This window comes from Lytechinus variegatus, chromosome 19 (assembly GCF_018143015.1).
Source record: "Lytechinus variegatus isolate NC3 chromosome 19, Lvar_3.0, whole genome shotgun sequence".
NCBI lineage: Eukaryota > Metazoa > Echinodermata > Echinoidea > Temnopleuroida > Toxopneustidae > Lytechinus > Lytechinus variegatus.
In genome coordinates, this window is record NC_054758.1 from 17,873,002 (window position 1) to 17,945,090 (window position 72,089).

Genomic DNA, 72,089 nt, shown 5'->3' on the forward strand with positions numbered 1-72,089 from the left:
GAGTGTATGACAAACTGTTGTACCACCTGACTTTGTTCTTTTCTTTTCCTTTTTTTAAGTTGGTTCATGGCCGAGTTAACTGGTTGGATGGAATTCCTTCGTCGTCGAAACCGATCTTATTTCATCGGCATTTTGTTTCTATCTCATTCATCATTCCTATAATAGTTGTGGAGCTTGGTGGCCCAGTGGATAAGTCTCCAGACTTTGAAACAGAGGGTCATGGGTTCGAATCCCAGCCATGGCGTAATTTCCTTCAGCAAGAAACTGATCCACAATGGGCTGCACTCAACCCAGGTGAGGTAAATGGGTACCGGCAGGAAGTAATTCCTTAAGAAGCTGTGTGCGCTCTGAACGCCTAGCTTAGACGGGTAATATAGGAGCTACTTGAGCACCTAACAAGGTGGATATGTGCGCAATATAAATACCATATAGGCCCCTATTATTATTATTATTATTAATCCTATACTGATATATTTAACCCATTGATTACCATCACCTTCACTTTTATTGTGACGTCATATTTATTCCTGACACGTCATTGTCAGTCATTATGACGTCGCATCTCCGATTTTCGGAGATAATTATTATCAGTCGATATAACGACCACCTGTCTTAAGCGGGCAACCATCTTTAACGCATATCGTGCATATAGAGACCCCTTCTTGTTCGAAGGAGTAGAAATTGAGCGCTAGAGCGATATATTTTTTCTGTTAAAAAATTATAAAAAAAAAAAAAAAAAAATCGCCACCGGTTGGGTTGCTCAGATGGGTACCTATTCCAATAGACGTTTCATAAAAAATATTAGTTTCAGAAGCTACAATATTGCAAAGAACGGCTTTATTTTGCAATATAGTGATGATCATTTTCCCGTTAGTAATTGGTGCCCCACACAATTTATACCTGACCCCACCCTCTTGTTTTACAGAAAAAGTCTATACTTCCACATTATACGTGTATACACCACTCCCCCCTCTCTCCCCATCCCTCCCACACTCTTTCCATCCCCCTTTTCTTTACATATCCTAATCGAATATGATGTATTTAGGGGGGAGGGGGTGAAAGTTTCGATCACTGTTGTCATGTACCCGTCAAATCATATTCTCTTTATTACTGATTCCGAGTAAATATAATGTCACATGATTTTCTTTCTGCTTAACAGTTTTATTTTACGATTCGGCTACCATATTGATCTACCAGCAATATAGCAAAGCAATGACGTACGTGTTGATATTGAAGTCATAAAGGGGCGTCCTCCGTTAGTAGCCATGTAGGGCCGGGTGATTTTTTAAATTTTTCATGGGGGGGGCAAATGACGGTGTTGAGGATCCACAGAATTTATAGTAAAACAATAAAAACATTCTTAGCTCATACCTTGGTCACATTTTGTTGTACGGCGGCCGTACGGCGAGTCGAAAACAGCCGTTTTAACATTGTTTGTACCAACTACATAGGTGGTTTGAATTAAAATTAATAAAACGGCTGTTTTCGACTCGCCGTACGACCGCCGTATAGCAAATGTGACCAAGGCATTAGTATAAGTGTAAACAAAAATAAACAAACAAGTGGGCCTAATTTTATAAATAATGATGGTCTGTATTTATCAATGGATTAATCAGCTGATAAATCTATGTAACGAATCAAATGCGAAATATCAATAATTGTATCCCCCCCAAAAAAAAAAATAATAATAATAATAAACTTTGATAGTAAATCTTTTCTATTGTTCTTCGCGGCAGTGTGATTTTTTTTCTTCACAGCATCCCTCTTTGAAGTACTAAAAGCCCGCAGCCGCCACTGACAGTCAACATAAATTCTATGGTAGGCAAATATCAATTTTCATTGGTAACAACGTTCAAATTTGTTTCCCATCATAATTGACATACAACGTCTTGTATCCAAGACTACCGTATACTCTCGCACGCACACAGTGCGCACGCCAGCGCCACCGCGACGTGGTCGCACTGCGCTCTGATTGGTCGAAAGTTTGGTGACGTACTATCGCGGGCTGTTCGGCGTTGCTAAACCGCGGAAACCGCAGATGCCTCCTGTATGTTGTGTGCGGTTAAAATGGACAACACTTCAAATATAGAATGGCCGTAGTTCGGAAGAATTAAACTCTAATTGGGTGATACCGAGATAGTCTTTGTCTAAATAAATATCCGGTGACTAGAGGGACATATACCTGATATTTTCTGTGCGTGTGTATACATATCAGAATTTCTAGTAATTTTAAGATGTTTTATTCTGACATTGGTCGGAAATAAATATCTATACTCGTATTGAATTCGATGATCTAAAAAAACTCACTGAAGAACTAATCTAAATTGTAAACTGGATTTTTTTTTAATTACCCCCCCGCCTGTTTATTCCCTAAAGGAAACAGGTGTTGTCTTTATTTCTTTGTTGTTTATTGTACTTTTCTTTTGTACATTTTCTTCTTTCATTCTTACTTTCTTCCTGACTTTCTTTCTTTCTCTCTTATTTCTTTCTTCTTTTCAACCATTCTTTCTTTCTTTCTTTCTTTCTTTCTTTCTGCTTTTCAACCATTCATTCTTTCTTTCTCTCTCTCTCTCTCTTTCTTTTTTCTTTCTTTCGTACTTTCTCTCTTCTTTATTTTTATTTATTTCTTTCTTTTTCTTCTTTTGCTTTCAATCAATCATTTATTCATTCTTCTTCTTTAGTTTCTTTTCTTTCTTTCTTTTCTTTTTTTACCAATAATTCATTCTTTTTTCTTTACTTTCTTTTTTCTTAATTCTTTCTTTTTTTAGTGTCTTTTCTTCTGCTTAATAACACTAATACTACGTCATATTATCTGTCTTACTCTCTGCCCCTCTCCGATCTTCCTTTCTGCCCAATACCCCCACCCTTCTCCCCTCCTCGCCCCTTCTCTTTTCCTTTCTATCTCTATTCCGCGTTCTCTCATTATTTATATGTGTGTTTGTCTCTTTCTTTCACTCGCACACGCGGTAAATTGCCAATTCGTCCACTACCAACTCGTCCACCCAACACATGGTCTATATACCTTCATTTAGTCTAATGCCATTACGTCAATCAACATTTCGTCTAACAACCATTTGGCCAATCACCACTTCGTCTAATCACCAGTTCGTCTGTAGCCATTTCGTCTAATAACCGGTTGGTCTAATACCCATTTTCTTTTCATTCATTTTGCACAATTATTAACACTTTAGTTTAATTAGACCACATGGTATATGGACTGAATAGCTATTGGACTAACTGGTTATTAGACGGAATGGCATTAGACTAAATGAAAGTAGGCCATGTGGTGAGTGGACAAACTGATGGTGGGTAGACCAAATGACAGTAGACGAGTTGGCTATTGGACGAATTGGCATTAGACGAATTTGAAATAAACCGCACACCCCATACTTATCTCACCTATATTTCTTTCTTACCCCCTCCCCCTCCTAGTCTGGAGGCACAGACCCTGATTGGAACTTTGATCAACAAGTGTGTCTCCACGCAAAGACTAGCACATACAAAACTTGCTGTGAGCTTTCAGTACACAAGGCATGAGTAGGCTGCACATTCAAACCCATTACTCGAGTGAAGGGTTTGCCCAGCAGATTACCCCCCTTCTCGGGAAGGCGATAGACTGATCGAGCGTTTATTATCCTCTCAGTTTCTTCGATGTATTATAATTTGATCTTACACAGCAGATACATCCCTTCAACCTTCACCCTGCCAAGTTCATTTCATTTCTTCACAATAATTATTGGTCAGTCACTGACCTCTGCGTTCATACGACCAGCATGCCTCGCGATTTCTGTTGTCTTTTTTTAGCAAGTGAGACGTCCCTCATATCACACAAAGTAAAGTATGGTATACATAAACAAAGAAGTGTAGGCCTATATAAGAAATTTAGAATATTCGATGAGGGCATTCGAAATTTATGTTTGTCATTTTGTGTCATAATAATAGGAAATAAATTGTACCAATATGTTGGTAGGATGAACTCATTTGAAATCAGAACAACTTGAATTTCCCCCTTTTCATCACTCTAAGAATGAATTTTGTTATGAATTGAATCGACGCGTTTGATATGTAAATAATTATTATCTCTTGTTTGTTTGTGTATACCACACTGTAATCATTTATATTGCCCTGTATTACATTCGTCTAGAATTGATAACCTGGTCCCATTATTGTAAATCGATTCCTTTTTTATGAATAAAAGGTGATTTATGAAAAAAGGGGGGTCATTGAAGCTCATATACGATGTGGTATTTATCGTAGGTCTATTCTAAAAACAATATACGAGTGTGGTAAGTGTTTCCTTCGAAGTCCATGTTTACATTTTTATGCTCATGTATATATGGATTGCCTATTATGAGTGTGTGTGTGCGTGGGTCACAAGTGAGTATATATTTCATTTCATTTATTTCAATTAGTTCGCTTAGTACATTATGACATATAAATAAATATATAGGGCCTTCTTCTATTATGATGGCTCTTTTATTTTATTGAATTGCATTAAAAAAGGAAGACTAAACAGAAAATATAAGATTTATGATAAAATTTCAATTTTATAATTCTCGGAAATATTTATTGTAGTGCTCAGATTGACTAGCAATATTAAAATGTGACTTCACTGTAGGAAGAGGGAATCGGAAGTATCAAATTTAACAATATTATTGATCCATTTCGATAAAATAAGTATATTTGGAAACTTCCTTGTTTTGTTCAATTGCTTTTATTTAATTTTATCGACATCCAATGGCAAATTCCTCTCGATTTCGATACCTTTATTTTAAGAAAGGACTTCTCTACTTCTGTTGGGAATGGTAAAAATAGTAAGTTATTGGAATTTTAAAACTTTTTCATCCTGTTTACGCATTCCTAAATAGTTTTGTATCAATTTTCGATTTGTTTATTATTCAAAATTTGTGTAATAACGGAATGTTTCGGACCATATTCAATATAGTCCCATGCGACCAGTTTTGTGTTAGTGATCATATACTTGCAGGTGCCGCCATAAGCCATTTACTAATAAGTTTATGTTCTGTTGCATTTGAAACTTTAGCCTTATGAGATATAATGTTCGTTGTATTCCTATTATTTTCAAGATTGTTAGTTTCTCTTTATTTAACCAAAAGTCTTCGTTTAAAAACAGTCACGAAGCTTGAACTTGGAGAGAATTTTTGAAGCTCCTTTGTGATTTCCACTTTCTACGATTTTGTGTTAATGGGAACGACCTCTTGAAATAATGTTATCTTTGTGTGGTATAGCGACTTTATATTCAGTAGCGTTTGAGAGCGAACCCGTTTGGAAATAAGCGCGTAGCTTCGCGCTGTCGCGCATTGCGACACTGCAAATTATCACAATCATGCGAAGTATACAACGCCGTTCATTTCATTTTTTCAGTGCTTAAGGTGGCCTATTCCTTGTGACCCGCGACCACGTGTGAATATCCCCCCTAATTTAGCCGGTTCTATTATCACAAATTCCTCTAACAAGCTCCTGTTAAAATGATTGGTTTTCCATGAAAAGTTTGAACTTGGGGTTATTATTTTGATTGTTTCGACAAGAGCCCGGAGGGACTCTAAGGTCACGGGGGTTGTCACACCCGGGCAAAGTTCCCATGGAGGTCTGTGCCCATGCTCGATGGAACCCAAGGAACAAGATCTATGCCATCACAATCTAGAAAATACTCCCAAGTCCAGTATTCTTTCCTTTTCAATTATTTCGTAATGTCTCCCTCTGTTTCTCACCCCCTCCCTCTTTTCTCTCCTCCACTCCCCATCTCTCTGTTTCTTTCTCTCATTTCGTCTCTTCCTTTGTTCATTTCATATTTTGTCAAAGCAATTAATTTCATTATACTCCCTTTCTACTAATCTTCATAACTTTTTTAATATAGGGCCTATATAATCAGGTCATTCGGAGAGGACCTTAAGCCGTCGGTCCTCCGGTTGCTTGCTTATACAAGCATTCGTGCTTTCTTAGCAATCAGATAAAAAATCCCCGCCACTTAATTATTTTTACCAATCCAGCGCTTTATGGCTAATATTGATATTTTTCAGTTAGAGTGAGTTTCTTTAATTAGACAATGCAATCGTACATTATTATTTAGGCATATAAACAAGAAAGTTGACCCAATTTTCACTTGGTTTGGCGGATTTTTAATGGCGACTTGGCATTTAAAAAAAAACACGAATTTGGCCAAGGTCAATATAAAAATAATTTACTGATCACAAACGTCCTTTTGAATAATGTAGATCTCAGAACATCTTCAATTTCTTCCCTCTCATGTCTTTTAAGAAAGGTGAATTTATTTTTTTTTTGTTCGAGATGACCGCAAGAATTCATGGCTGTCGCCAAACGGTGTCTTATCCTACCCCGAAGCACAGCGGGGTATTTCCATTCACAACCTCATATTTCTGCTTATAAACTTGGCATGTGAAATCTCCAGAATTTGATATAAATAAAATCACAGCTGAAAATGAAAGAGGAACAGGAATATCTAAGGGCTTCACAGCAAAAACTGTGGTGTTAACCGGTGTACATAGAGGACCACACCAGTTATTTTACACCGGTGTTAAAATTGGTGGTGTTAGTTTTACACCTACAGGTGTTATTACAATACCTTTTGTTGTTACATTTACACTCTTTGGTGTTATGATTAATCTCTGGGGTGTAATTTCAACACCTCAGGGTGTGGTCCTCTATTAACACCAATTGGTGTCATTTTGACACCGCAGCTTTTACAGTTTTGTCCCTATACCATGGACCTATAGGTCCATTTCCCTACCCAATCCACTCAGTTATAAGCTCTTTATATTTTTTTAAGTCGATGGATGGAATATTGTTTAATAATCCTATGAGCACGCCTTAAAATGTTTATATATTACTTAGGGAAAAGCCACTTTCTTTTATTTTTATACTACAGGACGAATGAAAAGAAAAATGAAAAATATAAAAAAAAATGCATAGCAATAATTAATATATATAAGGCCATGTGCTTGGGCCTTAGGCCCGTATTCTGAAGTCGGGTTTAACTGAGACCGTGGTCTAACTCTTTGCTAAAATTATGGGAAGCCATAAGTGTCAATTTAGTTGTGTTTCTTTATGTTTATTGTGCTCTTTCCTGATTCATCGATGGTGGAGGCAATCATCTATATTTTACTTATAGACAATTATGAATGATTTGAGAGCCGAATGAGCTGAAATATATCATCTCTACTGTTAGTGATTTATGTGACAATTGGCTATCCATACTTAAACCACAACTTCAAACCTCAGTTTAAGTTAAACCCGACTTCAGAATACAGGCCGATGAGGCCAATCAAAAGTGCATCTATAAGACCATGGCCCCTGTACCTCTTGGATTAATAATTCAAGCCCCGTATATGAGCGAGAAAGCGAAGCGACCAAGCTGGACAAGTGAGTTTTGTAACATTTGTTGTGGGGGGCATAATATACAATAAGATAGGTATAGATATGAAATAGGTATGAAAAGATAGAAAGACAAGACACTGATAGATAGATGGATAGATAGAAAGGGAAAAAAGACAGACCAACAGACAGACATACAGAAAGATAGATAGATAGATAGACCACAAGACTCACTTCCATTGCTTTATATACAAGGAAGCTTACAAAACAAATCCTAAAAATCGTCATCCAAAAATACATTTTCGATGACTTCAAGAAACTGAGATATCGTGACGTGGAAACTGAACCCAAAATAGCATTATCGAGAATATCATTAAAATACTTTTCCATTATTTCCAACAAAATGCCATTCAATTATCAACATTACATTATGTCAGAGTGCGAAACGGCCCAGAACATGCTGTGCAACCAAAGCATGCAAATTTGTTTTAAAATAATTTCAGAATTTGGCATTTATTAAAGGACAAGTCCACCCCAACAAAAATTGATTTGAATAAAAAAATAGAAAAATTCAATCAGCATAACACTGAAAAATTCATCTATATCATATGCAAAATAAGAACGTTATGACATTTTTAGAGTTTTGCTTAATTTCACAAAATATTGATATACACATCCTGGTCGGTATGCAAATGAGGAGACTGATGATGTCATCCGCTCACTATGTCGTTTGTATTTAATGATATGAAATATGAAATATTCTGATTTTTTTTCTTCATTGTCAAGTGAAACAGCGATTAATTCCTCCCTGAACAGGTGGAATAAGCATTGTTAAATACTATTTGGTTCAGTTGGTTCTTATTGCCAAATATGTAAAAAAAAATGAAATATTTTATAATTCAAACAGTAAAAACGAATAAATAGTGAGTGAAGGACATAATCGACTGTCTCATTTGCATGTCACTGAATTGTGCATGTCACTTTTGTGAAATATAAGCGAAACTTTAAAAAATGCCATAACTTTCTTATTTTACATCCAAGTTGGATGAAATTTCCAGCGTTATGCGCGTCTGATTTTTCTCTATTCATTCAAAAAAAATTCTGGTGCGGACTTGACCTTTAATCGAATCGTTGGATTTCTGTTTAAAAAGGGTGAGAATGTTAAATAATGTCAGACACGCACGGATAAATTTTATGATGGTTTCATTCCCATCGTACATACTTGTACATTCGTGACCCAGTCATACCCACGAAACTGACACTCCAAACCGACCGATGGAATGTCATTGGAAATAACGTAATATATCTGATCGGTTTGGAACCGAGTTCACCGGTTTGACTGTGACCATAAATGCTATAACCTCACACCAACGGAACCGATTCCAAACCGTCCGACGCTATGTCGTTGGAAATAATGTAATATATTTGATCGGTTTGGAACCGGGTTCGCCGGTGTGACTGGGACCATAGATGCTAAAGTTACACCAACGAAACCGATTCAAAACCGATCTGATCTGTCATTGGTGATGACGCAATAGAATTGATCGGTCTGGAGTCGGTTTCGTTGGTGTGACTGTAACCGGAAACCGACTCCAAACCGACCGATGGTATACGTCATTGGAAATAACGTAATAGATTTGATCGGTATGGAGTCGGGTTTGCAGGTGTGGCCCCTGCATGCATAATATTACGATAATGTTGTTTCAGCTAAATTTGATTTGAAATGAAACCGTTGTTTGATGACGGTTTCATGTTAATCAATGTGGTTTGTAATTACATCTATTTTTCCCGTTTTTTCAGGACCATTAATCATCATTAATGTGAGCATGAATTGTGAGTTAATTAGTGGTAACTATTTCTTGCTTACTTACTTTCTATCTCCTTTGCCTTCTTTTTACTTTTATTTCATCGTGTTCCTCCATTCTTTGTTATAGGCCTATAAGAGAAAATGCGTGACGTCATTGGTAACATCATTTACATCAGTGGCGTAATGAGCCAAAACTTTTGAGGGGCCAAAATATGGCGTATCGGGCAAAATGTATAAAAAGCTGCGAGCGAGCCAAAAATTTGTTTGTGTTATTACAAAACTCCAATTTGGGGATAAAAATTTGACATAATATTGAGAAATAATATATTTCACCCATCTCCAAGGCCCCTGGGCTCCCCCCTCCCCATCGGAACGCCGGTGATTTGCATCCGTAGGTTTGGATATCACATCTTTGTGGTTAAAACTGTTCTATTTTACATCGAGTTTTGATGACGTGTCAGTGTTATTCTTGTTTTACTTTTTAAAATGTATTTATAGACCTGGCTTCTAAAGTCCTTTTTTTCATGTGACGTTTCTTGTGCTCCGCCAGATACGCCCATGAGGGGCGGCGCCTGGTATTTTGATAGGGGAGGGGCAGGGCCCAAAAGGCGACGTTATGTTTTTTTATCATATAGGTATTTAATTTATGGACCTCTTATCTCTATACCTTTCTTCCTCTTTCAGTATTTTTTTACCCGTTTCTACCACCCTAGTTACTTATTTTTTCTATTACTCCAAAAATCGCAAGGGTTGCCCCCCCTTCTCATGTGGCACCATTCCTGCGCCTACTGAACGAAGCTGTAGGCATAGTTATTAGTAGAGTACAAAACCCCCGTAACCAGAGAGAGATAAGGGAGGGGTTCGACGTCGATGACCTTTCTTTGAAGAAATTAGAAGAAGTGCCACAGCAGACACAAGTGATTGTCGGGTCTTGTAATTGCCGTGTCGGAGAGAGGCGAGAGACACAAAAACACACGAACCCTTTGCGCTCAAATCAAAGTTCAAACTACCACCGGGGAATAATAGGACTGTTTATCCTTTGGAATCTTCCCTTTGTCGAGGTCTTTGGACGAGAATCATTCCCGAATACCTCCCAGTCTCCTCCATTGTCACTTATCAACAATTAATCTTTTCTTTCCTCTTTGGGTTGGTCTGTGAAACGGGTCTGCGCCTTTGAAAAAGGGGCAAAGAAAGAGAGAGAAAACTCAGGGGAGGGCAATTGGGGTACATTATACATGATATACTGATGTAGGCAGAGACTGCGTGGCTTGTACGAGTATATATTTTATTAAAAAAATTCTGACACTTCCTATTCATGGGAATATATAATAATCCCAGCCCCCGTCTCTGCAAGGAACTGTAGTTGCAGACAAGCAGAGATAGCATCCGAGAGCATCGATTTCAGCAGCAACAGTTGCAGCAACAAACAACAACAGCGGTCCCACATAAAAGCAAAAACTACACTACGGCAACAAGGCAATGAATGAATGAATGTTGCAGCAACAAAAGCGCGAAAGTAACTACATCGAACACAACAGCAGGAACAGTAACAATGTTACCAAAGACAAATAAGGAGCAACAGTAACCCTTTTATACAACAATAGCAGTTACCGCAACTAGAACAACTACATCAAGGTCCAATTATTGGCATTCGAAAGGGCTTGATACAAATAACCCCATCCCCCCCCAAAAAAATGAATAGATAGATGGATGGATGGATGGATAGATAGATAGATTTACCCCCCCCCCCCTTCTTGGAACACGAATAGGTCCATGCCCAGACCTTCCCACCTCTTTCTCGCCCAATGACGAAGTTATTCAACAAAATCGATTTTATGACAAAACGCATGCCTTTTGTTCGACTCTTCCTCGTTATACAATCTTGATTGATAATATTTTTACGTCACTTCCGGGATCAGGTTTAATTACAAGTCATTTCGAACGAGTCCCACGCATGACCAGTTTCTGATTTTGAAACGTGGAAGGGCAGATAGTTTGACAATATTGTCATCTATAATCGATCGATGAGAATGTCTTATGGACCTTTATTTATCTGAAGGGGGGGGGGGGATAGTTCAGGGTTGGCGCCGGGGTATGGGAGGGGGGGTGTTTGAGGTCATTAATTTTTATGCTCTTATATCTTTCTTTTCTCACCCGCTTTCAATTTCTCATTTTTCTTTTTTTTTTGGTACTCATTGAAAAATGAAAGGGTGGTCACCCCTGCATGCCCCATGCAGCACCATCATGCACCACGACGTGCAATGAAAACGTGCAGATCTGTTCTTTTCCATGTCATTTATTTACAGAACAAAATATATTTGACTTGATAATTTTGCAGTCGCAATGGTGTTGTAGAGAAAGTCACGGCAGAGACAAGATTTGGAGACAAGTCAATTCTACACGTCTTGAAATTTAACGCAATAATGGAATGAGTGTCGCGAGACATTATCGCCGTCCATATAATAATCAAGCACAATACATCTGCATGGTGGCCGTATGTGATTACGGATTAATGAAGACTCTGGCTCTAATTGAGTACTTTAATTGCAATAGATAACACTCGACGAAAGTCTGTCTCTTTCACTTTGAGGGTAGCGTCCAAAAAATACCTCCTATTTACACTGAGAATCCATTTCTTGGCAGGTCCGCAAGAATGCCATCGACTTTGTTCCGGGGCGATAGCATATAGTTTTATGTGAACGACGGACCGTGACGGGTTTCATACTCGACACGCTCGGGCGAGGGCTTGTCTGCAGACTTCTGACCAATCAGAGGGCTCGATCCAATAAACGGATAACAGGAGATGGAATTCCGCAAAGGAGGCGGTGAAAACGAAACTATTTCGGCGACCAACTCTTGATCATTATGAAGTGTGTAATTGGTCTGACTTGTTGACAAATACTGATTGTTGTTGACAAAATATATAAGAATATTCTACCAAGTATACAGAGTTTGTATTTGCGATCTGTAGCGATACAGCGAGTTTTTTTTCAGGTTTTTTTTTAGCGCGAGGGCATGAAGTTCCCGCCATTTTCGTATCCCAAGGTGTTTGTGTTTATAATCTAACCAGGGCGGATTCAGAATGGGGGGGGGGCACATTTTTCTAAGGGAAATATGACAAGCAAAAAATAAATGAATAAATAAAGGTTCTCACTTGTGCATGAACGACATATTCTAATTAAAAGTATTGACTCTCAAAGGGTAGGGCCTGGGGTAGGGGTATACACTTATGTATGAACGACATATTTACATATAAGAAATATTGACAATTACTCTAAAAAAGGGGGGGGGAGAGCACTAAATATGAACGACACTCTTGCATAAAAAATATTGTCTATGACTCTCAAGAGGGGGGGCGCACGGGTCGGAAATGCCCCCCCCCCCATACTGACAAACCATGTGAGACCTCCCTTGACAAACCAAGCCTATCTGGGCCGATGCCTGCGGATCGGATCCTTGGGAAAGTTTAGACAACATTAATAGGTTTGATTGGAGCTCATATCTGGTATTTTGATTACGATTGTAGCCAAACACTGAGATATCCACCTTCCAATTTCTCTGCATCACCAGTCTATCTTTTCAGTCCTTATATCCAGGGAGTATCCATTCAAATTCACTTCAAGTTCAAAAGTTTATTGATATAAAATCCTGACATTGAAGGATCATCATCAAAAAAAAAAACACAATTTAGATGCGAGATATACATAAATGCATAAATATACACACATACACCTATATAAACATAAATATACCCATATACAGATACATAAGCATAATATCATCTTTTTCTTTCAAGCATTCTCAGTCTCTACTACTCAGTCTACGTATTTCCTATAACACATACCATTCATGATTTATCAGAAAGGGGTGGTGGACACTTTCTAAAAAAAGGAAAGGAATTATCAAAATGTAAAAAAATGTCATATCAAGTCTTTTTTAAAATCTTGCATCTCCCCTTTCTCCACTCTCTCCATTTAAGCCCCTTTCACATTTGGTGGTTCGACTGCTTACAACCGTTGCGATTGTGTGCAACATAATATTGTGACCAATTATTGATCGCAAACGATCGCAATAATGTGAAAGCCCCTTTATATATCTCTCTCGCTTTCTTTCTCTTTTTCTCTCCAATTCTAATCCCCACACAACATCTACCCACTGTCTACACCATGCACCAACGCACCCCTTCCCCCTATAGCCCCCCTCCCCATGTCTCCCTCCATCCCTCTATTTTCTCTCTCATCCTCCCCCTAGCTCTCCCCTCTCCTCCGTTCTCTCTTCCTTCATCTCTCCTTCTGGGGATTCCCACCATTGTCTGGTCACCTTTCAGTGGAACAAAGCTGGCACCAATCCCAATCATGCAATCCATGCATTATTTTTCGCTCACCCCCAACTTTCCTACACAAAGTAGGGCCTATTATACTTGCTATGATGTGTCGATGTGGAGAGCAGCGCACATCCTCATCGAAATCATGGAGATATCTCCATGTCGAAATCTCCTTTTAAATTTTCTCCAGATCAAACCCTTGACTCGAGTTAAGGGTCTGAATGCAAAGCCTACAATATCTTGTGTGGCAAGTTTTGTATGTGTTAGTCTTTGTTGGAAGACCCACTTGTTAATATAAATTCCAATCAGGATCTGCGCCTGCAGAGTAGTTTCGCCTTGGTTTCTCCAAGGAAATTTAATTTCGACTATGTCCAAAGTTACGCTAGGTTGAAATTGAAAAAAAAAACGACGCTGCACCGTCGTCAAAGTAAAGCGAAAAGAACGTCGCACCAACGTTGGGATAAATGACATTCCAGTGTAGAAAGTCAACGAACCAAGGAATCGTACCATGTCACTTGAGGCTAATAGCCTCCGAGATAATAGGGGGTCCTCTATCCAACAAGGTCTCGTCTAATTTGGGAACGTTTAAAGGAATGACCGTTACTCGGTGAATAATGATTATTGGTGTGAAAATTTCGTGAAAATGAAAATGCTTTCGGGCTACATTCTACAATTCTAAAAAAAAAAGAAAAAGAAGATTATGATAACTCAAATGTTCATAGTTATGTTTAGATGACTTATCGAATGATTAGTCCCCTCGTGAATTATGAAATAGCGCATCATTAAGGTCTATGCACCTCTCATGTATCAAAATATATGGGCAAATCACAGTAGTTTTGATGTATAGCTGGTTGCTTGCGTCACTGGGGGTGGAAAGATAATTGAAATCGTATTGTTGGTAGCTATTGAAGTGGTGGAAGTAGTAGAAGTGATGGTAGTTGTTGTGACGATGGTGGTGGTGGTGGCTGAAGTGGTTGTAATAATGGGTGGTAGATGTTGTAACACGGTGTGACGATGGTGATAGTGGTCATTGTGCGTTGATGATATTGCCATTTATCCTTGATCCTTGGTAACACGTCAAGGGGTCGAGACATAAAGAGAACGAAGAGCCACAATGAAGCACAATCCTTGTCCTTTTTAAAAATCATTATTTCTATGGAATTTCAACAAGAGATAACTGGTAACGACTCCACCTTTAATCCTACCACGTGCTCGCGGAGAGGAAGTGTTTGATGATCGGTGTGCGCTTGCCCCTCCTCCCAGTGGGATCGTTGCAACCTGCCAAACCGATTTGCCAGGCGTGGAACTTTCTCTGTTCTTCTGTCTGGTTCCTAACTGATAAGACCAACCCTATCATCGTGGTATGTTGATAGGGGGTAAGGATCCAGGGGTAGGAGGAGGGTAAAAGACCATTAGGGAGGGGTGCAAGACCGGTTGCCTTGGGGGGGGGGGGGGGTAAAGGATCATTGAAAGTGTTATGGAATGGGTACAGGGAGGCCAGCAGATAGGGGTACATGACAAAGTGGGGGGAGGGGTACGGGTAGCAGGGAGGAATGCATGGTCAGCTCCGAGGGGTAAACTTGGTAGAGGAGTCATTCAAAAGAGGTGAGGGAGGGGTACGGCCGGGGTACAGGACCAGGAGAAATGGGTGCATGACTATAGAAGGGAAGGGATGAAGGGTGAAGAAGGGGGTATGTCGAATGTCACGAAGTGAGAGGTCAGTGAATGACACCTGTCAAGATACGCATGAATGAACACCTGGGGAAACACGGGGGGGGGGCACCATTGGACCTCATTCTGGGAGATCGTATAGTCGTCTTCGGTCCTTGCACTTCTCATGGATTTTTGACGTGCTCTGACGCAATCTCTTGACGGAGCACGGTGAGGAGATGAAGGCGGACAGAATGAACGACACTGGTCATGCATTCGGACACTCCCTGGGCGTGGTCCTTGGGTGTGGTTAAGAATGACAAAACAACCATTGAAAAGACTAATGATGGAGCATCAAAATATAGTGCATTATTAAGAAGCAGCTCCTTATTTTATTGTTTTCATTAGCGCTTGATGGTGAGCTCTACAGAGCAAGCTGAGCTCGTTTTATCTATAGGCGTTTGGTCATAAAACAAGAGGTGGGAGAAACTTCACCTTGTACAATGAGGGAATATTCTGGTTCAACACTCGGGGGAAACGAAAGCATGCAATGAAAATATTACATTTCGTATGGAAACTATTCTGGTATGCAGACACCCACGGATATATCACCGTGAAACTCCTTGCAAACCCACGGTCATACCTTACCTCCATGGTCACACCAAGGCTATAAAACCGGGATCGCTCCACACAGCAAAAACTGTGGTGTTAACCGGTGTGCATAGAGGACCACACTAGTTATTTTACACCGGTGTTAAATTGGCGGTGTTAATTTTACACCTATAGGTGTTATTACAACACCTACGGTTGTTACATGTACATTCTTTTGTGTTATGTTCAATCTCTAGGGTGTTATTTTAACACCTCAGGTGTGGTCCTCTATTAACACCAAATTGATGTCAGTTTTAACACCACAGTTTTTACAGTGCAGGGATAAGAAAATAATGGTCAGTGTGGGGAGGGGGTGGTAACTACACTTTGTTTTAAAATAGGGGGCTTTAATCATTTCCGCTCTATTTAGAATTCGGTAAGGAAAATTGAAAGGGATCTACTCCGAATTGTATGAAAATAAATTTACACTTGAAATTCCCACGCTGGTCACTCACGATGGGAGGGTCAGGTATAGGGGGGGGGGGAGGCGGCGGCGAACTAATCATGTATGGAATATAAAGATATCATTTCGGCTAATGATATATAGGGGTATTTATATTTCGCACATATCCACCTTGTTAGGTGCTCAAGGCGCTCCTATATTACCCGGCTAAGCTAGGCGTTCGTATAGCAAACACAGCTTTTTAAGGAATTACTTCCTACCCATTTACCTCACCTGGGTTGAGTGCAGCACATCGTGGATCAGTTTCTTGCTGAAGGAAATTACGCCATGGCTGGGATTCGATCCCACGACCCTCTGTTTCAAAGTCCGAAGACTAATCCACTGGGCCACAACGCTCCACAATGATATATGATGTAGTAATACATGTATATATATATATACACAAAGTAAATGGGTAGAGGAACATTTGGGTATAGGTCTAGGCATGGATCATGGACGGTGATAAAGGTAGACAGAAACGTTCCACATTTTGCAACATAATTAGACAGAATGTGAGAAAAATAACGAAAATATGAACAACTCGCAAATTTGGGGGAAGTTACCAATTCTTTGTAAAATGGGAATACTTCCACAAACATGATCCTGGCAACATCATCATGTTTTTTTCAATAAAAAGGGGGAATCATACACCTGCATACCTCTAGTAACACCTCCTAACTTCCCCCGCCCACCAGCGGAGAGCACCCCAGTGCATCAGAGAATGTTTCTCTTCTAATCGCCGATAAAATCAGGGAAAACATTTATTTACGGAGTCAAGAAGGTAATACTCGGTCGATAGCATCTCCTCATTGGCGCCTGCCTTCTAGTCTGTAGGCACAGACCCCGATCAACTTTGGTCAACAAGTGGGTCTTTACGCAAGACTATTAAACGAGATGGGCCTATAGTATATACACAAGTCGTTGGAAGGGACCTTAGCCTCAGGCTGCATATTCAGGCCACTTTCCTCGAATGGGGGTTTGCACAGCAGACTAGCTTGCCTTTATGATGTAGTTCAACACAGCTCGACCTTGGTCTGCTGTACCCGAGCACAGACTTTAAGTATTTGACACTTCAAGAAATGATACCGTGTTGAGTTTGAACATGAGATCCCAATTCCCATGTATGCATGCGTCTCCACGTAACATGATTTATTCTAGTCTTTTATTTCAGACTGTGCACTATGCATTATGCGAAAACCAAGGGTCTGTATCTGCAGACTACCTCGCTTCATGAAATTCAACACAGCTTCACCTTGCGAGGGAATAGTCTCCTTCAGGACGGACAGAATTATCTATTTTGAACCCGGTTTTCATTTGGCAGTTACCATGAATAAGGTCCAGAGAGCCTCGGTGGGAAGAACCCGAACTAAAAAAATCATTGAATAATTTCACCTGGGCCAGAAATATAAAAGTAGATAGTGCATGTGTGATTGGGTTTTTACGCGCACTTATCAACCAGATATATCGCTCGAGACCAACCCGTTAAAACGTCACCATTCAAAAGATGAGACTAGGGCTCGAACCTCGAACCTCTGCATCAATTCGTAACTTTCTCCCTCATAAAGCCAACGCCCCAGGTCAACGCCCGTTATATACCAATGGTCAACCCTTTTGTGAAGGCGCACAGCATTGAGTTCTGTACAAACTAGAGCAACTTTCATGTCGATCGATTTCATGTATGGATATGTCCTTTTTTTTCTTTCGGTCTCACAAGGTCAGGTCAGAGGGGTCAAGTATGGGCTATTGCTTTCCTGGAATGCCATCCGGATGAGTTTGGAGAGCTTGGGCGAGCAACCTGTCTGAATATTGGAGACAGTCACACCAACAAAACCAACTCCAAACCGACCGATGGTATGTCATTGGTAACAACGCAATGGCTTTGGTCGATCTGGGGTCAGTGTTGCTGGTGGGACGTTTCCAATTCCCCCGGTATTTCCTCGTCGCGTGTCAGAAGAATGTCACATCGGACCATCATGATGCGAGAAAAGCTGGGGGGGGTTACATCAAGCGTCTTGTGCAGTAAGCTTTTTGCCGAAAGCTGTTACAAGCTACTATATCCCGTGTATCTGATTGGCTGAAAGTGAGTTTGTCGATGGAAATCGTGGACAAGATGCCTCGTGTTTAATGTCCTTTGGTCTGGAGGGCGTTTCACAAAGCCTAGTCGTGTCAAGTCCCTTATATCGGTACTACTGAAATCCTTACATTTGATTGGGTTTGAGCAAATTTGTCAATGAAAGAAGGGAATCATTGTCCCTCACTTGATACCCCCCCCCCCTTGGTCAAGAGACCGAACACGCGTTGTGACAAGATGAATGGTAGGAACATAACTATAGAGCTATTACAGAGGAAGTTCACCCTAAAAAAGTGTGTTGTATTAAAAGTTAGCAGAAAAAAATAGAAAATACTTACAGGTGAAGGTTTGAAGAAAATTCATTAAATATTAAGAAAGTTGTTAGAAATTTAAGTTTTTGATGGCATATACGGGCAGCTGCCCCATTAATATGTAACATAAAATGAATAAATGTAAATTTTTTAATAGTTCGTGATGACTTTTTTTTTAGGAACGGATTTGAAGTGATTTGTCTTCACATTGACTTAAATGGGGCTAATTATGTATTCATGAGCTAGGTCGTATCTTGCAGGGGGCCCCATGGACCGATTTCAACCGAATTTGGGTTGTAGAAGTATATAATCAATCGAAATATGGTATCAAAATCATACATGGTAAAATAAAAAAAGGAAATGAAAATTGATGACGTCACACATCGGTGAGGCTATACTCTCTATATTATGACTGTGCATTGTTTCTTTCTTGCCTCCATGATCTAATGATAATTGTGAATGACAGACTTTCCCGCGCTTTGTAGCCAGTTTCCCGCCACTGCATGCGGTAGTTGTCAATTGCGTCAAGTTCCTGCACTTCCAGGACCGCGAAAAACAATATAAAGGAATTACAAAAGTAAACTTAAACCGGTTCATTAGAGCAGATCACACGAGAGGAAAATCTGCTTACACTCTCTCGGTAAAAAAAAAACAAACTCGATGGGCAACAATGAACACACACTGTAAAAACTGTGGTGTTAAAACTGACACCAATTGGTGTTAATATATAGAAGACCACACCCTGAGGTGTTAAAGTAACACCCTAGAGTTTGAACATAACACCAAAGTGTGTAAATGTAACAACCATAGGTGTTGTAATAACACCTATAGGTGTAAAACTAACACCACCAATTCAACACCGGTGTAAAATAACAGGTGTGGTCCTCTATGAACACCGGTTAACACCACAGTTTTTGCTGTGCATGCTTACATTTCTTGTGAAAATCATTTATTTTCAGATTTAAGTAGAATTATAAAGGCTCTGTCTTAATTGAAACGTGCTGAGAAGTTGTACACTAAAGCTCAATGTGTAGGGAACGTGGGGGTAAATATTGTGCTGTTCAGTTCCAGAGCAATTAACCATATTTATTTTCCATGTTTCAAAAAGTGAAATTTCATTACCAACCGACACTCTAAATTACAGGGATTTAAAATAAATCCACATGGACTGTAGTTAGGGACCAATCGAATTCCGGATTTAGTTTGAATCCCTAAGATTCATTTTAAATCTCGCAAGATTTAAATTTAAGTCTTTAGGATTAAAACGAAATCCAGAAATCGATCGGTCCCTATAACTACAGTCAATCTGGACTTATTTTAAATCCCTGTAATTTAGAGTGAAAGCTGGGCTCATGATACTTTGACCAAATTTTCTTTTATGCAAACAATAATTCGTAGCTTGGTTTTTGGATGATGCCATGAAAATTGTTCGGTATGTACATGGACATAATAATGAGTTTTTACCGGATTTGTTTATTTGTCATTATACATCGTAATCTCAGTGAAAATTGGGAAGTTTTCGTCTTCTATACGTACATCATAATACATCAACCAATCAATCAGTCAATCAATCAATCGTGAAGGTGCCGTGGTCGAGTGGTCTAAGGCGCCTGGCTATACATGGAAAGTCCGGGGTTCGATCCTCGGCACCTGTGCCCGTGAGCAAGGCATTTAATCTACAATGCTCTTTTATCTCGCTTTCAAATAAATGGAAATGCTATATGCATTATTGGTAACTAGGTGTGCACTTGTTAAAAAAAAGAAAAAAAATCAATCAATCAATCGATTATTAATGAATGGTTCAATAAATTGCGTAGCTGTGACGTTTATACGTCTTTTTTATTATTTGCTTTAGCTGCATACATTTCTTGTAGAAATGCTATTTTTGCATGATTTTGGATTATGTCTTTGTTCTGGTACAATTTATATGTTTATAACAGTGTTATTTGATTTGTGTATTCACAGCTGCAATTATCATTTTGTTTTAAATATTTTTTGTATGAATTTATGAATAATATAGATTACTACAAAACACACACACAAAATCGATTATTGATCAATGGATCAATCAATCAATGTATTGGAAGATATCTGATATTGTGCAGTTTATTGTAAAACTTAGGGGGGAAAATACAGTCTTAATTTTATGAGTTTTCAAGGTATTTATTAATTTGTTAGGAGATGCATGGAATTTTCATTCGTTAGATGCATTTTATTTTGTATATGAATTGAAGTTGTCAAATAAAAACTACTCAATATAAAAAATGAAAATGAAAAATTAATCAATAATTAATCAAATCAATAATCAATTAACTTATGCATGAAGCCGATATCATCTTTTTTGTAATTTTCATTGTCCATATAATTTGACTGTTTCTTCATTAATGTTTTTGTTTATATGGTATAGTTCATAGTTGATTATGTTTTATCTCGATTGTCCCCCTTCAACACACGATATTCATGAACTAATGACCCGTCCACCATGTGTATTGGCACGAGTATGGTCCGTTACTGATATGCCATTTCCTCCCATAAATTCTATTTTATGGGGAACATAAAATCAGAAATTCAACACAAAGCGAACAACCGTTTCGGGGATAGTAAAAATGTTCATTCAGTGGCAATGACCAAAAATACTCGCTATATAAAGGCAAGAGATATTGTTGATTTATGTCGTCAATTTTTAATAAATAATTATGAAAAAGAACGTTATCACTTCAATGCGTCCATAAATTATAATCCTTTGAATCAATTAAATTGAGTTGAATCTTGAAGCGTGTCATATATAACGAAATTAATATGTACATACCACGAATCAGTAACGACACATCTTTTCCCAAATTTATAGTAACGTATACATAAACAAAACTATTATTATCAAAAGATAAAGTCAAATTATGTATTATGAAAATATTAAGGGCCTATATTCCTCGCTTGTAATTGGGTATTCAGACCTATTTGACCTATTTTGATATAATTTATTTTTTCTTTTGAATTTCTACATAATAAATCAGACCCCATATACGATAATTATGTTTATTACACAAATCCCGCCTTCCCTTTTTTCTATATAATCAGGGGACAGGCCTACATCTATTCAAGGGCGGAGCCAGTTATTTTCACAGAAAAGGCAAACTAGACAAAATGTACCCATTTCACCTTAATTTGATAATCGTGATAGTATGTGATTCTACGAGTCAAACTTCCCTTTATTTAGCTTCTGCTTCTTTCTTGCCCTTTCTTACCCCCCCCCCCGCTATATACATCCCCATTTCAGTAAAGCTGCTTTGGAACCGATCGAACGTGAACCCCCCCCCCCTGCCACCGCCCCTGGCTCTCTGCCGGATGGGACAGATGTATGAACACTTTTCTAAAAAAAAAAAAAAAAAAAAAAACTTTCTACAGAAAAATTCGTCCTCCATATGAGACGGGATATATTTGAAATACCAAATTCCTGGAAATGATACGACCCTGGACGGACAATTTAACAATTCTTTTCCGTTTGAAGGAAGGAGGTCGGTCAAGGGAGGACATTTTGTAACCAGTCCGGTGAAATTTGAGTACATGTACACGCAAGAATGCGGGTTGCACATGCACTATATAGGCCGATATTGGCCTATAAATTTATATTTTCAAGTACGTTGTAAATACGCCGCGGCTCACTTTAGTATTGTAACAAATGATGCTGTGATTAATTTTATTCTAATTTAGGGGTATACCTCAGTGGCGTAATGAGCCAAGACTTTTGAGAGGGCCAGATATGGCGTATCGGGCAAAACTTATTTAAAAGAAAAAGTTGGGATCGAGCAAGCAAATATAATTTCAACATTGTGATTTGTGATAAAAGTTATTTCCCCCTCTTTGCACAGCTTGGCTCACTCTTTGAAACTAAAGGCGAACAAGCAGAAGCAGACATATTTATACGCAACGAACTTGATGTTTTGGTAAATATTTTACAAGAGCTACTCAGTTTTGAGTTGGCAATTGGCTTTAGACGAATTGGAAATAAACCTTAAGGGGACCGTTGCAGAAAGAGTTGCAATCAATCGCAACTCTAAAAATCATGCGCAACATGATTTTCAACCAATCAACAGCGCGCATTTGGGACTTGCGATTGATTTTTTGACTTGCGTTTAAACGCAACTCTTTCTGCAACGGACCCCTGACCATGTAGGTCCATGTCATAGAGATATATTATCTATGGTCTATGCTGACAAACCATGTTGTAGTCCATGGACAAACCTAGATAGAATGGGGAAGGGGATATGTGGATATGGGGGGGGGGGGGTCTAATGACTTTACGTGGCATGTGACGTCAGAGGGCCGGTACCTCTATCAGTGAGCAGAGAAATCGGTGAATGGCAAACCGGATGTCGGTCGTAGCCCATTTCCGGTTAGCTCCTTGACCTTCCTTTGCCGCCGGGTCAAACTCATTAATGTCAGGGAAAAGACAAATTTTTGTCCCTTATTTGATTAAACAAGGTATGATAAAGGTGGTCACAAAAAATAATTAACCTATGAATGTAAATGCTTCTTTAAGTTCGGTGGTCATTTGCATGCAGAGAAAAGTAGTATTGTCTGCGTACGAGTTGAAAGGCGCCCACCTCATGGGATCCCGATCGAGATATTCAGTTGCTTTCTAAAGGTTCGATTTCAAAGACTACACGTATACCCCCTCCCCTTCTCCCTATACATACATGACAAAATGTACATTTACACGGCGTAACCACTACATTCCAACACGATTTTCCATGCACTTTTTGTCTGCCATACTGGTCTCGTTTCATGCGCATATACAAAATATATATTTAAAAAACCGAAAAGACTGGATAATAGTTTCAGCTAAAATAAACCAACCCAGCACCAAAATGCATTTCAAGTATTCACATCCTCACTTTGCGAACCATTGATCGAGAATAATCTATGAATCATGGACTTGGCAGTACTACACGGTATTGCGGATTCCGAACGAGACTATGCTCGGTCGGTAACTAAGGACGCTCTACACATCGGCACGCCATTTTTCTGTGTTGTGGTTTTGACGTGGAACCAAGTCCTGTTTCTCAGTGAACATTAGAGTATCTCATGTTGTTGATGACGTGTCTAAAGGTTTCTTTTTAATATGCTCTCTATATTTTTAATAAAGTTGTTCATAGGCCTATATCATGTTGCCCAGCTTATCCTCTTGTGAAAAGTCAAATCACGTATTTCTCTTTAGTTCTGGAAAGTTTTAGCACGACAGCTTCCAGAAGATGATTGGAAGCTTACGTTTCTTCATCATCCCCGCACTGAAACCGAATTTATCACAGTCATAGAGTTGTTGAAGATCGTGTGACGTCATGACCTACATTGTTTTACTACTAAACAAAATTATCTCACGGATCTTGATCTAACAATCCTTCTTTCATTTCACAAATACATCCCGGATCTCAAATGAATAGGGAAAGGAAAGAAGGGGGGGGGGGTAGGTTCTTCTTTTTCAGAACCGAAAGTATAGGTCAAATTAAAAATGATCAAAAAAGAAATTTCAATCAATCAGTTTTTCATGAACATTCATAATCGTAGCATGTAATGTGATATATTTTTTTTCACCGTTCCAAGTTTCGTTTTATTTCATGCAGAAAACAGCTTAGGTTTATATAATGCATAAACCGGGCGATATACACAGACGATACAATTGATTGGTATCAACACGCTAGAGCTATTTATTTTCTATTTCAGTATATGAAATAGAAAATAATCCCCACACTTCGAAGATTATCCGCTTTGGGAAACTTAAAGATACTGTAACTAATGGATCTGATTTTGATTAAATTTGAAGCGTTTTTACTATTTAGTTAGGCCTACATGAACGTTTTGTTGGGGTGGAATTGGTCTTAAATATTGGTCATTGTAAAACGATCAGCTGACCAAATATTTCCTGTGTCAAAAACATGCAATAATTGTGCAGTTAACCCCTCCCCACACCCCTCATCTACCCCCCCCCTAACCTCATCAATGTACTTTTAATGAAGCACAAATTATTTTGCTGAAAGGGCGAGGCGCCAGGACCAACAGACACGCTTTTGGAGTAAAAGGAAATGGTCGGAATTATTAATGAGGTGGTCCATGATGGTTTCGCTATAAAAACTAAAAAAAAAAATCATTGCTTCTCACTATATCTGATCTTAATGATTTCTAAATGGGTTGCCCCTTTCCATCGAATAGAGAGCAATGAGCACTGTAAAAACTGTGGTGTTAAGACTGACACCGTTTGGTGTTAATACTGACACAAACACCCTGAGGTGTTAAAATAACACCCTAGAGCTTGCACATAACACCAAAGAGTGTAAATGTAATGTGTAAAACTAACACCACCAATTTAACACCGGTGTAAAATAACTGGTGTGGTCCTCTATGTACACCGGTTAACACCACAATTTTTGCTGTGAGCGATTTAAATCGGGCCTTTTAATTCATTGATTTAAATTAGGGGGTGTGATATAGGCCTATCAGTATACAGGCGTATCAAATAAGGCCAAGATAAGTCATGAAGTATCATAATTATGCATTTTATATATTCAGTATCAATATTAACCCGCATCTCACAAGTGGAGCTTTTCTGACTAAGTCGTAAAGGGTTTCGAACCTTAAACCTTCATAACTACGTTATTTCCATATTGAACATTTTGTATAGGTGGATTTGTCAACGAAAATATATAACAATTAAAAAATAATTTGAATAAAAATATCTACAAGGCAGTTGGTATTAATGATCATTGGTATTCTTTACCTATAGGCCCAAATATAATTCTGAAAAAAAATGATGAAATTAAAATGGGATATGTTGTCTCCCCTTGTTGCATAAAAGTTTTATTAAAACGGATTATGGAGTTGAAAAATATTAAACCACTTTGATCCAAATTCTCATAATTTAACTGACGTTTAAATTCCGCCGAATTTTTTTTTCATGCAGTTTAAAAACGACCATCCCTTAATTCAATTTTACTATGATTTTATATATTTTTTCTACAAAAAATATTTGTAATCAATTTTTGATGTTCGATGGTAGAACAGAGAAGATATAATAACTTACGTATATACAAGTATAGGCTTTACACTGCTTACGTACGTATGTACGTGGCGAAGTCGCGCTCGCCCCTCGAGTTTTTATAAATAGTAACTTCTGCCTAGCACCAGCGGATCGAGGGGCTGTACTTGTAATAGGAGTGACAATACATGTAGCTCCACCACTCATGTTTTATGCATAGCTTTACGCAGATACGGAGCGCACCATTGGCCAAACGTTCGCGGGCTAGGCGCTCCGTGATTATTCGTCTCCAACATTTGTCACAAGAGATTGGACCCCAATAAACAGCCCCAAAACTTTGAAAAGGGGCCTCAAATCTAATCGAAAACTCTCTCTTTTTACCTGCATGAAAATATATCTTGTTAATCCCACGCCATATCATCTGAAAATATTATAGAATCTTACTATCCTATTCCATTGTCAAGCCCTTCCCCTTTATCAATATTTTTTTTCTTTCTCTGAATCGATGTAAATTTCACATAACACAGATCGAGGGAAGTATTTCTGAATGACGATTTTCTAAAGTCCCGCCTCCTAAATGATATCATCGCGGGAAAAAAGAAAAGGGAGAGGTTTATTTTTCTATGCTACGTTGTAACTTGTACCCATTGAATTACTCTATTCGACAAGCAAGCTACATTAAAAATATAAAGATATAGAAGTCACAAATCTGGTGATTTTTTTTTTTGGGGGGGGGACCTTAATGGCCAAGAAAGCAAGAATTGTTGCAATCAAGATGTCAGAAGACCGAAGGCTTGGTGTCCTATCTGAGGGACCTAAATGCCTGCATAGGCCTACTGCCTATAAACCACCAATGGTGAAATTGAATTAAAGTGGGCCTTTAAATTTGTATTCGTTGCTTGAAAATCACAAATTAATTGTATTCCGTAATAAATTTGAGTACACAATGCCTGCTCTCTTCCAATATGGAAATCTTCGCATGGTTGAAAACAAAATAAAGCTGAAGAATAATTAAAAAACCTTCATAACTGGGAAAAAAATTCTGAAAATAAACGTTTTGATAAAAGTGAAAATGTGTGATAATGTAAGTACTAAAAAGGAAATTGTCACATTTTTTTTTACTTTTAGGAATATGATAATAAAATACTTAAAGTTGTAAAACTCCGACCGTCTTAAACCCGGGTTTATAAATATGAATGATTCATTAATTTCATATCGAGATATATTGCTCATAATTGGTGTATTTGAGTCGTAAAAAATCCCTTATAGATCCGTTTGCATGTCTATTTCATAACGAAAGTAGTGGGGTAAAACTTAAGAAAAAGAGCTCAGCTCGTTACTGATCGGATAGAATCTAACGAACGCATACTGGGGAAATTTATTCACCTCGATATGGCACATAGAAATACCGATTAATCAATTATAATCTACGTGTATGAGCTCTAAAATTTCTTTGTTCATTTTTGTCGGGTTGTAAACGCACTTTAGGGTCTGCGACAGAAGACTAGGGCGTGCTGGGGATTTGTAGGAGACGTCGACGATAAGGAAGTGTACTGTCTCGAATTTGTACAGTCTATTGGGAGCGTGATGCCAATACACTGTACTGTATGTATTGGTATTCGCTTTGTGTACATTGTGTATGAGGATCGATTTGTACTGTACAGGACATATACAATACAGTGTGCGGCTCTGCATGTATAGTAATACATTGGGAGCGAGTGCAGTGCGAATCTCTATGCACACATGCGTGTAGTCAAGTTTGCACATGGAGTAATGCGAGAATTCTGGAAAATATTTGAAAAATCATAAAATCGCCCGTACCCAATCAAAAGTTACAATCCAACCATTCATCGTGTTGAGAAAAATATGCTCTTTCCAATGAGGTGATTTTCGTTTAAAAATTCCCCGATTTGTTTTTTTAGAAAAATTTCATAGGCCTATACGTAAGTGTACAGTGGTATGGTATATATGCCTTCTCTGAACTATTAGTAAAAGCTGGTAACTAAGAGGTTCTTAAACCTGACATCTTTAATTTTACTCATGTAAATTACAACCCTAATATTACCCTTGATTTCATCATATGGCCTACCCCTCCCCTATTTGAATTTCCCAATTTTATTTTTGCAAAATGCCAAACGATAAACTAGTCGATGATAACTCAAATTTAATAATAAAGAGGTATTACAAGTCAAAAAGTCGTGCAGTTGAACTGGTATAATTTATTTTGGGCATATTCGAAGAGGTATGGTACCCATTTCCGAAACTATATTTCACAGCCTGTGCGTAGGCCTACTTCACAAAGAGGTATACCGTGGTTCCCCAGAAACGTTGGGCCGTTCCCGATCGAATCTTTGACCATAGACATCGCATGCACATTCCATCAATAGATTTTCAGCAACCGGCCCCAGCCGGCCAGATCCCCACGTGAAAAAAAAAACTTTAGACCACACCATAAAGAAACCCATTCAGAGACAAGCCCCCCCCCCCGTGCGCGCTTTCCCCTCCCCCTATCTCCCCTCCCCAACGCGAAGAAAAGACTGAGGGGTGGGGAGGAAGAGAGAGAGAGAGAAGAAAAGAAGGAAAAAAGAAAGAGAGACACGAAGTGTGTGGTATATTGCGTGTATAACGAGTTGGGCTATCTAGCTTTTGACCAATCACAAAATAGTGTCTCGTACTCATACATATTCATGACAGCAACCACTGGTTGCATTTTGTATACACATTACATGTGTGATAAAGAACTGTTCGGATACGTATACACAAGCATGGGCTAGCTGTGAGGGAATTTACCACCGATGCATTCGGCATAGGGGCAGCACCGAGTTAACAGGCCTAGCGTAGAGAACCCGAAGTGAATCGTCGAAAAGTTGTGGAGTTTGGGTCCATATTAGTGGTGATTTTTACCCGTTTTCACCCATATTTCGATATCCAATCTCCACTGGGTTGTAGGTCCTGTTCGTCTGCTGTACCCCGTCGTGTCAAGTCATCCAAAATCACCAATTTCCCCCTTCCTTTTTGCCTTTTTGAAGTTGAAGAACATCACATCAAACTCGATCGAATCTCGAAAAGTAACTTCGGCTCTCACCGCAAACCGAACTTGTGGGACGATCATGGATAACTTGTTCTGTTTCGAACAAGAATATTTTGACCATGCCAAATCACCAATGTCATACGTGGACCAAGTCTTATTGCGAGATAAAAATTTGGACAACTTATTAGCAGTAGAAGAACAATATGTGTTGTCGGCGGACTATTTTGGTAACCACTTCCAACGAGAGCTGAGACCGTCGATGAGAAAACTGGTGGTGGACTGGATGTTTGAAGTAAGTATTTTCTACGTTTTTCAGTTGCAAAACAATTTCTTTTTTATTTCAGTCAATAGAATATATTCTAAGCTTTATTTTGATGTGCAGTTTGTTCGGGTTTTCCTTTTTTAAATATTTTTTTCGTAATTTGAAAGAAGTCACCGATTTCCAGAATGATCTTTAAATTCCAAAAAATGTCAAACCAAACGATTGTTCGGTTAGATCTAAGTTTGCTCTGATTTGTTTTAAAATTGTTGAACATTTTACAGGAATGTACTTTAAAATATTACCTTCTATTGTATCTATTTTTATTCTTTCTGACTCAGGAAGTTATAATTTGACCCGTAAATAATACTAAAATAGGCGTTTGTTGTGGCCGACTTGCAAACTCGTGTCGGACTCTGGTCATGTTGATTTTCTGTGCCAGTCTGATTTGATATTTTAGCCTAGAGGTTTCTAATCACCGTCATTTGATTCTATGTTAACAAATTGTAGAAATATGTTTGTAACAATTATTATTCGTTGCCCGTTCGACTTGTGTAATTTGTCTATTGTCTGACTATTGTCATTGATTGCAAAGTTTGACGCGAGCGCTTCAGATGGCACTGAATTAGACGGCCTTTTCTGCTTTGTGAAGACTTAAATTAAAAATCTGTCCATATTAAAAGTTAGCCCAGATATTTGTCTTTCAGGTGATACCAAATTTGTCACAATTTATGCTGCCAATTAATTTTTCCGAATTTAACACGAATTTTTGCCAAGCCAACTTTTGAGAGCGCAAATGGCCTGATCGCATTGACTCCAACGTTGTGCGCGATGCAAATTCTGCAGATCTTATTCTCCAACCACCCTAAAAAGCAATGATTTTGTTATTTTCTGCTCCTTTTTTCGAAAAAGTAGCCATATGAAATAGATGTGTATGTTTTTGTCTTTCTTCCCATGCTTTAAAATTATACAAAATGTTCCGGTGTTTATTTATTTCGAATTAATTTTGATGAGTGTTTAGGCGAGTTATGCGTTCGTTTTGGGTTTTCGCAAACTGGTCGGCTGAGCTAGCTGTGTGCCACAGTCATAGGCATTGGCTAGCTATAGAGCCACGGGACGGGCGCTTGACTGCATACTGTATCTAATCTACCGGCAAATGATCTTTCGATCGTGTGTATGGGATAGGCGCGCGCTTTTTCTATTTCGACAAATTTTATTGGAGCTTGGGAGGCCGGTTGCGCAGAGACAGAAAAAACCCTGGACCAAAATATATTGGGCGGAACTTTGAAGATTAAAACAAGTTGGAGTTCCAATATAAATCTGATCACATATTAACTGAATAACGAATTGATTAAATATGCCAAATTATCATAATTAATAAATTGTTAATCACTCTTTTGTTAAGTGATAGATTATAACCATTTCTATATAAAGAGCTGGTGTAGTAATATCTCGTGCAACTTGCGGATATAGATTCCTAGCCAATTTGTATCCAACCAATTTATTGGGGAAGTTCATTTGTTAGCTTAGTATTCGTAAACAAATCAATATGCCTTCTCATTTGTAGGGAAATATTAAAATACAATTCAACGCACATCCGTGTTTTTGCTCATCCGCGATTTTTACAATTTTATTTTAGTCCTCCCGTGGGCTGATAATCAAAACATCCGTCTCGATCTGGTAGATCTTATATATTCTCGCACTTTATGGGACATTTTCCCCGTCTATTTATTGTGATTTAAATATAAGCCAAAAAAGCTGAAAAAGGACGCGATGATTCTGAAAATCTACTTTTATATTTCTCTAGCAACAAGCTATTGTAAAATTCTATTTTAAAAAGGTCAGGTTCACAGTATTTTTCAATTTATCTCTTTAGTACTAGTATTGCTGCGCCCTGTTAAATTTCCATTTTCCCTGTAAATTTTCTTCCCCAACCTTATTAAAAAAACTTTTGAATTTGTGTCTTTTTTTGGGTGGTGGAAGTTATTTCTCGATCAGATTTTTTTTCTGGAGTTATTCCAAATGAATAGATCTACACACTTTCTCTTTTACAGTTTTTTTTGGGGTTGGCGCGATTTGATTATTTTTTGTGGAGTTATTCCAATTGCGTTTACACGTTCTTTCTCCCTTTTTTTGTTTGTTTAGGTTTGTGAAGAACAACAAAGAGAAGAGGATGTGTTTCCACTTTCAGTCAATTATCTGGACAGGTTCCTCTCTATGGAGAGAATATCACGGGACAGGTTCCAACTCTTAGGCGCCACCTGTATGTTTCTTGCGTCAAAACTCCTCGAAACCATTCCCCTTACGTCAGAGAAACTAATCATCTACACAGACAATAGCATCACATTGGAGCAACTTCTCGTAAGTCCTTCCATTTTTTGGTGCTTTTTATGCAGGTCAATTGTTTCAGAGTAATCAATTTTCAGGCATGAAGTATTTTAAAATGGAAATAAATCGAGATGAGTTAAAAATGTTTTCTTGGTTGAAGTTGAACGCGGCGAGACGACGATGGCCGACAGAGTCGCGAGAAAGTTTTGGAAGTGAGGGATGAAGTTTCCACGATTGATGATTTAAGAAAGAAAAAAAAAGTATTTTCGCACTTTTGAGTGTTTGATGAGATGATGTCAGAAGTGTTTGAGAATGAATTACAGATGATATTTTCTGTCTGGAGTCGTAACATGAAAATGATTCTGTAAACATTCTTATGCATTTTTGATGAGGCTTTGTTTGTTGGATTATATTTCATGGATATTTTATTAATCACCAGTTTGCCAGGTAAGTTTTCGTTTTTGTTTGGTGTAGTTATTTATATGGCTTTAATTATCATTTCCCTTTTAGCTAGACGATTTAATTTCTTCCTAATTGATGTTCGAAATTAAATGTACTTGCAATCACGAAATACAATGCGCCTTTATGAATTTCGGTACGTTGCGCAGGGCGCTAGTGTATTGTCTACGGGAAATGAGTGTGTACGGTAATTGTAATGATAATGTGCGTCTACGTACGTGTGTTTCTCGTCGGGGAACGGACCAATTACACTCAACAATGACGGCGCGCATACTTTACAGTGAGCATGACGTGTAGGTGTGTTCTCTGTGTAACTCTCTCATTGGCTGGAAATTTTCCCAGGGGCGCGCCGCATGTGAAACTTTCGGCGCGCGTTCTGGAAGTAATTATTTCCACATTGTATAACATTATAAGCGGGGCGTAGTTCACCTTGAAAAAGTGCAACTTTGTTTACATTAATCACATCAGAGCCTTTTGTGCAGTATTCTTCTTTTATTTGCATTTTGGAAGAAGAAAAAAATATGGATTACAAAAAATGCCTAATGAAATAAAAGGCAGTAAAAAATGAGAAAAGATTATGATTCAATTATTTTTTTTTGTTCTCTTTCATTTTTTGTTGTTGAAATATTCTGTTCATCTTATATATTCTAGAGTGGTTGATATTGAAAAATATAGGCTTACAATTGGAAAGATTCTGTTTTATTTTTAGGGTATTTTTTTTAAAAACAAAATTCCTAAAAATGAAATAAGTTATGTGAGCCTATTTCATTTTTGATGTAGGGGGTAGCTAGCTGTCTTGTTCCTCTAAATACTTTGTCTGTCCTTAGCAATTCAACAGTTCTGAGGTTTCTTTTCAACTCGTGGTAGAAAGACTTTAATATCAGCTAGGCGTCGTTAGGAAGAAAAAAGAGGGGGGGGGGGACAAGGGAATACATAGGGGCAACTCTTCTTTTTTGAAACAGTATGGGTCATCTTGGTCCCCATTGAAAGGCTTCTCTCTTTGTAACCTTTGGCAAGAATGAGGATCAATTGATCGAAGCAGGGAGAGGCATTGATTATGCATTGAGTTGGAGCATGGGAAAATTTGCCCGGACCAAGAACCAATGCATGTGTGTGGGAAGATAAATGGAAGAGAAAAAATCAATATGGCTTCATAGGGCGATATGTTCAAAGGATTAAATGTACTTTCTAAGCTCTGGAATTTCTAAAACTACATTCCTCCATCAATAGGAAATCGACATGATAGTGGCACATAATATACCCCGTGGATTAGTAAATGATGGCACAAGGGATTACCACTCTGTTTTGAAATATTGATAATGTTTGCCTGCATTTTATTAATGATCGGAATTTCAAGTGAGAGTTTGTTCGGAAATGATGGTTCTCAAACTAAATTAGATTTGATCACCTAGCAGAGTTGTCATTAAAAGAAAAATACTTAAATTGCATTTTGTTCAATTCATTTTTCCTGTTGTGGCCAAACACTAGGTTGATAAGTTGTGATAACTTTCCAAAGTCCAGCAATTCTCTCTTTCAGTACATACAAAACTTTTGTTTTTATCATTTGATATCAGATTCAGTATTACTTGACACCCCCCCCACCATTGACCAAGCTTTCTTTTTTTTAATTGATATAATCACCAGTCCATACTGTACACGTATGTCTTCACTTCTCATTAAATTTGCCTTTACTGGTAATTTAAGTATAAAAAAGGGCCTGTAGAGTATATAACCTAGCTCTTGACAAATGATGAGTGAATTTTTTCTCCCACATCATAAGTGTTCCGCACACACTTCTGGTTTTCTTGCTTTCAGATGAGCTTACCAGAACAGAGACCTGGTTTATAATATTCTTTCCAAGAACTAAGTGATCTTAACTCATTTGCATAGTTTCTATACATTCAGGATATACATGCAAGCATCAAAATCAGGTTTAGTTGTGAATCAGTCAACGTTGAAGTGGTTGAACCATATTGTACTGTGACTGATGTGTTGGTTTAAGCTTGTAACTTGTCACAAAGGGTGTTTAAATTGGTGTTTTGTTTAATTCTTTCTGAAGATTAATCATTCTGTTGGATTTATCTATTCAGAGGACTGCTTTGTCTTGAATCCCCAAATGATTTATTCTTTGAAAAGAGGATTAAAGGATCAAGAGATTGGGACCATTATTGGTATGTGAACTTGATGGTTCTAAGCCCTAAATAAGTGTCAAGTTCAAAATTATACAAAGTGGTATTATTCAAACCTTAGTCTTTGTGTTATATCTAATCATGCCACTGTAAACAGTAACAAATCAATCTTTTAAACATCCCCACTTTCATTGATATTGCATGACAAGTTTAGATACATCTGAAAATGCAATGTATTTGTTTCGTTTTGGTAAAGTTCATATAAATGAAGGAGGTAAATTTGATATTTTCTAAATATCGGACATTTATTTTACTTGCATTTGAAATGCAGGAAATCGTGGTAGCATTGCCCTTTAAAAACGTTGACCAGGAAGTTCTGTTCTGTTTTGCCACAGCAGAGTGTACAGCTGTAAACCAATGGGGGCATTCTTTTCTTTTCCTGCGAATCTCTTACATCAATTTCTGACAAGGCGTTATTTTGTTCCAGTCTACCAGTAAATTTTAGAACTCGGCTCAACTTCGTGTCACGTTTCATGGATAGGGTCAAAATGGAGTTGTCATAGTTAAAAAAAACATTGTAAAACAAAAACTTTGGGTTTTATGAAATAGGACAGCGCATATCAGCTGACTGCGAAACGACCTTGCAATCTACAAGGTCAAGCACGGTAAACTGTACAATGGTTTCTTGCGAATCACAGGACAGGCAGGCAGTATTTTTGCTATGAATTACGCAATTTTGCCATCTTGATTAAGGGGAATTTTTCTTTCCTCCAATTTTCTCATTCTAAATCAACTTTTATGATCGATGTAATTAAATATGAAGTTGTAGAAATAAATTGTAGAGATAATGTTTGAGTTGTTAATAATATTTTATTTAATATGTAATTTATGGATACTTGAGTTGTTAAATTTTCTCATACAAAAAAGCCTTATCGGAGTTCTTTAATGATTTGTTCTCACTTCTCACACATATTCAATTCAAGAGATTGCTGTATCGATACCCTTAACATCGAAACAGGATGCAGTGTATGTAATTAGTCTGAGTGTGAAATATGAACTTCAGTCATACATATACGTTTATTTAACGAGACGTACGATTTATGAATGAGCTCCTTCGGCGTAGTCTGCTTTCAGTCCCTATCAATGATTTACGTACAGACAGAGGCCCCTGAATTTGAAAGAAGATGTGTTCGTATTTTGTACTAGTCTTGGGTGGAGACCCACTTGTTGCTCAAAATTTCAATGAAAGTCTGTGCCTGCAGACTAGCTTCAGTTAGTGATCACAGTGGACATATTTTATTATTGTGAAAAGCAAAGTTAGTATTTACATTTTTTAGATTTTTTTTTATTTTACTTTGTAGTTTTGTACATCAATATTTTGTGTGTGTATAATTTGGATTGGTTGCATTAGATTTAGGTGAGTTCAGATGGTAAATGGTAATGTTTTAACAAACTATTTAACATTCAATAAAAAATTAGATTTTTGCGTTTTGCATCAGCTATTTAAACGTTTTTATAAAAGCAGGACTTGATGAAGTCTCTCATGTCGGGATTCCGGATGCAACAAGATCCTTGTTATGTTTCTATTGATGATAATTATTTCCCCTTCTTGTCTGCTCTCATATGTATTTACTTCGAACCAAATAGATACTGGGACAAAGGGTCTTATCTGTTGAGAATTCGTAAGAAACTAGAGATAGTGACACCTTTTGCTGGTGGTACTTGAAGCCAGCAAGAGATTGGCAATTACATAAGCATTTCCTTTTTTGAAACGTTTTAATGGTGGTCAAGATTTGATTGATACGATTATAAAAATCATGTGATGAATTTTTAATTCACACTTTGTCTCGAGTGCATAAAGGACATGTTTTATGTCAAAGAATGTTTAAATTCGGCTTGATTGTAGGATTTTTTTTTACCTGAGCACACAAACAGAATTACCCACAAAATATATTAGTCATTATTAATCACTATTAATCAATTTTCAAAGGATCTATGTTCTACCCCAGTAAACATACAAAGATAAAATGAACATGTATGTTTTAAGGTTATGGGGATATGAAAACTGTGGGTTGATATGGATATAAGGTCATTTTGTCTACAAACATTACTTTATCCCCTCATACAGCTAATGCTGTTTTAGGAGTGTCATTGACTCATGATATATGAGTATGTGGTCATAGTGGTTGTCTTATGTTTCTTGTGGTCACTCTGAGAGGATAAGGATCCTGGAGAAGATTTAATCTTCCTTGTCCAGAACTAAAACAGGATCTTGCTTGTTAATTTTGACAAAAATGACACCATTCTTGCTAAATGTTTCCTTTTTCCTTTCATCAATTGTATGAGTTGGGCTGAAGGATTCGCAACCAAAAGTTTGGTTAAAATGGTTGTGGAATGATCTCTTTAAAACTTGCGGTTATGTTTTCTGTTTCCTCTAAAGCCACATTTGACCAAGATGTAGTTTCGACTCTCGAGAGATTTCAATTTGCTCTTAGTTCGGATATTTTTACAGGGCTATAAAAGAGGATGAAACTTCATGTGTACATGACATGTATTTGATTTGAATGATAATGATTTTTCCAGCCACACCCAAGCTAGACCATGCAGTATATATTTACCTTGATGGCAAAGTGTAAGAGAAGTTTTATTTATCAAGCACCAATTTTAGCAGTTTGTCAAATAATTATTCAATTATTTATTGGATGATTCATGCCATGATATCCTATTGATATGCTTTGCCATTTTAAGACAATGTAATTATTATTGATTTTTATTGGCTCATTAATGAAAAATTAATGAAAAATAAAATTAAAAATATTAGAAATTAATTGAAAATACAAATATAAAATATAAAACTGAATTGGCTCATTAATGGAAAATTAATGAGAAATCAAAATATTGATGAATTTATAGATTTGATTTTTCATTTATTATTTGGTAGCGATTGAAACAAAATTACAAGTAAACTTGTAGATCCTGTTTCATTAAGATAATTTGAATAATTGATATTAAAACAAAATCGAAAATTTTAGAAATTCTTATTTCCAGTTATTAAGGGATAATGTTTTATTTCCTCTAATGATACGGTACTTTAAAAAAGGTTGTAGCATACAGCAGACAATGAATTTCATTGGAATATTGACGGTAGTGAAACTGGCGGTGATAGACTGTGCATGATTTCAAGTGATGAATTTGCTCAGCGGTAGAGCAGAAGAACATACCAGTACATCTTGGTTAGAATTTCTTTGAAAAACAAATTAATCACTTTCTAGAATGCAAGTTGACTCTGAATGCGAGTCCAGGTATCCATTTTAATGATACTTCAAGTATTAATAGTAGGCAACTTGCTTCCAGATCCTAACTTTTTTGTGTCATCAGGTAATAAAACTTGAACTTGGAAAGCTTGTAAAGTTTCAAAGCAGACGCCTGCAGGCTAGTCTTTCTGGGCAATAGCAAGATGCACTTTTTAGAAGTGTACTGTCCTGTTCAACTCTTTTCATTTTGTACTGTTTGCATTATTTCACTGATGAGCAAAAATATGTTATTTAATGTTATGCAGATCAGTTATAATTGTAAAAACTTTTTTATATAATATTTCCCTTTAACACACATTGTGCAAGTCTTTGGCTACTAAAAGTAAAGATTTATTGAGTTGACTAAATCTTTTAGACATTGGACTTTAAACATGTATTTATATTTGATTATTGAAATCAACCCTAGTTTGAGATCAGATATGTTTTTATTTCCAATTGTTGACAATGATCCTCATTTAAAGATATATACATTGTATATATTTTTATATTGTCTTTATCATTTCTTGACTAAATCTGGCTTTCTCTTTGTGCAAAGTTGCTGAATGAATTATATTACCAATTTTGTTATTTAATCTTCAATCTTCATCTTTGAATATGTGAAATTGGACTCCAGATGGCGCTGTTTACAAAATTGTCAATTGCCTTTGGACGTTTCCTTGTTTATTTACAGTAATTTGAACACAAGCAATACTAACTAAGTTTAAACATGATCTATTTGTCTTTTAGTGAATTCTTGATTATAGAAATGATATGAAATAAATTGTCATTGAAAGTTAATTTCTTTTTCTTTGTTTATTTTCTTAATTGACAGAAATTTGAACAGCTAGTATTAACCAAGTTAAAATGGGATCTAATGGCAATCACCCCAAATGCATTTCTTGAGCACATACTCCACCGGCTACCCGTCGACAAGGAGCAGGCAACGTTGCTAAGGAAACATGCCCAAACCTTTATCGTGCTGTGCGCGACAGGTAAGTCAAAGCCTGCCCTCTTGTAATTTCTCCTTTTTTCTTTGTATGACTGAATTGTAAATATGTAGTTGAATATTGAAAGAGTTAATTAGACCTTAAATTCACTTATTGTAGTCCCACCTGTAAAACTTTCTGTCATGCTTTGGTTTTTCTTACATCCTCCTTGCTGTTCCTTGTCAAGTCCTTACAGCAATTTCTTTTCATCTCGTCCCCTGCCTCTCTCTTGACAACCCCTTCTCACTCTTGTCTTTTTTCAGTTGCTTCCCCAAACTTTTTTCGTGTTTCGTCATCCCCACTGGCTCAATTTCAGCTCTTCCTTTACCACACTTCCCCTGTATTTGAGGATGACCCTCACAGGAGTTCATCATTGGGGTGAAATAAGTTGGTCTTTAGAGGTCAAGTTAGACGGTTCTTTTCTTCCTCTCTACATCTCCTGCTGGGTAACTATGTTTGACAGCTTAATGAGACTATCAGATCCTCCCCGTTTCCTGTACTTGAGGAAGAGGAGATCTTTTTTTTTCTCTCGTTTGGTTTTAATTTCTAGGGACCGTCTTCGCTGCTGCTCGGTTTGAAAACTTCCTTGTTCTGGCGATGCCATCAGGGGCAGGGAGTCTGGGAAGTTGACGGATCCAGGGGAAGAAGGCGTTGTCATTATCAAAGACTTGCCTTGTTTCGAGATTGAGATCTCGAAGAAAGATTAGAGCCGAGGCCTGGGTATGCAGAGCCCTGGTTCCGACTGTGAGCGGTTGTTGAAGGCACTACCCCTGCCACAAACAGGTGGCTTAGTCATTTTATGACCAAGTGTCATTTAACTTGGCCTTGTTAATAATCATGAAGATGCTCATCACGACTCGCTTTGTAGAAGATCATGACCAATTATCATGGGCTGTGGAGCTATTTCACTCCTGTCTCGCTTTCAGGAGCCAAGTCGATAAATAGGGTTAAACATTCCAAAACCAAATCGACTGCCAAGTGCATGCAGCCTTTAATGATTTGTGAAGTGCCCTTTAATGGCCACACTGCCTGGGCTTCCCTAGACACAAAGCATGCTGGGAAGGTAATTGCCAAGGCGACAGTCAAGGGACAATGTCCGCCTCTGGAATTTCCACCTACTGGAGTTGGATCCAGGATGGGGGTCGGCTTGGGAGGAGTAGGGTGGATTAGGGGTGGGAAATTTCTGAAGCTACCAGATATGGTTTGTCCAATGTCAACCCTGGATACAACAAAGACGTGACTGTTTCTCTCTTGCTCCAGGTCACATTGATTATTCCCAGCCGATGAAGTTGTTGGCTCAATAGAGCCACAATTTGTCTCTGCCTTCACCTGATAGAGACCACTTTATGGTACATTCCAAAAAAGTTAGGATTCTGAAATCATGGAGCTAGCTCCATGCTGAAATCTGTAATGAACTATTGGAACGCTTATATTATTACTTATATCCCCAACGTTGAACAGAATCTCTGCACCTCTTTTAATTGATACCGCAAGGACCCAAGAGTTCGAGGGTTGCCCCCTTGTCTGTTTATTGATTGCCCTGGGTAACCATACTTGCAGGTGGTCCTTGAACTGCCCTTGCATCCACACACAAGCCATGGTCATCCTGAACAACGTTTCATAAAACGTTTCAACTCTTCTTAAGCCACGCCACAGTCCTGGTAATAACTCGTGTTGCACCAGCCTCTAGTCCAAGTTTGTGAGGTGTACTATGACAAGCGAGAACCGATGAGGAAGAAGAAAGGAAACTTGATTCCTTCAAGGCTTTGTGATCAAGACATTCGTGTCACTGGTCTCTTCCTATCCGCCCCACCCTGCCCCACCTCCTCTCTCCTTCCCTCTCCCTTTCTCCAGCTGTGAGCCGTGCAGGAAATTCCGCCAGTCATGTTAGCATGCTCACCGGGAGAAACGTCGATCTGCGTAACCCGAGCGTAACCAAATCAAAATGGGAGGACACGACAAAGTTCACAGGAAAAATGGCAACATGCTTCTTACCCCTCCTGTCCTTTGTGGAAGACCTCGCTTATTAATCATACAGGAAGAATTGGGCAAGATGTGAGCGGCTCATGATAGATATTAATTGCCCCATTGAGACTAAAAATCCTTAGAGACTTATTGCTCGCATTGATAAAAGTACCAGCAACTCGTGATGTTACAAGTTTCCAAGAATCAAGACATCCGCAGGGACCCTTCCTTTCTTTTGGCAAATATGGAATTACATCCAAACATCATATTCTAAACTAAAAGCCGATGTATCTGTGGTACAATACAGATCCATATCTATTTGTTTCTAGCTATCGGCCTGTTGAAATAGTTTTCATTGTCTGGCCAAGTTTCGATTGACGATGCCTCCCACTTTCAAAGAAACATCTCTGGCCTGATCGTTAATAACCCACAGATTTGGCCGTGAAATGCTCATCAATTCCTGTTTGCAGTTCTAAGGCATGGCAAGAGAATCTATACTCTAGAAGAATTGATTAGAGCTGATTCTCTTAAGAAGATACCATTGTGAATATCGATGGTTTTTACAGCATGTCATCAATCTAGTATATTTAACTGCCAGCTCTTTGTGATCATTGCCTTACAAATCAGTCGGATAGAATCTATTCCTGTCCTACAACTCTGTCATGCTTTTAATCAGTTTTAAGTGTCCTACAGAGCCTTTTTCTGCTTTTACACTCCAGTCGCGCCAAAATGATTCAAAACCCTTCACTTAGCCGTCAAGCCACAATTCTTTTTGCGTAGTCCTCTTTTTTTCTCTCTTCTAGAACATGAGGTGTCCTTTCATGCTTGGAACCAGAAGACACAGTGCTTCTTTTCAGAGATAATCTTCTTGCAGGCAAAAGATGGTCACCCCTGCTGCTACGTGCAGTTCATCCTTGCTTTCACCCCTGACAGGTCCCCCAAATCCCCAAATTGGAGTCTGATTCAGAGTACATACTTAAAAAAAAGAAATCTGATACCGGGTTTCCTGAGCCTCGGGCTCCGGTCAGTGAAGAGTCGAGGGCCACGCCCCAATTATGAAATTAACATGAAGTGGTATTTCGCTACTCCTGAATGACATCATGCTCTGTGGTTGAATGTTCTAAGGAACTCCAGCTTGCTTGGTTACAAGAACTTTGTTGGGGCACTTTGTTTACACTCGTTCGCATTCTTGCGTTAGCTCGGGGACCCTTCTGTCAAGTGGATCTCAAAATGTTTCTAAATGTCACTCTTTTTCTTCTTCCCCCTTTCTTTTTTCATCACTATAGTGTAGATCTTGTTCTTTTGGTTTTCTATGTAATAAGCCCCCCACATACCGATCACTTGTGGCAAGTGATGTCTGTAACAGTCCTTTCAATAGGCATCTTTGGAAAACCAGTCAAGTTGCCCAATTTGAGGAGGCATGAAATGGTCCTTCCACAGCATTCAAATCTTACCTTGTGCAAAGCATGCCAAATTGAAATACCTTAAACTAAAGGACCATTGATTCATGTGTATGGTTCTGGATAAATCTTTGTGGTATAAAATGAGGGGGGTGTTGTAATTCTTAATTCTCTTTTTTTTCCAGGAGGGGGGGACTCCAACTCCAAGGGGGCAATCAGTCAGTTTATCTCATTTATCCTCAGTTAATTGCCCCCCTTGCCTCTCTATCCCTTTTAGTATTATTATCTCTTCACTCTTTCTAACTTCAATCGATACTTTATTGAACCGATGGTATAAAAAATTAAGGGATAATTTGGTCTATGTATTTGTATTTAGTCTCAACACCCAGTTCAGGCCTCACTCAATCTTATTAGGGCCAGATCCCCCCTGTGTTCTTAACATTCCTCTCCTTTTGATTCAATTCTGTTCCTTATTCAATGGGTATGAAAGGAAGAACAAGACAGAGTAAAGAGGGGCTTAGAAATCGTCGAAGAATGTTACAGAATGATAACAAATGAGCAAGATTAGGCCTGATGTCATTTTTATTTCTGGGGAGTGTTTCATCAAGTGTCTTGTCAGTGATTTCCACAGTCTAATCTGTTCTAAGCCAATCAGATGCAAGGATTTTAGTAGCTTATAACATATGTCTGTGAAAATCAATTACTATTTTGCTTTATGAAAATGCTACCCAGACTCAGATTCTAGAATTGACTGGAGAGATTAATAATGAAGAAAAGGCGAATGAAAACATTTTATAATGAAAAAGGGATTTTTTATGTTGTCGTTGAAAGCCCACCCATCTCTTATGTACCCTTTCTCTCTCTCTCTCTGTTTTATTCTCCCACCCTCCCATACACAGACTGTTTCTAATCAGAACACAAGAAATTGGAATAAACCTTGTTCTTGGAACATGAAAATACCATCTTTCACTTTAACAAAATCAGTTCCCACGGTCGGCCGCAATATCAAAGTGCACACAAACTTTGATTTTATTTGTACATACATCCAAATTCTTCTATGGCCTATTGGTTTTTCATTTAGTCATGCCATGTCAACTTTCATTTTGTCAGAAAAGGCTTGGAGAATGGAACCATCAGATTAAAATACAAAAATTTGCATTTTTTTCTATCTGTCTTCTCAGTTCCATGTTTAGTTAGGCATTCCATTATCATAGAAAAAAGACGTTTTTCTTTTCATTTTTTTTTCTTCTCTAATACCTAAATATGAAACAAAGTTCAAAACCCGCCCTTTCCGAGCTAGACTTTGTCTAACATTATTTGCAAAAAGAAGAAATTCACCTTGATTCCACAATAAAATATTGGATAATTCGGTTCTTTCTTGCTGGGCCTGCCGAACTGGCAAGGCAGAGGTGATTTGCGTGGGATTCCTTGTACGTGTTCCAAAAAGGATCTTTTTCTTCATTCGATCATTTTGTCAAATGCTACACCTCATTAGGTGTTTATTTTCATATCTCCTTGATCTTTTCATCTTGCATTTTTTTTTTAAATTCCTAGTCGTAATTTTGAGATCCAGTGTTTGAGCTATTCATAGGGGGTTTTTCAACCTTTTGCATTCAAGGCCCAGGCAATCTGGAATGTCCCTTTCTCTCTCTCTTTCTCAAAATTCTCTTACAAGATGTGGTTCACTTGCAGCTAAAATTGATTTCAATATCAGACAAAAAGGTCACACACATACAGACTTCTGAATTGTGAATAATTGTCTGATGTGGTTCACTTGCAGCTAAAATTGATTTCATTAGCTGTAAACTCAACGTATAAAATTTATTTCCTACTTGAGCTTGATTTTATCTGTCGTAAAATTGATTTGATCCAATTTGGAAATAATTTTATCCCACTCATGAGTGAACAGAGCCTATATATCTCACTGGAAATTGCTTGTACCTCATTCAAAAATTTACCTCGGTGACACACCCCAGCCAGGTTCAACAATGTAGTAGATAAAAGGATATTTGTTTCAGGTTATTGAATAATTGTTATTTTCTCCCCTCTCTCTCTCTTCTTTTTGCAGATTATAATTTTGCAATGCAACCCCCTTCGTTAATCGCTGCCAGTGGTGTAGCAGCGGCAGCTAACGGACTTAGAATGCAAATCCCTAAACTAATGGATCTCCTTCATAGAATAACAAAAATTGAAACCGTAAGTATCCGTTTCTTTTTCAAAAGTCATTAAAAATATGAAGAGGAGCTAAACCTGGGTGTCTTGTCGTGCTAGATAGGGGAACTTTGCAAATGCGAGAGGTACATGTAGTTCTCGAAAATTTTTTTTTCTTGGTGTCTAGTTGTTGCACCTTCAACCTTGCACTTCAAAGGCATTTCAGCTTCTACCTGGTTGTCAGACTGTCGCTCATTTCTTCGGTCACGGTGATCAATTAAAGTCTATGACAGGTTGCCCTGAAAAAATGGTAAAGTTCTCCCTACTCCAAAGGGGGGTAGAGACAAGATAGAAGCAAATACTATGAATTGATGGATGACAGATCAAATATGAAAAGATCAAATTGGAGTGGCCTTGCGATGGGTCTCATTATATTTAATTGAACCCTTAATTTCATGTGAGGTATTCAATTTGGGTCAGAATTTTTTTAAAGGGGGTTGGTACTTTTTCAAGGCTGATTATTCTTGGCTTGTGTTTTTTTTGGTGTTTTTTTTTTCTAAAAAAAGATCACGATGACTGTTGATTGCTCTGCTTCCGCTGGGCCAGCTTCTGAACTAAGTCTTGAACCAACCCCTGGTTATAAAGTTTCACGAAGCACGCAGCATGCATTATTTTTGCTCTCTTGGGAAATACTTTAATTTTAGTGCCATCATCTACTAGTACTATCATTGGAAATACTTTAAAGCTATAGGGGCTATTGCATCCCTTCGAACATTACCTGTTCTTTCAAAGGGTGAAACATGCAGGATAATGACATTGCCTACAAGTAGAATTTTCAGATCCTTGTGATTCCTGCCTGGGCATTCGGTCCAAGGCACCTCCTAAATGGAGTCCCAGCGAAGGAGTAATTAGCAAGATAGTTTCTGTCACTTTTAAAACTCTGTCCCAAACTAGAAGAGGAAGTGTGTATTTTAGAGAGTAGTTGCTTCCACTCCAACAAACATGCTTTCCTGTGGAACGGGAGCTCCCTTAGCAACTCGACATGTCTGTGATAGTTGCAACAAAAGCAAGCCTAGCCTCTTAACTCTTTCTTTCTCCCGTCCTTTGGTGAAGCCTTCCTGAGAACGCTTTTCATTAATTTCCAACATAGAGTGATTCTTTTGCATCAACTCTGATTCCAAGATTTCTCTGGATTCATATGAGAGGAACAAAAAACCCATTTCCCATTCAGATTCCTCCAATTTCAGCCCGGTGTAATTACCAAATGGCTGCCGAGTGGGGAAAAAAGGCTTTAGAAAATGAAAAAGTAGATTTTATCAAGCTCTATCAAAGTCTGTTCATGAGACTACTCCTCAGGCACGGCCTACCAAAGCAAACCTTGTAATAAACTCTATGAATAGGCCCTTAAACCCATCCTCAAACATGGCCCCGTTTTTTTTGTGTGTCAGTTGCCTCCCCCCTTTTTTTAGTACCATCTCTCAAAGTACACATTCCCGCTATAGTTTGCAAATTTAGCCGCATAATGGATCGGTTGATTGTCTCCGACTTGTCTAGAATTGATCGTTTCTTTGATGGCATTCTTGTATGTCTAATTGAAATACAAAGGATGAATAATTCTCTTTTGAAACGTAAAAGATAGGGCTGGGACTTCTGGTACAATGCACATGCCTTCCTTTTTAGCCTTTGTTCCAAGACTTCCTCACTTTGTTTGTCTTCTAAACACAAGACTGACTAGAGAAAAAAGGAGGTGTTTGCACTATCATTAAAAGAACTGCTCCAAAATTTGCACTGCCACAAAAAAGATTCCTGTGCGAAAAATGGGAGGAGGATTCGGAATCTGGTTCAGCTCTTGATTTTACTTCTGTATGCCTGATGTACTAAAATCTAAATGATATAAGAAATCTTGTCACTTTTTGTCAGTGACTAGTTATTTGTATATGAGGAGGGAGTTGTAAATATAATGAGCAATTAGTTATCTTCATTTATTGTAACATTGCCAATATGATAACATGATAGATAGATAATAGTGAAATTATTGTCTTCGTAAATAATCACTGTCACTTGGATATTAGGGGAAATAATTTCAAAGAAAATTTGATTTGAAGTACTGTCAAATATAGCATCAAAATCTAAAATGAAAAGTAATGAATCATTAACTGATTTATTAGTTTATCTTATGACAATCAATCCCCAGGGATCGGTATTTTTGACAGAGAGCATCGCATCTCATAAATTGAAGTAACAGAAGTCGAGATATAAAAATACATTGTTTTTACGAATAATTTTTTTTTCCTGTAATGATTCTAAGAACATGTTTGTAATTGATTGTCAGTGCCATTGTTTTCTTTTAGAAATGGAAATGATCAAACCATATGTCAGTTTTGAGTTGAAATAAAGGCCATGGATAATTAATGAACTTGGGGCTGTTCAGACATGCTGATTCTATAACTGCTGCAGGAGCGACCTGGGAACTTGCAAACAATACTGCCATACTTTGGCAAAAGGACGCAAGTTACAAAAGTATCATTCGTTGTAAATGTGCAATCTGTGTTCATCATTTACATAGGCGTCAATGCAATTCAACAGCCTATTTTCTTCAATATCTTTCCAAAGAACCATCATTTCTTCCCCAAATTTTGCCTGAACGTGCAACATACAAAGGGTCTTTCAGAAACAACGATAACTCAAATTTGACCGATGTGTCACTTGCGTCCTTTTGCCAAAGTTGGGCAGAATATAGTTTCACTCTTTCATATCCAGCCATGTTAAGGTTGAGTATAACAATTATTCTTAGAGAGGAAGTGTTATGCGTTACTTAGGCCTTGTGTGAACGGCCCTTAATGGGTAAATTAAGTCTAAGAAAGGGGAAACCCCATTTATTTTAGAATCTTATGATAGCTGCATGTTAAGTGTTGTATCCTGGATCAAATTGGTTGTGATCCTCGGCCAAAAATTACTTTCTAGGACTATTCATCGTTTCGCCTTACAACGAGAAACAGAGGAAAGATAACAATCGGTCACCAAAAACTCGAGTGTCGGCAGCGAGACTTTCAATTTCTGTCCAAGTTTGCAAGGAGTTTTGTGTGGTTGGATGGTTTGTTTGCTGGAAAAAGGCTTTAGAATTCATGAATTTAAACTTGGTTTTAGAAAATTACAGATTGCAAAAACATGCCTGATACTAGTACATGGCGAGGCATTATAATGTTCGCAGAGATTATAGAGGGTTTCTCCAAAGCAAGATTTTTATTGTGGAACCAAACCCTGATGAAAATAAAATGATGACGTCTATCTCTGATTCTAATTTTTCTTCATGACAGACATGGTTTATTTATAGCATGGAAATTCCTGTTAATTGCATTTTAGAATGATGGAAAATGTATTACTTGCATTTTGTGGTATTAAGGGAGGTATAATATGCAGTGTCAAATGAGTATGGAAATGTTTCAAATTGGAGAGTATTGAAAATTTTACATCAACTCGGCCCGGTTACCACATGTATAATTGCGATTATGGGTACATATAAAAATTGTGACTTGAAAAAAAGACTATTCTGTCAATTTGAACTCTGCAGCGATGGCAAATGTCATAAGGGTTGGGTTGTGTCTGGCCCTCAGCAGAAAAAAAAGAGACAAACTTTGTCCAAATCTGCGAAATTCCAGAGACGACATACCATTCCTAACCTTCCATTTCCCCTCTGGGATACATTTTCCCAAGATTTTCTCAAGATTTTCTCACTCTGTTGATATATAAAAAAAGAGAGAGAGGAAAAAGGGGTGAGTCATCGACTCTGAAAAGTGGGCAGAAAAGAAACAAATGCTTGACCACACAACTTGTGAAGAGGATGTTCCCTTTGGGGTCCCCTAATCTGTGTGATTAACCTTAAAGATCTGCTACAAAGAATGCAGTATGTGGGACTGTTGAGAATCACTTTTTTATCAGCGGTAAATCCTTTCAATGAAAAGGATACATAATTGGAACCTTCCTGCACCCCCCTTCTTTAAAGCTTCATCAAAACTGATATTTCAATAGTTGATTTTAATGGCTTTCTTTATATTTGCCCACTCCTGGTGTTTATTATGATGATAATAAGTTGTTTTTATTATATTACTCCAGTGAACATTCAAAACAATTGAGTGTACTCAAAGGGCGTTGAGAAATCTTTATTTTTTTATTTCTCTTGAAAGTTGACCATATTAACCCGTTGCCTCTCGAGATTCTTTGAATCCCATAGGTTTTACACAGGGACCACCCTGTTCCCATAAGCAATGGGTTAAAGTAAACCATGCTGGAAGCGTACCAAGACGTCAAGAGCAGTGAAGCTGCTTGCTTGGTGCCTTGCCAAAACTCGGACCAAGAGGAATTTAAATTGATGCGAAGAACAATAGCAAATAGCGTAAATATGAAAATAAGTATTATTTATTCGTATGAGGTTATAACTAAGCATCATCAATTGAAGAGGCTTTGGATGAAAAAGAAAACCTTTTTGGCACCTTTGTCTTGTGTTTGTTATTGTTACTACTCTGGAATGTTTTCTCTTATTTATTATTATTGATTGGATTACTTTTACCAACAACATCTGTGATGAGTAGTTTGTTTTACATGGAGTGTTGTGGCAGTGGTTATGAACAACCAAAACAGAGGGGAGGGAGGGGGGGGGGCTTCAGTTTGCTGTAATGGAAGGGGGGGTCCTTGATTAGGGCTTAAGTTTGTTCATAGATAAATTATTATCATTAGCATGACTAGAAGACCGAAGATTAGGACAAAGGCTTGAAACAGACCAATCTTTGGATGAAAGAAGAGGAATTTTAAGTCTCTTTGTGGGGGCATCCTCTTTCCAAACCCTGAAGGAAACCGAATATCAGGAAAATAAATCAAAAGAGGAGCATGAATGGCATTTTTGTCCCCTCTTTACCCTCTCTACATTGTGCCAATTTTCTCCCATGGATCCTGCCTCCCTCGTGGTGTGTGAATCGATTCGGTTTCGGTGGAATGCTTCACGAAGGTTTCCGACCGGTCAGTGACTTGGATCAAGAGGGGTGAGCGGAGGGACAAGCAAAAATCACCACAGGTCTACTTTTTTTTTGGGGGGGGGACCGGAATGTTTCTTCTGTACAATTTTCTCATCCCCCTCGGCTGCCTCCAGCCAAATGAAAACCAACTTTGGGTTTGCATAGAAGGGTCATGGTTGTGCAAAGAGATGGAATGAAAAGCGAAATCAAGAGAGAGAGAGAATGGGAAGGGTGGCTATGGACCCTAAATGGAAACAAAAAAAATACACATAAAGGTGTTCTTTCAGCTCAAGTTGCTCGTGGGCTATCTTTTCTCAACCCTTTACCACATACTGTGTCCAGAAAATAATGATATAGGCTTGTGTTAACACATGCCTTGTGTCGTTATGGTTTTGCCAGATTGTCATATTTTGCAGTGTGTTCGATGGTATTTTGTGTTCGAAATAAATAGAAAGTTGAAATTTATTTCAGATTGTATGCTATAGACTTTGTTTCTAGCTGGCACTGTCGCCACACAGTTCCCAAATACGTTTTCTATCATCATCTCACGATTTGTAGGCAGTTGATTATCGTGCTGGATATCGGTTTAATTTCCAGAAACGTAACTTCAAATGTAAACATTGTCTTGTGTGTGAATGTGCCCATGCCCCTTACTGTGCGAACTGTTTGATAGAGACACTGACTCACGTTCATGCTGATATTCCAAACAACGTTTTCAAAGCGGTGGTTCCAAAGAAAAGAAGAGAATAAAATGAACTGAGCGGGGCAATTTTGTCAGCTCATTCAGTCTCTATTGAATAAAGGAAGAAAAACCATGCAACACAGAATTCTGTATTACTTTTTTATGATAGGAAAATCTTCTAAAGATCGAATCTTCTTTGTGCAAAAACTTCCACTCTCTGTAACCCCTTTTGTTACTATTTTAGGGTAAAACTTGGTTCAAAAGTTTCGTGGGCTTTCATATCCGTCTTTATATCATAGGAAACTGTAGATTAGCTGAAGAATTTAATGTATTTGCTTAGTTGCAAATGGCTCATACAAAGTTACATTTTATGTCTGATGTCATGTAATTTGTTATCTTGTCTTGCTGGCCCTACATGTTACAAAATATGCACTCCAGAGGTATTTTAAACTTTGGAAGACTGTCTGTGGTATCAAAGTCTAAAGTTAACAGGCAGTATTCTTCATAACGAGTTCAACATTTAAAGGATCACTTTAATTTCCAAATGATCTTGATATACACTCAAGGAATATTGAAACGAGAAAGGGGGCAATAACATTTTACAGTTACTTTTTACATTCTAGCTTCTAAAGTCACCTCCCTCTGAAATTCATCTTTAAGTAGGGCTTATATGTTTTCATAATCTCACTAGTATTATGATTTAAAAAATATATTTTTAGTATTGAATAGGGTTAATAGTTTTAATTGGCCTCTATGTTTAGTTCTTGTGCTGAGCCAGTTTTCTTGGTGCTTTTTTTTAAAGAGAGAACTCTGAGAAGGTGAACTCAGAATAGGCAATTCGGTAAGGAATCTGTTCAGGAAGAGTGCTTTCAAATCCAAACAATGCTTGGTATAATTTGGGTGTATTGCATTGATTAAACCTGAAATCAAGTCAGACTTCCTGTAAGCCCCGTAGATTCCAATGGTTGCCGACGGTAACCGAGATCCGAAATCCAGCCACTGCCTTCTCTCTCCTCCTCCCCTCCGCTACGAAGTCTCCAGTTTCTGTAATCTATAGCGGGAGAATTAAGGTAAAATAGGGTAGAACAAATAACCCAACAGAATCCAACACCTTTTTATATTTCTTCTTTCTTTGTGTAGAATGTTTCTTGAAAGATTCTTTTTCCTCATACTCAATAGAACCCACATTCCTTCGGCTTTATCCCCGGCTAGTCTCCCATCCACAGACCCTTCGTCTGTCACGGTGAGGTAAATACGACACCTTCGGTTTGGCATTCAAACAAATGCTTGTGTATCTCCTGTTTTTGTTGATGCTTGTCTCAGTCTTCAAGAGTTGCTGGGAGACCATGGGAACAACAGAGAACACTGGTTTCTTCTTTTTTCTTTTCCATCTCGGGCTCAGCCCAGGAAGGTCTCTGGTCGCAAATCTTTCAAGCGATATTACCTGCACAAAGAATGCAGACATGGGTTGACCTGATTGCAAGTTGCAATGACCTGGTACAATTCGTCTCTTGTAGGGCAAGTGTTTGCAGCGCGCTGTGTACATGTCTTTTGACTTTCTCCTTTTACTTTTCCCTTTCTGTTCCTGACCTTTGCTCATTTTTTAAAAGAATTTTACTACCATCAATTACTCAGGAATGTAATAGGTTCCCTGAAGAGCCATGGGCTTCAAGATGCCCTTCCCCCCAACATCTCCATTCTTTTTTCTAATAGACATTTTTTTATTGGAGGGGGGGTGCGATGATTTGCTTTATAGGAAACGATATGATTTCAGTCAGCACATATTCTAACTCCCCCTCACCCCCCCCCACACAAAAACAAAGGATTTTAAGGATGCCAGTCTGGTATGAGAATGAGAAGGGTATCTATGGTCATATGAAGCCCATTGACTCTTGTGCCTGAACTCCATGGTCCGTATAGGCCTACATATAACTGTTAATGAGGAGGAGGCTGGGTACTCAAGTATAACCATGGACTTGCAAGCTAGTGAGACCATCAACTAGCCTACTGCTACAGTATCTTCAAACAAAATTGTCAAAAGGAAAAAAGTACCATAAACCACCGAATCCTTGGGTTATTGCGTCTTGTGCTTGTCAAGTGTCTTTGGGACTTGCGTTTCGGTTACAGTGCCCTCTGTCACCCTCATATAATGATGTAATAAGGCAGATATGATTTTGAACTTTATGGAACTATCGTGTTTCTCCCCGCCAAAAAGCTCTCCTGTTACCACCAAGCGAGGGAGACTCCAGGGTCTCCTCGTCTCCTGGCTGAACTATCTAGTCTTGTGTTACAGGCCCTTTCAATTTCCGCTGATGGTCGATGATTTGCAATTTGGGCAGGGGCCAAAGACCTATAACCCGATCAACCATTCATTTGACCTTATATTTTCTGATATTGTAGCAAACTGGTTTTTGTCTGGCTTTTTGATAGAAGTGTGCTTCAGTTAGAACTGCATTGTTTTCATGCACCTAATGTATTATTCATTTTAAGGCACTAACATGAAAAAGGCCATGTGGGACTGAACTTTGCACATTGTGAAAATGGTATCCAAGTCTGGTAATGAAGGCTAAGGGGAAAACACTGTGAGAGACTGCACACATTCCACGATGGTTAAACTAGCTGACATCAGTATACCATGCACGCCCCCTCCACCACCCCTTAACCTCGTACAAGCGAACGTGCGGAACGACCATAACATTTCTCCCCCTTTTTTCCCTCCCCAGGACAAATCCCTCCGAAATGTATACATATGAAAATTGAAAGTGGATAGGCTTATGTGTATAGAGATGTTACACATCTGTCATCTTTGCATAAAGCGCAAAATGTTAGCAATGTTACTCAAACATCTCGACTTCCCATGGAGTTGGTTCTTCTCTTGTAGAATGCCCCCCTCCCGCCCCGCCCCCATCATACCTTTGCCATTGGTGCACAGGTGTAGGGGAGATTTAACCCCCTGACCCCTACCACCCCATGGACCATCCCCCAGGGTCTGCAGTCCAAACAAGGGGGAGGTCAAAGGTCACCGAGAGGTCACATGACCTGTGCTAGAGAGATTTATTTCCATGACATTCTTTTTGGGGGCCCCTATGTTAGCAGAAACATTGAACAATTTCCCTTCATTTCACATAGTTTCACTCAAGTTCGATCAATGCATCCTTTGTATCGAAGAGATGAAAGCGAGTGTCCAACTACTGGGAAGGTTTATTTGTTGTTCTGCATGAATTTGGAGCTAAATTGCAATTTCAGAAGGAAGCTAGTCTGTCATTTTCATCATTGATGAATAAGCAACTATCTTTGGTATCACAATACCAGCAGTGCACAAAACAAGAATTGCCTGCACGTGGCCCGATTATGAAAATTGAAATACGGGTTAACTCGGCCTAAGTTGACTGTCCATAAGTGGAATAATCATCTTAAGTCAAACTTAAAGCAATTTTTAGACCAGATTATTCAAAACATGTTATGTACCTCTTTTAAAGTCAAATTTCTCCTTAATCAAACTGATTTTTTTTGCTGTGGAGTGTGGTCCCCAAAGATTTGACTTGGGCAGAACTACCTGTTGTAGTGGTCTTCTGTGAAAAAAGATCACTTTTTAGCCACTTATCATATGGTGGTCTAGTATGACCCATTTCCCTTTTCAGATGAGTTTGCAATGATCGTAACCACCATTGGAGAGCATGATTTTGATAAGCTTTGAGACATGTTACCAAGGTAGTCAACAGTTCCAGTTGTACCACATTGATAAAGTTTTGAGTTCTAAATGCAACAGAACTGGACTCTGCCTACCATGTTGTGGACATCCATTACCCAAAGTCCCTTTAAACGGGGGTAAACACTTGTCTAAAGAGCTCATGACATAGTTCTTAATGGCATGTGTTGACCAACACCAACTTGTTCTTTGCTTTGCAAGAGAAGGGGATCGATCACAGCGGAGGCCCTCGGGGGTAGAGCCAGGCCTATCTCCGGCCTAAATCAAACATGACCAGGCTCTTTCGTTAGCACTGTCCGCTTAGAATCAACATGATTCCGATACCGAGATAGGGATTAAATAGTAGACCCTGTGTCTCGTTCGGGGCTAGGTAATTAGGCTAGCATTTGGTATTTAGACTATAGTTCGATATGAGGACTTATCAGATTTTACCCATCAGTTCATTGGTTGCAAAAGCAACGGTTACCAGTTCCTTGTTAGCTAGCCTTTCCCTTGGTCTTGTAGCTAGGTTCAACAGTCATAACATTAATTGCTATTTGATACATGCTGTGTCCAGGTAACACAGAGTTCATGGTTGGCTCAGAACTTCACCTTCAGAAGAAGTTCAGCAAGAGTTGTAGTGCCAATTTGGTATTTTCAAACTTGAAGAATCAGAGATTATATATACCTTATGATGATTTGAATTCTTGACCCATTAATGCAGGGGGGGGGGGGTATAATCTGGAAAGCAAAAATGAAAGGCTTTGTTAAAATGGACTGTGTGAGATATCTCTGTTGGCTCCAGTATTCTATTGCTGGGTTTGAGATTGTTTTGACTTTCCGACTTTGTTTTCACCCACATAGAGGATGTTATTTCTTTTGTTACAAAATTCCATTTCCGAATGAACTTTTGAAAGTTTAAGAAACAAGGGATAAAGGTGTGTTGGCATGAAGTGTTATCTTGTGTGTTCACCTGTACCGATTTGAATTTGACTTCAAATTTTCTTATTTAAAAAAAAATGGAAAAGGATAACTAAAGTAAAGTAGAACATTCTGTCATATTTTCAAGTGCTATTGTTTGATAGAAGATGAGGAGAAAATTCTTTGGCAGTCTAAGTCCCCACTTCATCATGTAATAAGCACGAAAATCTTAAAACAATGATGACATGACCGAGTATCTGTACTTTGAAAAGAGAAGGACAAACCGCTTGTTCCTAATCCAGACCCTGTGTGAAACGTGGACGGCATTTTTGCGGTCGAGCGTGGCCAAACACGGTCCCACCCAGGGAAAATGTGCCAAGGTCTCGCTTTTTCCGATACCAGGCAAGCCACAATGTTACGCCGACCGCATACATCATGTTCAAAACTGCAGTTGGGGACCATTGCCTTTAGTCCCACGCAAACATGGGAAAAAAGGGGGAAAGATGACGGAGAAAAAAATTAGGCAGCCCTCCTCCAGATCAATATGAAAAATTGGGCGCACCACTGGGTGGTTCTCTTCCTTCATCTCTCTTTTCACTTTTTTTTCCTTTTTAACAAGGATTCTTGGGAAACACGACACACCGTGGGTCTCTCCCGACCAGGTTTGTTGTCATCGGTTTCCATGACGATAGCCAAAAGTATTGGGTTATCTCTCTCCCCTGTCTAGCCCCAGGGTGGATACGTTGAGGTCTGATTGGTGGAGCTGGGGTACTTGACCCTTGTTTCACCCCTATTAGAATCCCTCGGCATACCTGCACGATCTTGAGGTTTGGGAGCTTAAAGGTGCACTCTTTTGTTTTTGTGTTTTGGTTCTTCATATTCGTCGAGAAAAATATGAAAATCTACTGCATACCTCAGAAATATGAATAAAGCCTTGGAGATGTTACAAGGATGCAAGTTCCCCATCTAAGTTGCGTTCACTGAGGAACTTCTCGAAATTCTTGGGACATGAGATCCTAAAGTACATTGTATTTTTTTTATGTGCTGCATAATCATTAATTACAGGTGCTAGTGTTTGATTTCTCCATTAAAATGAAGTTGACAATCTAAGTTGGTATTGGAGCTGTGACATTAATCGAAGTTTCCCTTTTTTTTCTCTTTCTTTGCCCCTTCTACAGGAACACCTTAACATGGTACGAGATCTAATGGAAAACCTGCTAAGTAAGAATCTAGGAACAAGCACTTCTACCAAGTCCGCAGAACATCCCTCGGTCTCAAAGACAAGAACCATGAGCGAGGGCGACAAACCAAGCACACCAACTGGCGTAGACGAGGTCGAGATCATCTGTTGACAGAAGAACTTACCTTGCGTCCATTGAGACAGTTTGCTGAATATAAAACGAAAAGCGTGTAGCATCCGTGATGAAACGCTGATGCTGATGTTACGTTCGAGGTTACCGTTCGTTCGTTAAACGGAGAGCGGGTAATGCGTAATGCTCGGACACAACGAAAAAGTGCAAAGTTATGGTTGCTGTGATGCTGGCTGTTGTTTCCGCCAGCGACGGAGTCGCGGAGAATCAACTAGTCGCACCAACAAAAAAAATAAATAAAAATGGAAACGGGTACCAGAGAATGTTGTAGAGTGTGCAGTGTCTTATCTCCGTTCTTTGGAAGATAGAAACGGATAAATGCCATCGTAGTTCTACCTCAAAGACTGCTAGATGACCAGAACCCACAAGTGCCGACTCTCAATCGCGCCTCGCCTGTTCGATCATATTCCGATATCTAGGCAGAACAGCGCCCCCCTGTAAGATCATTTCAAGAAGTACAACAGACTGGAATGGGGTTTGAAGCTCATTTCGGGAAGCTCATTTCGGGAAGCACAGCCGAAGCGAAAGGGACCGCTCTTCACAGTGACGTCTTGGGTTTATCTATTGGAGATTAGACACAGATTGGCCTCTAATGGAAAGAGGGTAGTTATGAAACAAGGCAGCTGACTATACACATTTTATTCTGTAACTACTCTCTTACAAATTCAACATTTGAAGAAGAAAAAAAAACTTTTTTATTATTATTATTAACAGTATCTGCAATAAACATTTGTGCCTTCTAAGACACCATCAACAGGCCAAAATTTTATGTCTTGGATAATCGTTATCCAAGGTGAATATTTCAGTTCTTGAAATTTGGCTGTCATCGTATGTGCCTTATTTTGTAATTGAAGTAGAATTAGACGAAATGTAGTCAAATGTACATCAGACATGCTCTACGGATCAGATTAATCGTTTACTCAGTTGAATTTTCTATGAAACGTGTATCCGTGGATAATTTCGTGACTCGGTAAACGAACAGGCTCGTGGTTGAGAGTACTGTCAGACATATTGGGTACTAAATTTAAAAAATTTGTCACTCATCAATGTTAATATGTTGCAAAATGGCAACATGTAGTCCGATAGCCCTTATATTGGCTCTAAAAGATCGTGGTAGTTTAAGTGCCTAATATTAATAACTAGCAATATATGACTGGTTCATGATGAATATGTTGCTGTTATCTCGCGATCAAATGCCACAAATATATTATTTTTCGCAAGGTAACGATAGGTTATTTAAATTGTTCTTCTTAATAGAAAAAAAGAGCTGAATTCACTTATTGTTTATCCTCTTTAAATTATAATTTTGTTTATCGCTTTATCCATTTTCCTGTTTCATTTGTGTGCGTGTGTGGAGAATGCTTGTGTTTGATGGGCCGATTGTGAAGACTTACTTTTAAGTTGATTGCAAGTATGTAGTTAAAAATGCAGCTCTTTTGGAGTGTCAATACTTTTTTTTCATTTATTGAATTTTTTCTCATTTCTGCATTTTGCATGACAGAGATCTCAAAAGACAATGTAAAAATATGTAGTTCATGTGCCATAAAATTATGAACAGATAAAGACAGTTAAGAAGTTTGTTCATGAAGTGCCTTGATGTATTTTAATTTTTTACCAAAGGAAGTTAGGGGGCTATAGAATCAATGAAATTGCATTTCCATGTACTGATCTTGAAAGAATTCGTGATTTTTTATGTCGCTGGCCCGAAATATTTTTCAATCATTCCGAGATATGAGAATTCCAGAATTTTTACCCAGAATTCCAAGTTCAAATGAAATTAATACCATTCCGATTGATCATTCCAAAAAAAGTGAAGAAAAAATAATCGCGACAAGGATGTATATGTGGCTAGCTGGATGGAGGAAATGTGTTAGATTTTATTATGTACAGGCATTAAAATGTCAAAATTTAAACCTTTTTGATCATTAAGTTCAAATTTTAAGGAATGTTGGGTGTTTTTTATATACACTATTTCAAATAATGTTGTCAAAATGTTACTGTTTTTGCTTCTGATTAGGTATAGAAGTAACGATTTTGTCTTTGCAATTATGATGTTATGAAAATATTAATTGATGTTTACAGAGCTTGCCCACATATTTTCACGTTCATGATGATACGAAATTGCGAATTAGATGAGTGTTTTGAAGTAGGACTCTTAAGGAAAAAAATCCTACTCAGAGTGTCTGAATTATGTTCCGCTATAGATTGTATTATATCTGCCTCTCATGCCAGAATCAATTTGGAAACTCATTCTGTTCTTAAACAGTACTTCCAATCATAGATATGTACAATCATACGTTCCTTCCATTTTTTAAAACTTGACCATTTATATAGAAAAAAACGAAAAAAATAGTACTAGTTGATTAAAAAAAAAGTTATGTGGTGTTTTTTGCAAGAATATTATCCATTTTGGTGTGTTAACCTTGTAAGTTTTTTCTACATTTATATAACTCAATTGGAATACAATTTTTTAATTGATTTGTACGATAAAGTTCTTCCATTACTCTCTTTTTAAGCTAGAAGGAAGAGAAGTTAGAGTTAGTGACTGAATTTTGAGACTAGATGGGAAATTGCGGAACATGTTTGATTGCATTTGTTAAACTGAGTATAAAGTTATATGAAAGAGTGAGTGAGTGAAACAATCAAAGAAATTATAGTGAGTTTGCTGTGCCCTTTATCAATAAAAATATATTATTCCCCCCTTAAGAAGTGTTAAATCTACGGCATTAATGATGTGAGTTTTAGTTTTGTTTTCTGTTTTTTTCTTCTTGTGAAATGTTCCTTTTGTGTCTCATTGTCTTCATGTGTGTCTTGTTCCCTCCCTCTTTTTTTTTATAATATATTCCAACTTTTTCTGGACTTTGGAAATTTTGTGAGGGGTTGTCGAACGAAACAGTAAGAAACAGATTATATCGCAGACAAAAAGGAGTACTTAAATACATGATATATATTATATTGTGCACTAAAAATGCAAATCTTTGTTATCAGTATAATGTTTAATTTAAGCCATGTTTATGACGATCTGTCTGTACGAAGTATATGTTACATTGTAAGCCCTTTTAATTAGTGTTAATTGAAAATGTTGAATTATTAATGTTAAATCCTTACAAATGTGTTGATAAATTCATTGACATTTTTTTCTCAATTAGAACTCCATGTTATGTTTTGGAGGCAATTATCGCAAATTTTTATCAGATGTATGCAGTATTCTCTGCGTTGTTTACATCGGTTTATATAGAGCTTTAATGATATTATACCTTGAGATATGTTGTACCCGAGATAGCAATGAACACCCGTTTTCAGCTTATCACAAAATTTTCCATAATCAACTTATTTAAAACTTTTCTCTACTTCTTGTGTAACTTTGTGCACATTCTTCGTGTATTCTTCTCCATCTTATTATCAATTGAACAGCGCTTCTTTTTTTTCAGTCCGTGTTTTCTTATAACATTTCTTACCCATTTTCGATGCTTAAAGTTGAAGTGCAGTTTACATATGGGTGATATTCAATAAAAATTTATACCTTTTGATAGCATCTAAACGTATTGCGATCTAAAACACGTCAAGCTGAATTTCATTGGGATTCGGGAGTTATTATTGTTACATATTTTTCAGGTGTTTTCTTCAGTATCCCTGTGAAGTTTAGCTTTTTGTGTTTTGGATGCGTAGTTGCTATAGTGTGGAGAGCTGTGATATATTAATAATTTGTATTATTTGTGAGAGTCCTTCTGAGTGAAACTGAAAAATAAAAACAGAGTAAACCAGAATTTTTTGTGTGATGTGACTTCATTCTACTGTACTAGTAATGCATCAATATGGGAAGTTGAGGATGTTTAAAATTATATTGAGAAAATTGTCATAACGATGGGTCAGTGGTGGTGGTCAAGATGGTGATGATGGTGATGATGATGGTGATGATGATGGTGATGATGGTGATGATGATGGTGATGATGATGATGGTGATGATGATGATGTAGATGGTGATGATGGTGGTGATGATGATGATTATGATGATGATGGTGGTGATGATGATGGTGATGATGATAATGATGGTGATGATGATGGTAATGATGATGATGGTAATGATGATGATGGTGATGATGACGGTGATGATGATGGTGAAGATGATGATGATGATGAAGATGTAGTGATGATGATGATGATGAAGATGAATATATTGATGGTGAAGACGATGAAGATGATGGCGATAAAGATGAGGAAGATGAATATATTGATGGTGAAGATGATGGTGATGATGATGGTGATGATGATGGTGATGATGAAGATGATGGTGAAGATGATGGTGAAGATGATGGTGATGATGATGGTGATGATGATGGTGATGATGATGATGATGATGATGATGATGATGATGATGATGATGGTGATGATGATGGTGATGATGATGGTGATGATGATGGTGATGATGATGGTGATGATGATAATGATAGTGAAGATGATGGTGATGATGATGATGATGGTGATGATGATGGTGATGATGATGATGATGGTGATGATGATGGTGATGATGATGATGATGGAGATGATGGTGATGATGATGGTGATGATGATGATGATGGTGATGATGATGTAGATGATGATGATGATGATGGTGATGATGGTGGTGATGATGATGGTGATGATGGTGATGATGATGGTGATGATGATAATGATGGTGGTGATGATGATGGTGATGATGATGATGATGGTGATGATGATGGTGATGATGATGATGGTGATGATGATGGTGATGATGATGATAGTGATGATGGTGATGATGATGGTGATGATGATGATGGTGATGATGATGGTGGTGATGATGATGATGATGATGATGATAATTGTGATGCTGAATAGATATGACTACACAGAAGATTGCAATGATGGGGCGACAAAAAAGGCCAAAACAGTCCATTTACTTCCATAGTAACCTTCACTTATTAATAGTGAATAGATATGACTACACAGAAGATTGCAATGATGGGGCGACAAAAAAAGGCCAAAACAGTCCATTTACTTCCATAGTAACCTTCACTTATTAATAATTTAAGTATCAATGATCTCCACGTCCAATCCTGATTTCCCATCAAATATATTCACAAAATTAATTTAATTCCCCAGTACTCTACAATGAACACACCTTTCCCCACCTTGGTGGAAGGAAGAATGCCCCTGCCTGCTTCAAAAAGACCACAATATTTTTTCCATAACATTTTTACACAGTGAAAATGCATGAGCTCGTTAAAAAGCCACTGCCGTGAAATTCTAATACATTTTTTGTGATTTCTAAAGGCAAAATGGTAGATATTGGGTAAACTTATGTTGGTATTTTCCAGGTCGTTCACATATCGATGCCCCTAAAGGTAAAAGAAGGTATCGTGCAGAAGCATCAAAAGAACCGCTCGAGCGGGGTTCCTGTATCATTAAGAGGGGCTTTGTTGCACCCCTCTGCCCTTACTTTTTTCTTCTCTTTACCCCTGAAGTAAACTCTTATCCTTTAATAATCTCTCTCTCTCCCTCTCTCTCTCTATTTCACCTTGTTTTTTTGTATAACTCTCCGACTCCCTCTCGGCCAATCTCTTTGCCCTCTTGCTATCTTTTTCCGTCTCCCCCTCCTCCATCTCTTCGTTGCTCCTCCTCCCCTTGATCTCTCGCTCCCTCTCTCTCCCATTTTCAGTCTCTCTTATTTGCTCTCTCCCTCTCTGCTCTCTTGCACCCTATCTTAATCCGTCTCTCCACTTTTCCGTTATTCTTATTGCTCTTTCTCACTTTACTCGCTCACTCTTTCCTCATTTCCTACCCCCCCCCCCCTCTCTCTCTCTCTCTCTCTCCTTCTCTTCCAATGGCGCAATGAGCCAAATATTTTCAGGGGCAAAGATATGACCATGGACCTACTACACACGAATCGGGCGACATTTATAAAAAAAAATAAACAAAAAAAGTTGCAAGCGAGTGAGCAATAATTTCGACATTTTTATCACAAAAATTGTATTTTTTTGATAGATTTTGACATAATGTTCAGATTTTCACCCTTCTCTCTTTCCCTTTCTTTCCTTTTCTTTTTTTAAATAAATATTTTGGTCAATATATTTTTTTAAAGGTGGGGGGGGGGGGGGCAAGCGCCCCAAGACCCCTCCCCCACCTGTACGCCTCTGGTCTCTTCAACCCTCTCTCCCTCTCTCCTACTCACTCTCTCGTGACAGTATAATCCAGCTCATTACATATCATCACGTCATAAGGCTTCTCATGCTACCACAATGAGAGCGATATTCAAAAGAATAATTATTTCTTAAGTCTCCTCCTTATACACCTAGGATTTCCCGGCGGGAGGTACAGAGAGGAACCAAGACCGGACCCCATGCTTCATGGACCAAATTATAGGCTTACATTGGAAGAAAGGGTGGTGTTAACCTACACCCGACGGTGTTGTGATAGGATCGCACCAATCATTTTACACCAGTGTTTGTTTATATGTGTTAAATTACATTGTGTTAAATCAACACCCATTGGTGTTTAATTCCGCCGACACTATTTGGTGTTATATTCAACCTCTAAGGGTGCTGCCCCCTCACCAACTGCGTGGTGTCGTCGTTGTTTTATGGTGCACTATCCACTATGTGTATAAATAAAACATACACTGTAAAAACTGCGGTGTTTAAACTGACCAATTGGTGTTAATAGAGGACCACACCCTGAGGTGTTAGAATTACACGCTAGAGATTAAACATAACACCAAAGAGTTTAAATGTAACAACAAAATGTGTTGTAATATCACCTATAGGTGTCAAACTAATACCACCAATTTAACACCGGTGTAAAATAACTGGCGTGGTCCTCTATGTACATCGGTAAACACCACAGTTTTGCTGTGTACATTATTCTCATGAAATGTGCCTGAAAGGGGGTCTATTTTCCCCTGGAAAATCACAAAAGTACCCCTAAATCAAGCTTATCAGCTCCACATACTTTTGATGGAGATAATAGGAGGAACGGGGGATCAAAGTATAACCTATAATTTATATCCAAATCGGCTTAATCGATTAATCATCAAAATGGGTACTTTATCATAAAAAATGTACAAAATAATTGCTCGTGTATAGTCATTGCTATACAGATGTAGGATACCTAATACAGTACTTGCATTAATCTTAATCAGTATTAATCGAGTAATTAGTATTTTTGTTTCTTTGCAACGGATACAAATACTTATGTTTATATATGGTATACAATTTGTTTTTGTTTGATGGAAGTGAAATAAATAAAATTGAAGTTGAATTGAACTTGAGTAATGCCCAAATTGAACTCTTTAGAAAAAAATGAAATAATTATTAGCTATTTGCATTTTTTTTCATAATACAAAGTTAGGATAACTAAGATCGACATTTACAATTATTTACATTTGTAACAAAGCGAAGTTCTCTGACTAAAAATTGGTTCCACTAACTGTTTTAACTCGAAAAAAAAAATGTTTCCATGATCAGAATGTGATTATCCTAATATATAATAATAGCTGGATTTATAAAGCGCTTTTTGCCTGAGGATACAAAGCGCTGCTATCATTACCCCCGCTTTAGCTCGAGCTACCACCACTGGCGCTCAGTGACAGTGCATTCAAGGAAATAATTTTGTCGGGTTCACCTCACCTGGGTCGAGTGCAGCACAATGTGGGTAAATTTCTTGCTGAAGGAAAACACGCCATGGCTATTAGATTCGAACCCACGACCCTCTGTTTGAAAAGGCGAGAGTCAGAACCACTAGACCACGGCGCGCCCATTATCCTACCATCGGTTGTCGTGGCAACTTATGTTTTTCCAATCGAGCAATGACGAATATTACGCAAGCCACTGACTGGATAAAATTAATATTCCCAACAATGTCCTGTTCCAATTAATAATTTCTATCGATCCAATTCAGTACACCTCAAAAAGGGGGCTTTGAATTCAATTTTTAGAAGCATTACAATCATGGCCTTTTTGGAACGAATGATCAACGTGAATAAAAATACCAGCTATTAAATAATCATAATTTTACTGCTTTCTCAAAAGTGTGCATATGATATCATTATCTGTATTATGTAATATACACCTATTGTCCAGCTGCACATATCTGGAAAAATGTGTTAATGGATCAGCTTTCCGAGGAATTTGTGGGTGTATTGTAGATGTCGTGGTGAAATCTACAATGTGTTTGATATTGGACATTGAAATACCATGTTAATTTCATTGGATATAAATATCATGTTAATTTCGTCCAGTCTGATTTACTTAGCGTTTGAAAATGACAAGAATGACCTTATTAACTTCAATTCATCGGGTATCAAACAAGACAAACTATCAATTACATGGATGGTTGTGGCAGAAAAAAAAAGTGGTGCGGTATATGCTGGAGCGGGTATTACACGGAAGTATATAAGAATTGCCTATCTTAGCAAAGTAAATGCTCAGACGAAATATAGCAGTAGACAAGATGGAAGCATTCAATATGCTGGGACGAAATGGAATTGGATGAAGTGATACAAGTGGAAATTTACCAGTGAAAATGCAGGCCTATCATTACCTAGATCCCCAGGAAAGAAACGTCTATAAATTTTAAAAAGAAAGAAAAAAAATCAGTCTATTCACCTCCAATAACTCGACCTCATACTAGGAAAAGTATGAAAGAAATCTTACTCATATCATAACTCCTGAACAATATTTTCCATTGATACGACCCTAAATAATAGAAACGAAAGAAAAGCCCAATTCGAAACGAAAAAAAAATCTTTTTGTTCACCTACCCAGGGGACACAACCCCATACTCTGTGTACCTATGACCTCGCGATAATGATTCTACCCCATGTAAATTGATTATTTCTTGTCAGATTTTAACCTCATATTCATTTTTTTTTAAAGGGGAAGTTCAACCCCGACGAGAAGTTGGTTTTAATCAGAGCAGAAAGTTGTAGAAAAATATTGAAGTCTTTACGAAAATCCATCAAAGAGAACAGAGTTAGAATTTGTTAAACTTTTAAGTCGAGCATAGCTCATCCATTTCGTGATTTTGATGATTTTTAATGCCATTTTTTTTCTAAAAATTGAACTTTTATCTATTTATAATTTGTGCGGTACATACATATATCATAAGACATACCATTCCATATCCCACTTTATGCGAAAAATATTTTGAATCATCATGTTCCTATAAAAAATGGAAATAGTACATGATATTATGGGAGAGCTGCTTTCACGTGACGTCAGTGTTATTTTAACACCTATAGGTGTTATTGCAACACCATTGGTTGTTATATTTACACTATTTGGTGTTATGGTAAATATCGAGAGTGTAATTTTAACACCTATGGTGTGGTCCTCTATTAACACCAACTGGTGTCAGTTTTAACACCACATTTTTTACAGTGTATCCTTTTTTGATATCTTTGAAGGGTTTTCATCAAACCTTCAATATTCATCTCTAGCTTTCTCTGCTTTTATTAAAACAAACTTATCGTCATGCTAAACTTCCCCTTTAAGGCATAACTGGCGATGTATGACGCTTAATATTGTAGTAAGCTATGTTCCGATGAAATAAATATATATATATAGCTCGGGGCTTTCTAACCCCCAAGAAGAGGTTGCCATTGATCACTCTTTATTCCTCTGTATCCTGAAATTAATCAAAATCAGAAACCATTACATCTATCGAAATTCCTAACAACCAGAAACGTCTTTCGATTCCATCATGAATGCTTTCAACTGCGAAGTGAAACTAGAAACACCTTTGTTTCCAATTTCACGGTCGTTCGCTACGCTCTCTCGGAGGAAGGGGTTCGTTTATATAAATTCATATTAATGCATTTCAAAAGTCAAGTCTGGAATACTGGTCACCCCCCCCCCCCCCCCTCAGATCCCAATTATGACAAATCATCACAATTTAGAGTTTATATTTGTAGATATTTTTTTTCTATGTATGTATTATCACTTATTTCATTATCAATGCTGTTTATTATTATTATTATTATTATCACTATTGCAATAATTATCATCATTACTATTATTATTACTATAAGTTAAAGTATTGGTATTTATTATATTATCATCATTATCATTATTATTATATCATAATAATTATTATTTGTTTGCATTTGTGTGCTTTTGTTTGCTTGAAATTTATTTCTGCGTTCCACATGTTCAACATAATACAACATAATCAATTATTACATAGATTTTACATATATATACATTTTAGACACACGTATCATTTACAATCTCTTTCTGAATATAAAAAAGTATATGAAAAATATTATTTAACTAAATTTCAGAACGCAGGAGACCGTCGTCATGAGCGACCTGCTTGATGTCGACGACGGCCTCAACGGCCTTATCATTATAGTCTTTGGAACAATACAGAAATATAGGGGTGGGCTCTGTGAGAAGAACTTTCTGTGAAAAAAAGTCAATGTGAGTATACTCATATTGATTTTTTTTGCAAATGAATTTGATTATCGACAAAGATAACAACAAAATGTTACCATCACCTAAAAATTCTGGGGTTCAAAAAGACCAGCTCCTGCTCGACCTATGAAAAAAAAATGGCCTTTTGAAAGAATAAACAAAGAGAAGTTTAACATATATTCATTCATGCATTCATTGATCAATCGATTAATTCGTTTATTTAGTCATTCACTCACATACCCACTCACTCACTCATTCATTCATTCATCCATTCATCCATTCATTCATCCATTCATTCATTCATTCAATCATTTATTCATTCATGCACTCACTCACTCACTCATTCATTCATTCATTCATTCATTTATTCAATCATTTATTCATTCATGCACTCACTCACTCATTTATTCCTTTATTCATTCATTCATTCATTCAATCATTCAATCATTCATTCATTCATTCATTCATGCACCCACTCACTTACTCACTCACTCACTCATTTATTCATTCATTCATTCATTCAATCATTCATTCATTCATGCACTCACTCACTCACTCATTCACTCAGTCATTTATTCATTCATTATGCACTCACTCACTCATTCACTCACTCATTGATTGATTCATTCATTCATTCATTCATTCAATCAATCATTCATTCATTCAATCATTCATTCATTCATGCACTCACTCACTCATTCACTTACTCACTCATTTATTCATTCATTCATTCATTCACTCACTCACTCACTCATCCATTCATTCGTTCATTTACCGGTCCGTCTATTAATTCGCCTATCCATCCATCGACATCCATCTATTCATCCATTTCATTCACTTTTAGGACAATCGACGTTTTCATTTCGTTCATTCATAATTCAAGCGAGCTAGGTAATAAGCAAACGACTTTTATAGGGGAATGATATAAATGAAATACAAATCGCATTTTGAAATATCATCAATAATATGGGAGAAGAATTAGCGTAGCAACATCTCCTTATTATCTCCGTAATACCACCTAAATTAATCATTATATGCAAGGTATTAGTTTTTATTATCTCATTAGGATAATGATTGTTTTGGTTTCTTTCCTTCAAAACATTGCTCAAACAAACTTCATCACTTTCTTTGTCATGAAAGTATAGGTCGCTTTTTAAATGTCATTTAATCAATCATGCTTTCAAGTATAAACTTTATGAATTATCGATTAATTACTTCATTCATTTATCTATTTCGTTCACCAGTCATTCTTAATTAATCTAATCATTTGTATATTCATTCATTCGTTCATTCGTTCATTCGTTGTTCATTTATTCATTCGTAGGTTCATTGCTTCGTTCGTTCTTTCATACGTTCTTCATCTATTTATTCATTCATTAATCCTTTCATTCATTCGTTCATTAATTCACTCATTCATTCATTCACCCATTCTTTCATTCGTTTCTTCATTCATTTATCTACCATTTAATTTATTAATTTATTCATTCATTCATTTATCCATCCTTTAATTTATTAATTTATCCATTTATTCACTTTCTCAATTACTCATATATTAATCCATCCGCGATGTTTTACTACACATAATTAATATACAACCATCATCATGGTTAATAAAGGATTACCAAACTTTCAATTGTATCTTTATTTTCTTTTAACATCGCATTCATTATAATTATTATAAAGTAAATAAAAAAGAAACAAAGATCTGCATCATTTTAAAGCAAATTTTCTAAGTCTGATAGAAAAAAGAATCAATAATTTTAGCATTTTTTTTCAGACATACATTTATCGAATATTAATTCAACCTGCCATCCTTGTCTCATGTTGGAAATTCAAAATGAAACTCGCATTGATTCACACGGGCCAAATTCTCGCATCCACACATCGTATAGATATAGGACGCATGGATATATAACGTAATATAGATTTATGACGCGAATTTTTTTCATCAACATTTTTCTCGATTGGCCGCGATAATCTGACTTTTTGTTGGTTTGTCAGGGGTAGTCCTAACTAAAGACTGAAGTTTTAAGAATATGTTAGTTTTTATTGTTATAATTGAACATGATGAGGTATCTCATGTGGTCTTAATATTGCGAGCGCGAAGCGCGAGATCAAATTCTTTGATATTTTATGTCCTTAGACCTGAAGAATCTGAGGAGTTTTTTATAATCATGAAAAAAAGGATAAGTATCCAACTAAACAATGCGAGCGCGAAGCGCGAGCCGAAATTTTGTTATAGTAACGTGAAAAGGGACCCAATTAGGACTGTTCTTTAGTGATTAATGAAGAGGATACAAGCATCACCGATTAAATAATGAAAGTGCGAAGCGCGAGCTCAAAATTGTTGATATTCCGACCTGAAACTGGACAGTCTAAGCGTGTTTTTATTTAAATAAAGAACAAGCTGTGTGTTCACAAACAATTAAATGCGAGCGCGAAGCACGAGCTTAATTTTGTAATATATTGACATGATAAAGGAGCATTTTGACAAATTTTGGTAAGAATTTCCAAAGAGGACAGGTAACTCACAAATCAAACAATGCGAGCGCGCAGCGCGAGCTGAAAATTTTGACATATATAAACAATTTGTGTAAATCAAGCAAAATCATGAAAACTTGATGTGCGAGCTAAAATATTGTGTGCAAATTGATTACAGAACTGGATATATAAGTGCCATTAATTTTGAATGGGATTCATTACACACAATGCGTGCGCGAAGCGCGAGCGAAAATTTGTATATAAAGTATATTTTCCAATTCTTCCCCTCACCTTTTTCTTGTTTCCTTTCGGGGTCGGGCCGGCCGTTACGAGGCTGTAAATCACACATCATGGGTATGATACCCCTTTCTTACTTTTCTTCCTGTTTTTCATAGTTCTATCAACTTAAATTTACACTTTTTCTGCAGGTTGTCAAAAAATAGGGGGGGGGCCGGTGCCGGCTCGGCCCCCTCCTGGATCCGTGCCTGTGTAGGACGTATGGATAGGGCGTATGTATGTAGGTCGTATCAGTGGCGGATCCAGGATTTTCCAAGGGGGCACATTTTTTCCGAGGAAGGGGGATCACACTTTAATTCTAATGGCACTTTTACATAACAAATTTTAATTTTGCTTCTCAAAAGGGGAAGTAGGACAGGTGGATGTAGGACGTATGAATATTGGACATAGAACGTGCAGATATCTACGACGTATTGATATTAGACGTAATAATTGCTATTGGAAAAAACCATGACGTCATTGCGGCACCCTTCTCATATTTTCACTCTGGCGCAGCATTACGTCAGTTACCAAGGCAACAAGGTAACAAAATGCACTACCTATATCTATACTTTATTATTTTTTTAAATTATAGTTTACATCCATGGCTTATATTCCCATTGGTATCAATAACTAACGAAATGATTAGTATCATCTGAAATGACTCCATTCCGAACCACATTATATCAGACATGATAGGCTTTAGAAGTACGCCATATTTTCAAGTTCAGTTTCAAGTTCAAGTCGGAAAGACATTATTGGAGCTTCAAGAAATCTCAACTCCTTGCATGCACGTATCAAGTGCATTACGTGGGCGTAGAGAGCCCGCATGCGCAACTTAAGTTTCTGGCTGGTAGAGGTATTTCATGACAGTCTAGCTCCTTCAAATGATAATTAAAGGGAACTCCGAACATCGTGTTACTATATTAACTTCAGTAACATAAAAGTAAAATGATTAAACCGGTAACCTGCCAATCTTTCTAAATTAATTTCTTGACATTTGACAGAGCATGAGCTTTTACTTCCCCTGCAAGATCCACGGGAGAAGAAGAGGAAAATTATCCCGTATTACAAGGTAAATAAAGGGAGGAAGGGCGGCTACAATATATAGGCCCAATATTTTGACGGGGGAGGGGGGTGGCGGCAACCAACGCCACCAAATGGTATCATCAAGCTTTGAATATAGGTGTTGGTACAGTTACAATGCCAGACTCTGTTTTATACTTTCTTTTCTCTCTAATTCTGCCCCTCTTTACCTCTTTTTCTAATCATCACTCTCCAACAATATCCTTCGAGGGCTAGTCGCATGGACCTGCCCAGTGGCGTACCTAGGATTTTCGAACGGGGGGGGGGGACAAATTCGTCGACCCAAAAATTGGACAAGCAAAAAAAAAGCAGGTCTTCAACCGGAAGTAAAAGACATTTTGCACCAGAAAAAAATTGACAAGCAAAAAAAAATAAAATGAATTTAACAAAAATGCAAAAAAAAGTCTTCAAGTTCAAAGGAGGGGGCTCGTCAGGGATCAGTTGAGACTCGTCGGGGTGGGGGCAGTCTGCCCCCCAGGTACGCTTGTGTACCTCCCCCCCATCCGCTCTTGAATGTAGGGCCCATAAATGAAGGCAACCTTGCAAATTAGCAGGTATAATACCGGTTGGTGCCTTGATATCACTATGGAAATTAATTTATTCCGGAAAGGAGAAATGGTATTGTAACTCATTAAAAAAAAATCCAGAATTTCAAAGGGCCAAGGAGTGATCAGTTGAAAATATGATAACTTTATTCTAAAATCAAGGATTTAGAATAAATCCAGATCGGATTTGGAAATCAGATTTATAGATATTGAAAAACTGCTGGAGCATTAAACGGTAAACCCTTCACATCATTATTTCATTACAACACTCTGAACATGCTGAACAGGAAGAGATATATGTATAAAATTGTTATTTCTTTAACATTTTTAATATTACTAACATTCCAATCAAGATCCCACAATCACCTTTCCATATTTTGATGAAAATCCTTGCATCGCCCTTCGCATTCTTAGCGAATATCTTTCGCTTTTGAACGTATTGAATGAGAAGTTCTGTAATAATTCATATCTTTTAATTTCACACCACAGCGATTGGAATGATGATATGTTTACAATATGTTTGTGATTATTATGTCCTTTCTATTTCCATGTAGTTGAAATGGTTTATTTCCAATTGGACTAATGCCAATTCATCCAATTACTGACTGGTTTACTAATTTGGTCTACCATCAGTTCGTCCACTATATGGTCTAATTGCCATTTCGTCCACTCACCATTTCGTCTCATAACCAGTTGATCCAATAGCCATTTAATCCATATACACAGCAAAAACTGGGGTGTTAACCGGTGTACATAGAGGACCACACCAGTTATTTTACACCGGTGTTAAATTGGTGGTGTTAGTTTTACACCTATAGGTGTTATTACAACACCTTTTGTTGTTACATTTACACTCTTTGGTGTTATGTTTAATCTCTAGGGTGTAATTTTAACACCTCAGGGTGTGGTCCTCTATTAACACCAATTGGTGTCAGTTTTAACACCGCAGTTTTTACAGTGTACCATTTATTCTAGCGGAATACTAGTAAGTGTTAATTGGGCGAAAAGGAATGAAAAAAATAGACCAACTGGTTACAAGACGAAATGGTCATCGACGAACTGGTGATTAGACGAAGTGATGATTGGACCAAATTGTTATTGGCACATGGTTGTTAGACGAAATGTTGATAATAATAGTTCTTGTTTAGCGCATAGCACATTATGAATAATGTCTCTATAGGGAACCCTTGGTCTTGGCATAACACTACGAATCATGCGGAGCCTATGAGCAAGACGCCCACGAGTAACATATCTTACAGACGATAGTCGTGAGAGCAAGTTCCTACGAGACACAGAGCAGACACCAAATCATACGGCCTCTGTGATTGGTATCCACCACGACCCATGTATCGTGTTGACCCACGAGCCTTGAGTCACGATGATCTACGAGCTAAGATTACAAAAATAAATAGAGCTCACGAGCTTTGAGTCACACGCACGAGCTATATCAATAGACAGGCATGGATACGTGGCGCCCACGGGCCAGGCAGTCGTGATTTACATTATCCAGAGATCTCGACAACTACGATTCATAAACAACACCACGAGCTCGACAACAACGTCGTGTGATAACTTCGTCGAATATAAGTCGTATGAATATGTCCATATGTCGTATGCCTTAAATAAGTCGCATGACCCACGGGCTAGACACCCACCCGTCATAAGTACATGCTCATACATATACTTCAAATGTATAACCAAAACCTAACTTCTGTTCAACAAATTCTGGTTTTTATTATTATGTTATAAGGTGGTAGTCGATCGCCGCACAAATTTTAATCTTTATTGAAAACAAAAATAATGGTAACGTTATCATCATCATGATTCTAAGCAACTCCATACTACTATACAACTACAACAAGACATTGGTCATACTAACATTATTTAATTTTTGTTTTCCATACTCTATTTATTTGCATGTTTTATCATTAACCCCTTTTCTTCACCCGTTTGCATTTACG

General features: G+C 37.8%; 1 protein-coding gene across 1 annotated transcript; it reads left to right on the top strand.

Moving 5' to 3' along the window:
• The first annotated feature begins 28,411 nt into the window (after positions 1 to 28,411).
• On the top strand, positions 28,412 to 59,077 carry LOC121405827 (G1/S-specific cyclin-D1-like). Its single transcript, XM_041596792.1, has 5 exons — positions 28,412 to 28,962; positions 31,075 to 31,290; positions 37,971 to 38,130; positions 43,558 to 43,685; positions 55,119 to 59,077. The coding sequence occupies exons 1-5, from the start codon at positions 28,750 to 28,752 to the stop codon at positions 55,290 to 55,292; spliced, it is 891 nt and encodes a 296-aa protein (XP_041452726.1). The 5' UTR covers positions 28,412 to 28,749; the 3' UTR covers positions 55,293 to 59,077.
• The last annotated feature ends 13,012 nt before the right edge of the window (positions 59,078 to 72,089 follow it).

Excerpts from the sequence above, each read along its gene's own strand:
- LOC121405827 (XM_041596792.1), top strand. The coding sequence starts at position 28,750 with ATGGATAACTTGTTCTGTTTCGAACAAGAATATTTTGACCATGCCAAA. Across the intron at positions 31,291-37,970 it reads TCACATTGGAGCAACTTCTC|AAATTTGAACAGCTAGTATT; the intron begins GTAAGTCCTTCC and ends CTTAATTGACAG. Across the intron at positions 43,686-55,118 it reads GAATAACAAAAATTGAAACC|GAACACCTTAACATGGTACG; the intron begins GTAAGTATCCGT and ends CCCCTTCTACAG.